This window comes from Vicia villosa, unplaced genomic scaffold, assembly GCF_029867415.1.
Source record: "Vicia villosa cultivar HV-30 ecotype Madison, WI unplaced genomic scaffold, Vvil1.0 ctg.000004F_1_1_1, whole genome shotgun sequence".
In the NCBI taxonomy this organism is placed as follows: Eukaryota; Viridiplantae; Streptophyta; class Magnoliopsida; order Fabales; family Fabaceae; genus Vicia; species Vicia villosa.
The window spans coordinates 823,502-894,991 of record NW_026704934.1 but is presented as its reverse complement, the minus strand read 5'-3'; the positions used below and the strand labels follow the sequence as shown (position 1 = coordinate 894,991).

At 32.8% G+C, this 71,490-nt stretch overlaps 8 protein-coding genes and 1 pseudogene across 10 annotated transcripts; 4 read left to right on the top strand and 5 right to left on the bottom strand.

Moving 5' to 3' along the window:
• Positions 1-1,483: 1,483 nt before the first annotated feature.
• LOC131621417 (ABC transporter E family member 2) lies at positions 1,484-6,677 on the bottom strand. 2 transcript variants are annotated; one of them, XM_058892460.1, is made up of 12 exons: positions 6,432-6,677; positions 6,260-6,345; positions 6,068-6,165; positions 5,872-5,989; positions 5,693-5,782; positions 4,477-4,781; positions 4,163-4,358; positions 3,264-3,449; positions 2,909-3,181; positions 2,411-2,656; positions 2,163-2,299; positions 1,484-2,070 (listed from the first exon to the last, which is right to left on the bottom strand). In XM_058892460.1, the coding sequence occupies exons 1-11, from the start codon at positions 6,532-6,534 to the stop codon at positions 2,180-2,182; spliced, it is 1,821 nt and encodes a 606-aa protein (XP_058748443.1). In that variant the 5' UTR covers positions 6,535-6,677; the 3' UTR covers positions 1,484-2,070; positions 2,163-2,179. The 2 variants fall into 2 exon arrangements, with proteins under 2 accessions (XP_058748443.1, XP_058748444.1); XM_058892461.1 differs by having other exon boundaries at positions 1,485-2,070; positions 2,167-2,299.
• Positions 6,678-26,157: 19,480 nt separating this feature from the next.
• On the bottom strand, positions 26,158-28,746 carry LOC131621335 (protein ALP1-like). Its single transcript, XM_058892380.1, has 3 exons — positions 28,704-28,746; positions 28,300-28,443; positions 26,158-27,348 (listed from the first exon to the last, which is right to left on the bottom strand). Exons 2-3 carry the CDS (start codon positions 28,430-28,432, stop codon positions 26,318-26,320), a joined length of 1,164 nt encoding a protein of 387 aa, XP_058748363.1. The 5' UTR covers positions 28,433-28,443; positions 28,704-28,746; the 3' UTR covers positions 26,158-26,317.
• A 1,679-nt stretch (positions 28,747-30,425) lies between these two features.
• LOC131621379 (protein FAR1-RELATED SEQUENCE 5-like) lies at positions 30,426-31,169 on the top strand. The gene has a single exon (XM_058892418.1). It carries the CDS (start codon positions 30,426-30,428, stop codon positions 31,167-31,169), a length of 744 nt encoding a protein of 247 aa, XP_058748401.1.
• Positions 31,170-38,703: 7,534 nt separating this feature from the next.
• Positions 38,704-41,563, top strand: LOC131621334 (protein ALP1-like). Of its 2 annotated transcripts, none has more exons than XM_058892379.1 (3): positions 38,704-38,766; positions 39,052-39,219; positions 40,389-41,563. In XM_058892379.1, the coding sequence occupies exons 2-3, from the start codon at positions 39,084-39,086 to the stop codon at positions 41,417-41,419; spliced, it is 1,167 nt and encodes a 388-aa protein (XP_058748362.1). In that variant the 5' UTR covers positions 38,704-38,766; positions 39,052-39,083; the 3' UTR covers positions 41,420-41,563. The 2 variants fall into 2 exon arrangements, with proteins under 2 accessions (XP_058748362.1, XP_058748361.1); XM_058892378.1 differs by lacking the exon at positions 38,704-38,766 and adding an exon at positions 38,829-38,978.
• Positions 41,564-42,565: 1,002 nt separating this feature from the next.
• LOC131621378 (protein MAIN-LIKE 1-like) lies at positions 42,566-43,756 on the top strand. The gene is made up of 3 exons (XM_058892417.1): positions 42,566-42,742; positions 42,821-43,498; positions 43,622-43,756. Exons 1-3 carry the CDS (start codon positions 42,566-42,568, stop codon positions 43,754-43,756), a joined length of 990 nt encoding a protein of 329 aa, XP_058748400.1.
• Positions 43,757-44,064: 308 nt separating this feature from the next.
• Positions 44,065-47,146, bottom strand: LOC131621377 (PKS-NRPS hybrid synthetase cheA-like). The gene is made up of 3 exons (XM_058892416.1): positions 47,089-47,146; positions 45,205-46,447; positions 44,065-45,124 (listed from the first exon to the last, which is right to left on the bottom strand). The coding sequence occupies exons 1-3, from the start codon at positions 47,144-47,146 to the stop codon at positions 44,065-44,067; spliced, it is 2,361 nt and encodes a 786-aa protein (XP_058748399.1).
• A 5,208-nt stretch (positions 47,147-52,354) lies between these two features.
• LOC131621376 (protein ALP1-like) lies at positions 52,355-53,578 on the top strand (annotated as a pseudogene).
• Positions 53,579-53,708: 130 nt separating this feature from the next.
• Positions 53,709-57,194, bottom strand: LOC131621416 (methyl-CpG-binding domain-containing protein 7-like). Its single transcript, XM_058892459.1, has 7 exons — positions 56,966-57,194; positions 56,042-56,164; positions 55,738-55,833; positions 55,280-55,402; positions 54,527-54,754; positions 54,037-54,266; positions 53,709-53,942 (listed from the first exon to the last, which is right to left on the bottom strand). The coding sequence occupies exons 1-6, from the start codon at positions 57,143-57,145 to the stop codon at positions 54,051-54,053; spliced, it is 966 nt and encodes a 321-aa protein (XP_058748442.1). The 5' UTR covers positions 57,146-57,194; the 3' UTR covers positions 53,709-53,942; positions 54,037-54,050.
• A 3,697-nt stretch (positions 57,195-60,891) lies between these two features.
• On the bottom strand, positions 60,892-63,178 carry LOC131621333 (methyl-CpG-binding domain-containing protein 7-like). The gene is made up of 6 exons (XM_058892377.1): positions 62,817-63,178; positions 62,525-62,647; positions 61,881-62,003; positions 61,596-61,655; positions 61,278-61,519; positions 60,892-61,181 (listed from the first exon to the last, which is right to left on the bottom strand). Exons 1-5 carry the CDS (start codon positions 62,958-62,960, stop codon positions 61,298-61,300), a joined length of 672 nt encoding a protein of 223 aa, XP_058748360.1. The 5' UTR covers positions 62,961-63,178; the 3' UTR covers positions 60,892-61,181; positions 61,278-61,297.
• Between the last annotated feature and the right edge of the window lie 8,312 nt (positions 63,179-71,490).

Below are 71,490 nucleotides of genomic sequence, written 5' to 3'. Positions count from 1 at the left end.
TCTCCACCTTGGGGGGTATCAAACTCTTACAAAGACTTCTTGCACAACAGTTCGTCCTGGAAACTGGGGAGGTACACCTCCTACTTAACACTGAGAAACATGTAATAAGTCCAACCAGTGTGTGACCTTGTCACTAGTGACTGTCTTGGTCAACATATTAGTTGCATTCTCTGAAGTGTGAACCTTGTGAAATAATATTTGTCCGGATGCTAACAACTCCCTGATCTTGTGGAACCTCTCATCAATATGCTTGGTCCTAGCATGATACACCTGATTGTTCGCCAAATAGATAGCACTATGACTATTCCAATGTAATTGAACTCCACCTTGCTCAACACCCAACTCTTTCACTAACTCTATAAACCATAATGCTTCCTTGGTAGTTTCGGCTACTGTCATGTATTCTACATCAGTTGCAGACATAGCTACTATGGATTGAACTGATGATTTCCATCATATAGGCTCCCTGAAAAAGTAAAGTCATATCATGTTGTAGACCTCATATCATCCTGATCAACTACATAGTCAAAATCCACATATCCCATAACTAATGGAACACCCCGCTCTATGTTGAACATGATATCATGATCTGTTGTACCCTTCAAGTACCTTAGGATCCACTTGACTGCTTCCCTTGACTGCTTCCCAATGCTGCTTCTCTAACTTGGAGATGAACTTGCACACTTGACTAACTGCTTGTGCCAAATCCGGTCTAGTGCAAACCATAACATACATCAAACAACCAAATGCACTAGCATAAAGAATCTTAGACATGTCTTCAATCTCTGAGTTTGTCTTAAGACATTGTTCCAAAGAAAATTTAAAATGATTTTCCAATGAAGTACTCACAGACTTTGCTACGCTCATGTCAAATCTGCTCAAAACACTTTCATCATAGCTTTTCTGAGACAACCATAATTTATTAACTCCTCTATCCTGTGAATTTCCATCCCAAAAATCTTTTATCAAACTCATTACCCAACTTGGTCTTCAACTCATTTTCATCATGCAAATGGTTGGTAGCAATCAACATAACAAAAAAATAAAAGAGCCATCATCAAAACTCCTCGCATAAACACAACTTTTTGTTTTATTGAAATAAAGTTTTTGTTTCATTTAAATAAATTTTTTATTTTATTTAAATAAATTTAGTTTTCACATAAGTCTCATTTTTGTCAATTACTTATCATTAAGGAGTGATGTGACTAAAAGAAGTACATATCATTATTAGTTTCTTCAATTAAAAAAATAAATATTGATAGAAGAACTTAAAATGTTAATTATTTGTAACTTAAAAATATATTAAATTTTAAAGGTCAAATGAAACAAAAATTATGATAAAAAATATTAATTTGTCTTTGAAATTTTCAAATTTAAAATATAAATAAATAAAATATGGCAAATTCAAATTACAACAATGCAATCTATAACCAAATGTATCTATTTAAACCACTAACTACGAGTCAAAGTGAAACCGTTTGACATGTGCTCTCATCAATTTCAATTCCAAATATGGCATCAAACACCGCAGCATCAAACTCAATTTCAAATTTGGCATCAAACACAGCCATAAAAATGAATTAAGTGATAATCTAAAAAGTATGTGATAACCATTAAAATAACAATCCATTCAGTAGCAATATATATTTCAAAAAGAAAACATCTATCAAAATCAAGTACTAAGCAATAAACATCAGTACCAGGGAAGTAAAAGTATACTTCGTTACATATTCGTCCGATAAATTTTGAGAGCCGAGATAGCAATAAACTTAATATGGGGCGTCGTTATTCTCTCATATCTGAAACCATGACCGATATAAACTCGAGTAACAAGCAGATTCACCAACCAAAATCATACCAAAACTGCTCATGAGCAACATCACTAAATGTTAAGGAAACATATACAAATGCATCAACCAACATATGCTCTGCCGGCAACAGACTCTTCTATCCCCATTGAGAAAGAGATGCTTTCAACAGGAAAAAGGACTATCTTATATGTCAACGCATCAAATAAATTAAAACTTGAAAGCTCGAATTGTTGCGCTGTTGCATTGACAAAAGAGCAGACTGCAACAATAGAAAACAGAGTTAGTTTTCAGTAAGCAGCTGCAAAAGGTGGTGTTCCGGGAGCAAAATAGCAAATGCAAAAATAAACAAACCTGCCTTTGAGTAAAACTCAGTCATCAAGATAATAATAAGAACCCGCATGCTTTTGCTCTCTGTCCTTGGTTGAATCAAGTTTGTTGATCCTCGGGCGAAAATTAGTTGGGTCTCTTCTAAATGTGATATCAAGATGCTGCAACAGTGATTACATTAGGCAATCATATAAACAAATACCATAACATATATTTTAATTTTCTGCATGCATTATTAAGTAACGGAACTCTTGAAAAATAATGACACTTACGGATAAGAAAAGATTCATCCCAGTGAGAAGTGATTGTGGACAATTTGCCTGACAATCAATTGAAGGTTGACCCTCATAAACAATAACTCTGTCAGCAAGATAAGTTGCCATGATGAAATCATGCTCAACCACAAAAGCTGTCTTCTTTGCATGAAGAATAAACCTTTTGATGACTTTTGCAGCAACAATACGTTGTTCAGAATCAAGATATGCACTTGGCTCATCTATCAGATAAATGTCTGCAGGCTGTTGTGGCATGAAGATGGCAAATTATTAAACAGTTGATGCGCACATTTATAACAATTCATAGATTTCATAAGGATATAATCCTTTAATTTTGTCATCATTCAAAAGTAAATTGCTCGGTCTGAAAGGAAATTATAAAGGAAACACTGAAGCTATTCAAGAAATTAAAAAGGAAATAAAAAACAGAACAGACACTAGAGTAAAGGTGCACAAGCAATCTCGTGCAGTTCTGATGGATGAAACTTAAAATACCTTTCCAAGACAAAGGCATAAGGCAACTCTTTGCAACTCTCCACCAGAAAGATTCACAACTTCTTGGTCCATCAACTGTTCGATAAGTAGGGGTTTCATCACATCTGACATAAATTGGGGATGAGTATATGCATCACGAATTTTTTGATGTAGCAGGTGTCTAACAGTTGATTGGAACTTGGGGCTAATTTTTTGAGGTTTGTATGAAACATTGAACTCGGGCATCTCCACCTCAGATCCACCTTCTATAACATCAGGTTTCAATAAACCAGCCTGAACAAAGGAGAAGGTAAATAGACATGATAAAAATTATGTGGTATTGCAGTTTGATAAAGAAAAAAGGCTAAAAGAATACCAGCATTCGAATGAATGTTGTCTTTCCCGTCCCATTCTCACCAAGCATCACAACAATCTGAGAATCTGTAAATTCTCCTTCAACTACACGAAGCCTGAAATTGCCTTGAGTTTTGGTCATACTTGGGTATTTGTATCGAGCATACGATTGAGCCTCTTCAGCCGTTTCCTGGGGAGTCTCTGCAACCTAGACACAACATAAAGAAAGGTTAATTAGATAAATTTGGTGTTTTGTTTAAAAAAGAAAAAATATAGAACAGAAATTCAGATTAACAAAAATTAAACCCCGTATCTAATTTATTAGAATATTTTCATTTTGAGATGCTGAAAGTCTTATCATAAAATAATATAAAAGGTCAAATAAAAACTACACTGTAGGTTCTTTTATTAAAGTCTAAATAAGTGACTTATATGTTCTTACTCTGTAAGTTCCTATTATTAATGATTCATTAACTTATTGAAAGATAATATAATATCGCCCAATAAGTTCTTATACATGGTTAAAGTTTTTAAAAAAAATATAATGGCACGTGATTAGGGACTTATTTAGAAGAAAAACTAGGAAAGCTTTAAACTATAAAGACCTAAATAAAAATTCCAACAAAATATAGCGACATACAAATATAACTCGATTTAATATAAATGATGCAACGCAGGAAACAATTGCCATACGTTTATATGAATAAAGACCTAAATGAAAACTGTAACAAAATATAAGGACTTGCAAATACAAATTAATCTAATATATATGATGCAACACAAAAGGAAATATTTGCTGTGTTTATTTGAGTAACAAAATTTAACGAATAAATCTCAGTGCTGAAATATTCATTTTTACCACCCCCCCAAATTGGCTTTATATTCTGTAAATGAGAGGTGGGAGATAGATTATATAAATACCTTGAAGGTAAGAGAGTCCTCCCGAAACCTAAGATTTTCTGTTGGAACAAAACCAGACAAGAAGATATTAATTCCTTCTCTGACTGAGAAGGGAAGTGTTACCACTCCATAAGCACCAGGCTTGCCATACAAACAGCAAATAAAGTCTGATAAGTAGTCCAAGACACTAAGATCGTGCTCAACAACAATTACATAGCTGCAAAAAAGACAAATTGCAAATAAAATAAAGATTTATCTTAACCAGAAATCAAGGAGTACAAATAGTGTTGTTGACAATACTTGTAGTCGAAATTACTGAGAGAAAATAAACAAACCTATTAGGCCTTAGCAAAGACCGGACAACTTGTGCAGCTTTCAGTCTCTGTTTCACATCAAGATAACTGGAAGGTTCGTCAAACATGTATATCTCAGCATTTTGGATGGCAACAACTGCAATCGCAAACCTTTGGAGCTCACCCCCTGATAGATCACCAACATTACGATCTATAACTTGATTAAGTTCAAGATCAGCACAGAGTTCTTCTTTCATATCTCTTTCATTCTTTTGGTCTAGAACCTGCCCTACATTCCCTTGCACTGCTTTTGGAATGTGATCAACATACTGAGGCTTGATGATAGCCTGTATAATAATATATATTGAATATTGAAGTAAGCGCATTTAGAAGCCGGAAGGAAAATCTTTTTACAAGTGACGGGCTATCTTATCAAAACAAATTACAAAAACAGCTCAATTTAAATAAATGAACATTCAGAAAACTGTAAGCACAGCAAATGCTAGGCTATCAAGTACGTGGTTGTTATAATGCTTTACATTTACTTCTAGCACAGAATCAGTACTGAAACATGAAATCATATATAAGACCCTCTAGTAAAATTTTATTGTCCCTCTTCAAATTTCACAAGATGAATTAATTATTTTTTATCGCAAAAATGACCCCTAGTTAAATAAAAAGAATTAAAAGACCAACCATTTTGGCAAGAGAATGGCCAGTATTGACAAATTCAATTAATGTAAAAACTAGTTTTCTTAATTCTTGAGTTTTGACCAATATGGTCTAACATACAGGGACAGAGGTAGTAACAAACTACAGGTTTCAAAGATTCCAAACAATGGTTGTATTCACTTTAATATGGTCTTCCGATATGTATAAGTGAAGTACTTTGACGATATCGTTAATAATAAACTTACAGTATCAAAGGTGAACTAGGATTTTTCCCAGGTCTGTAAACATTATCTAAGTTGTAGTTTCTTACCAGTCCCCTATTAGCAGTTACACTTGTACATAGTAATGCAACACTCACAAATCACAGTCAATGCCAACGTGATAAACTGAATTTGTGCACCCCTTCTTAATTACAGAAATTCTCCAGGAAGTTCATAATAATTAAAAAATAGGTTAAAGAATAAAAAGAATACAGAAAAACTAATTTGTAGCAAAAAAATTACAGGTTAGAGAAACATGTAATAACTGTTTCATAAAGTCACCAAGTATAAATCATTATGATATAGAATAAGAACATAGACATCACCTTTAAATCATCCTCTAGAATGCGAGTAAAGTAATTCTGTAATTCAGATCCTCGAAAATAGGTCAAAATTTCCTGCCAATCAGGGGGATTCTACAAACAAAAAGCTAAGTTAAAATGAATGCAATAAAACCACACACATGTCTGTCTGTCCACACTCAAAAAACAAATTTGATTCTTACAGTGAAACGACCCAAGTTTGGCTTCAATTTTCCAGCCAAAACTTTAAGTGCAGTGGACTTCCCAATTCCATTTGTCCCAACCAAACCAAGCACTTGCCCCGGCCTCGGAACCGGCAACCTACAATTACAACCCTTTAAATACAAAACCCAAAGAAAAACATTCCAACACAAACTTGTCAAAAAACAAAAAACACACCTGTGAAGCTTAAAAGTGTTAGGACCATATCTGTGAGTGGTGTCTTTGTCCAAATCCTTAGGCAAATTGATAATTTGAATAGCTTCAAAAGGACATTTCTACACCCATGCATAACAACAAAACAAAACAAACCCATCAATATAAACCCAACACCCTTTATCTATCAAAAAGTAAACAAAGAATCTTCAATACCTTAACACAAATACCGCATCCAATGCACAATTCCTCAGAAATGTAAGCAATCTTCGACTGAGAAGAAACCTCGATACACAATCTACCTGTAATTACACTCAGATCATCGAAATTCAGACACATAACAACAAAAAAGCTGAATCTAAGGTTGAAGTGAAAAAATGGATCTTACCGGTTCTGACGACGGGGCAACTCTTCTTACACTCCTGGCGGCACTTTTTGGGCTTGCATCTGTCGTTGCTAACGATGGCAATACGCGTCAATCGATCTGACATGTTGCCCTACACCACCTTAATCGAGAATTTACGAAGGTGGCGTGAGATTGCGTCGAAGCAGAAGGAGTCGAAGCTGAAGAGAAAGCAAAGTTAGGTTTTTGTTTCAATTTCTTTGAATCGGGTTTGTGGGTCTGATTCTATCTTATTGTATTCTATTGGGCTTGTTAACATTTTTGGTTGTTTTATGAAGGATAGTGTAATAAAAATAAAATACATGTTTTTGACTTTTTTTTTATAATAATACATAAATATCTAACATGTACAAATTAATAAAATATAAGTCATAAATATCTAACCTAATACAAATTAGTAAAATAACAAAAAAATTTGATTATTATATATTAATTTAATATTTAATATAAAAAGATTTAATTAATATAAAATTTAGTAAAGTGTGTATTATTTTTTAGTTAATCAACATAAATATTAATATAAATTTTAAATTTTAAATTATGTGAGCCAAAAAAGATATTTAGGACCATACAAACAAGTCCTAGTGAAAGTGGAAATAATCAGAAATGCATTTTCGATTTATATTGGATGTGCATTTTCGGAATCAATTTAAGCGTAAAATGGGACGAATCTCAAAAACGAATTTTGAATGAATTACATGTGTGGAGGTGTGCACCGCAAATATATTTTTTATTTTCAGAAGCAATTTTATAATTTCGCATAGTGCGTTGGAAAGGCATGAGGTGGAATAAGAAATTCTCTTTTATCATCCTATAGGTTTTTTTAAAGGATAGTGTAGCGGCAGGAAAATCTGAGACCGAAGCCATTGGATTTGACTCGACTCGTTATTTCAGTGAAAGTCGTCACCGCGCTTTATTATTTCCAAAGAAAATGGCAAAAGAGCAAAATAAACCCAAAGAGAAGTTTTTGAAACAAAAACAACAAAAAGAGATCTTAGGTACGGGTGTTGATTATAAGAGGGGAAGGTTTTAAGCACCCCTCATATTTGTGGTACTCCACAGGAACCTTTTTGAAAAAATTTGTGTTTATTGTGTGCAAAAGAAAGGTTTGTTTGATTTTTTAAAATAAGCTCGGCAAGACATTACATCTCGTGCCTACATACCTCATCGGTGTAATGGAGAAGTCAGAGCTAATGTAGTTCCACTTAAAAGGAAATACTTTTAAAAGGAATAAACACTTTATCATCATAGGAGAGAATACTCATCCATTGATCTTGAACATGAGAACAGATGGATCATTTGCGTCACAAATGAAAGAAAGGCTCCAACTTGGATAAAATCGACAAGTATGTCACTAGCTCTCTCGAGTGGAAACGATTTCATCATATCAATCATTATCAAGATCATGGGGTATCGCATCTCACTACAACAATTAATTGTGTCTAACCTTTGAAAGAAATGCCAATAAAGGCAAAAGATATTTTGAAGAAAGATTTTTTAAAAGAGTTTGCAAACATAAGAAGATGTTGGAAAAAGGGAGAAGATTTTGAAAATCTAAGAAGGGTGAAGGAGATGAAGGGACTATCCTAGAGCGTAAAATAAAAGCTAAGGAAAGAACGATCTAACCAAAATAAGAAGCCAACACTTGACATTAAGAGTCAAGGTAGATTTCACATCCTTTGGAATACCAACACTAACACAATACCACTTGGGGATCAAGATGAACTTGATTATCTTTAGCATGACTTGCACCAAGCCTTTGGAATACATCATAAAATTTTGACGAAAATCGGGCAGAGTAACGGCTGTGTGTACAGATGAATTCCTTATCACAATGCCTTGGAATTAACCATCAAGGACTTTCAAGGAAATACCTGCATACACAAACAGAAAACAACCCAATGCCTTGGAGTAAACTCCAAGGACTTTCAGACAGAATAACAGTATAACAAGGTCCAGAGGTGCTAAGGCCAAAAGGTCAAGATCTCCACAATGCTCGGGATAGTAACCAATAGTCCATATATCCTTAAGTGTTTTTTATGATTTTTTAGCTGTTTATTAGTGTTTTGACACAAAAATAGAGTATGGTCCAAATGGACAAAAGGAAAATGGCGGAAACATAAACAATACGTCCAAATGGATAAAGGGAAAATAGCGGAAATATAAACAATACGTCCAAATGGACAAAGGGAAAATAGCGGAAACATAAACAATACGTCCAAATGGACAAAGGGAAAATAGCGGAAACATAAACAATACGTCCAAATGGACAAAGGGAAAATAGCAGAAACATAAACATGATGAATGATAAAATAAAGCATAAAGCGAGAAATATAAAGAGCAATATAATAAAATGCGGAAATTAAAGTTAATTGTTAGCAAGATGAAGATCGATGGTGAGTGAATGATGATTTCGGATTTAAATTCGATGAAAGTTTATCAGAAGCTTGATAAAATCATAGCGACTACACAATAAACTTCCATAAGTCTTAAATCAACCGCATACAATATCTGCCATAATTGATCTTTTTCGATTCGGGACTATGAATGTTGCGCTATGTTAAGCAGATCACCAAGTAACTTATGTAGAAGTTACCCAACAACGAGGCCAGTCAACAATTTTTGTGCTAATGCATGCAAGAAAAACGATATGTAGATCGTTCTCCGAAAGCAATACCGCACGAAAAGAAAATAGGTAGCGGTCTCATCTTCATCAAGAATCCAAAAGAATTTAAATGATATTGAAGACTTTCATCGACCAGCAAAATAAATAAAAAATAAAATATGGAATCACATTCAAAATTTCCTTCCATTTTCAAGTTCAATCACTTAATATTGCGGATTCGGATTTTGATCTTATTCACGCTCTAAGTCCATTGACTTTGAAGAGGAATTAGACCTCTAAACTTGTGATTCAAAGAAAATATCAAAAGAATGGAGTGGGAGAAGAGTTAGAACCAAAAACAAATTTAAAAGGAAAAAAAACCACATTCTATCAGCATGAAATCGATTTCATCAGGAGGTAAATTGATTTCATGAGTGCATTTTTCAACAAAAACAACATTCAAAGGAGAAAAGCTTGCTCACACATAAAACCAAACACCTTATAATCTTGGATCCATTTGTGCACGAAAATCCATCAAATAACAAGCAATTGGCACAAATATAACACCAAAGGTGTAGCAAACAAAATCAATAATAGATCACATCTTGAAGAATGGAATGGATCTAGAGATTTACCACTTTCTTGCTCAAAAATTCAAACCTACTTCAAGAATAACCAACAAATGCTTTGATCTTCCACAATTGATGATGAACAATGAAAGAAAAGAGTGAATGAATGAAGGTTTAGTTCAAGAATTAGTAAGATTCAATATGAATCTTACTAATCTTATGAAAATGAACTTTGGGTGAGAGGGTTTTTGGAGAGAATTTGGAGAGAAGACGAATTTAAGAGAAATTCTAGCAAGGTAAGTTTGGCTATAAAAGCTTGTGAAATGAAGAGGTAGAGGCCTCTATTTATAGAATTATGAGTGAGGGTGGTGGAAAATTGGTCATTGTCTCTTGGAGATTAATTAGAATTTAATTAGTAAGAGGGTGGGATTATAGTAATGAGGTGGAAATTAGTGGGAAATAAAAATGATCAAGTAAATGAAATTGGTGCTAACCATCAAATGGTGCACATGTCATCAAATGAGGGTGTATGATAGGGTTTAATCATGAGGAGGCATGGAATTATGAGATCAAGAATATTCTCCCAAAAATGGTACCAAAGATCACTAAACTAGATAATTCTTCATTTTTGCCAAACTTGCTGCATGAAATCGATTTACCCAGGAGGGAAATCGATTTCCTTAGTGTAAAAATGAGAATCTGGCATAAATTGCAGGAGGGAAATCGATTTACCCAGGAGGGAAATTGATTTCATCAGCTGCATGAAATCTATTTCATCCAGAGGGAAATTTATTTCATCAGCTGTATGAAATTTATTTCATCCAAAGGGAAATCTATTTCATCTGTCAGAAATGTTGAAAATGCCTTGTTTAATGGATGCCTTGGCTTGGTACCTACAAAATACAAACATACAAAAAGAACAAGCAATATTTTAGGTATTTTGGTTAGTATAACACATATACAAGCTAAACAAACACTGGTGCTTGATGGTCCCCCTCAGAGATGAAGTGAGCATAACACCAAAAATGAAACCTCAAGAGTGTGATCTTGATTGATGATTGCAATGCAAATAATGTATAATCTTAGGGTCAAAAATTGGGATATGACAGATAGTGTAATAAAGATAAATCAATCTTACCTAAATGAATTTGGAAAGAAATAGAAGTATAAAATCACTTGAATATCTCCATTGGTTTGGTTTGGCTAAGTTTTTAACCTTTTTCAAAAATGAAACTGAATCAACCTAATCGGTTTGGTTCGGTTGATCGGTTTACAAAGTTGTTTTTCCAAACATTTTCCTCATCAGTGTATTTTCCATAATCATATTTTTAGTGTATTTTATGCTATTGGTTTTTAAAATAATATATTTCATGTAATTTATTTCATGCTCTTTTTTTTTCAAATAAATTACGAGTTCCTCTTAATCCATGTGAAACAATGGCATGATTTTTCACTGCATCATGAAATAAGTCCACAATCATATATAAAAGTTGACACTTGGCATTAGAAGATTAGAAAGGGATTTAAAATCTTAACAAATATAACACACCAAATCATACATCAATTAACATGTTTCACACCTCAAACATACATCAAAACTATTTTGTAACAAGACTATAAAGAATTTTGTTGAAGAAGAAGACACAAAAAAGTTAAAAAAAATGAAAATTAAGGAAAAGAATTTGAACACAAAGAATACGACCATAATAATAACGGTAGAGAGCAATAATTGTGGCAGACAGTGAGAGTAGAAGTTTTTGTGATTTATAGTTTCTATTTTCTAAGTTTTTGAGTTTGGTTCTAGATGATTGTTTTCTTGATAGGGAGGAAGTGTAAACAAAGATGGAGAGCGGTTGGACCGATACAAAATTTGAGCTTAATAAATGAGTGAAATAAAATATTTATAGCATAATTATTTATATTGGTTCGATTCATAGGTTTGATGGTTCCTAAAAACTAAAACCGAGAATCGAACCGAACCACATTGGTTTTCATTGGTTCGGTTCGATTTTAGAACCGAACCAAAAAACATTCGATTTCATTTTGATTTGGTTTGGTTTGTCGGTTTAATTGATTTTTCTGATCCGCTTACACCCCTAGTTATAACTTATAATTCATGTGTTTGAAATATCAAACCTAATATAACTTATTTTGTAGTTCATAAATATTCACATTCAATTTTATACTAATAATATGCACAAACTTTTAAGCATTCTATTTATAATAAATCGCACAACCATTTTCATAACTTCCATTATATAAAACAACAACAAAAAATAGTTTCTTCCCGTGAATCCAGATGAGTTAACAAACCTCGAATGATTTCAAATGAGTTAATTCTAAAAAATTACCAAACCTATTTTAGATATTAGCCTATTTTTTTAAACTTAAAATGTATAACAGCTCCCCGTCAAATTACAAATTTACAAATTTTAAAAATCTAAAATATATGATAGTGCCCGTCAAAATATTATAAACTATCTAAATATCCCCCTGCAACCTAAATCTTAAGATTAAAATCAAACTTATAACCTAATTTGCAATAACAATTTTCATAATAAAAAGAATAATCATATATAAATTTATTGTAAAATTTTATAAATAAAAATATAAATTAAAAAAACTAAAAAATATCATCAATTTTTTATTAAAAACGTGAGAGCGGGTCAAAACTTTTTAAATTTAAAATAGCGAGACTATTTTTGTGAATTAAATAAAATTGAAAATTAAAATTGAAAAAACTTAAATGAAATAATTAAGTAGTCATCAACTCGTGCGGTCGCGCAATGTCAGATTAAATAAGAATAATAAAATGATTGTTTTATTGCCATAATTGAAATATGAAATTACAATGTTTAAGACTCTATAATGGAAATTTAAACCACACTCTTGTCCATTATTGTTCACCTATCAAATAGATAAAATTATTATAATTATAGTTAATGTATGTTATTTTCTACATTTCTATAAAGAGACAAAACTTACTTTTATGCAATGATAAAATTTTATGTTATATGTACTAATTAAATAAAATGATAATACGTAATTGTAGAAATGTAATAAGAATGATCTTTTTTATAATAAATTTATGTATTTTTCTATTATAATTGTATCATGTTCTTTATCAAAAATAAATATTTATAAATTTTTGTAGTATAAATGATAATGTTTTATCATAAAAACACCAACATTTTTTTATAAATTGAAATTTTAATATAATTTATTATATTTTAATAATAGTTTAATTATAGTAATATATTACCAAAATTTTTAAAAGAAAAACTTAAATAAATTTAATAAGAACAACCACATAAATTTTAAATACTTAAAGTAAAATCATATTTAAAAAATTAAATTTTTGAACATTAAAGGTAAGTCAGGTTTAATATTAAATAATATTTTCTTTTATTTATTATATTTGAAATAAAAATAAGTTATATTAAATTAGAAGGAGCTAAGTTTTTTTTCTTATATTATGTCATATAGAAAATATTATATAGGCTAAATTACAGTTTTGGTTCCCTTTTTTAGGTTTTTCACGATTTTGGTCCCCCTATTTTCTTTTTAAACAGTTTTGGTCCCCCATCCCAATTTTGTCCATGAACAGTGCATGAACAGTACATGTCCGTACATGAACAGTACATGTCCATACATGAACAGTACATGTCCGTACATGAACAGTTGCATCAAAATTGGGATGGGGACCAAAATTGTTTAAAAAGAAAATAGGGGGACCAAAATCGTGGAAAACCCAAAATAGAGGGACCAAAACTGTAATTTAGCCTATTATATATGAAACATATAGAAAATATTTTCTTTTATATATATATGACACAAAATATTCAATTCGAGTATAAAAAACATATAAATTTATTATGTATAATGCATTTATAAATATAGAAATAAATGATGAATAAAAAGTGATAAATATTGATTAAAAAGGTATGTATAGGTTTTAAAAAATTATAAAAAAACATTTTATGGCATAAATTTATTCTATAATTATATTATGTAATTATAAAAGAGACAAATTATAATTACTAAAGGAGATTTTGTTAATTTTGTTTATAAAATATTTTCTATATGTTTCATATTTTTATTGGACATCAACACTAATTTTGATTTATCTTTGACTTATACTATATCAATAAATTGTTTTTGAAACCATATCTTTATTATATATTATTTGATAAAAATCAAATAAATAAAAATTATATATCTTAGTTTTAATCGTTAGTTGGTCCATTGGTGATTGGCGCAGGACTTGTTAGGGAGAACCACAGTTCGATCTCCGCAACTGCGATCGGGAGGGAGCTGGAACCACTTGATGTCAAAACTGACTCTCGAACCGGACTAAACCGATGGTAATCGAGGATTTACGAAGGTGGCGTGTGATTGGATCAAAGCAGAAGGGTTCTTTCATAATGGAGTCGAAGCGCAAGGGTTCGAAAGCATAAAGATAAAAGCAAAGCTAGGTTTTTTGTTTCAATTTGCTTGAATCGAGTCTGTGGATCTAATGCTATCAGATTGTATCGTATTGGGCTTGTTAACATTTTTGGTTGCTTTATTATCGTATAGTTTTTTTAAAGGATAGTATAATAATAATAATGTAGAAAAATTAAGTTTTATATAAATCAATTTTTAAATAAAATAGAATTATAAAATCATCCTTATGAAATAATCAACTATCTAACTAAGATTAAAATATGCCTAAGCACTCCCTATTTTACTCTTCATTCAAAAATAAAAATACATTGAAATAGTCATTTACAGTAATTGACGAATTGTTTACCTTGGAAATTGGTAAACAACGCTATTCTCTTTTTAAAGGTTACTTTGCGAGACCGACTAGGAAATCTCATAACAATGCTTCAGTTTCTAAAGTGTATTAACAAGAGTTATAAGTAAATTATGTTGTAAAAGCGTTTGACACGACGTCAAAGTTGTTCGTTTGCATAAAGGAACGTTCAAAGAACTTTGAAAAGGAAAAGACAAAACTTGTAAAGAGTAATAAAACTTGGTAAAAGGGTAAATTGAAGGTAGATAAAAACATAAGAAAAGGGGGTTTGAATTGTGTTTTCAAAACTTTGCCCTTCTTAGAAAAATATTCGTTTAGATAAACATTAGCGCATGCAATAAATAGAAAGATGACACATTCGTTTATCCAGGTTCCCATTAGAAAAGGTTAGTCATGTCCTCCCGCCAAGGTGATTTCGCCTTAGATAAGGACTTAATCCACTAATCATAGAAATGATTACAATTGCACGGGCCAACTGTTGGTGACTAATAATAAAACATTGATCAATCATGTTAGTGATCTCTTAAGAATTCTGACCCAACTGGTCCCATAAGAGATATAAAGATCAATGCCTTCTTTAAGAATTCGGACCTAACTGGCCCCATAAAGAAGATTTTCCCAAAGCACTTTGACCAGATTGTTAGTGATTCCTTAAGAATTATGACCCAACTAGTCCCTTAAGAGATATAACGATCAACGAATCCTTTAAGAATTCAGACTCAACTGGTCCCTTAAAGAAGATTTCCCACGATGACATCCAGTCACCGTCTTCTTGAGTATACAAACTAAGACTAGTCACTAAAGGAGTAATCAATAAAAATTGATTAACAGTTGTGTTTACAAGAGTGCTTCTTAAAAGCATATTACACAAAAGTTTAAGTACATGCAACACAAAGTGTTAAGCAAGATATGAGCGACAACTTCTTGCTTTTACATATTCTACAAAGATGTTTTTGATATTTGCTAATGTGTATCTCGTAGTAATCTTCTCTTCTTTTTATTGTCCTTCGGCTTCAGCTTCTTTCTCATAAACTTTTGGAGTTTGCACTAACAACATCTTTGGCTTGAATAGTTGCAATCCTTAGCTTTGGCTTGTTCAACTTCTAGCATACTTTTGGTTATTCACTTTCCAACAGCGTTTCTCCCGAAGTCTTGATCTTCATTTGTACTCTTCAAGGAAAGAGACGTTGAGAGGATAGAAAAGTCTTTTCTTCAAAGCCAACGGTTACTTTCCAACAAATATAAGTGTAGATGTTGGATGTAGGAACACATTACTTCCTTAGCCTTGTAGCCTGCAACTTTGATGTGATGGCACGAAAGACAACTTTTGAATAGTACGAATGTTTTGATATTTACGATTTGTTGAGCAAACCGTTGTATTGAATCTTCATGAGAAAGTTTCTTGATCTTATTTTCATTTTGATGTACTTTTGATTCTGAAATAGAGGCTTGGAATAGATCACTTTCTTTTCTTTGTTCTTTTGATGATGTATCTGATGAGTAGTTCAGAAACTACTTTGTTGGGATATCATAAGAACATTAGAACTCAATATGAGCAAAACTTTGTCTTTCAGAAATAATGACAACGGTCTTTCTGAAGTACGACACAGATTTTCCTAGATCAAATATGTATATGAAGAGATAACTAATTTGATAGTGGGACAGTACGAGCAATACAAGCTATAGTGTTTGAGTCCTTTCAAAATAGAACAATGTCTTCAGTTAATAGTGTAACATCATATATGAGGAACACGTATAAATGTATGAACAAGAGTCATCGACTACACTGTATTTTAGATTGAATCATTATCCGCTGATCTTTGACTATGTCTTCTGAATAATGAGCAACAACTCTTTTGATGAATATATCTTTGACATCTGATATCGACGTGATAACTTGTATCTTATGTAGACTTGATTCTGATCTGGAGTAGCAATATCTTGTAGACTTTGTTTCTTGTGGAGACGCTTGGGACTTCTGAAGCAGCAGCTTGTTGAGAAGTATTGTGGAGATCTTATTTCTGATTCATTCAACATCCCATGTACCTACAGAAATGAAAGAGAGTAGTCTTTCTGACAACAGTATTTCTGATGATTCTTTAGACAACAATCCTAAATCATACAGAGCTTTCTGATCTGCACACTCAAGAAAATATTAGAAACAAAATTGTTTACATATAAAATATATGTGTTGTTATCATAAAAACTTAGAGATGAGTGTAGAAACAAATCTTGTTCTAACATAAATGACATAACATTTGAAATTAAAAGAAAGTTGGTGATTCAAACATACAATGCCCTTGCTTGACTCATTTCTTTTGTAGCTTGGTTACTTTGAGTGCTAGCATACAGGTTTGCATAAGTTTGAACACCCGTACAACTATGTACAAAGTTTTATTTATACTACAAAAGTGTATCTGCTTTTTGGCGGTCTTTGTCTATTTGCACGCCACGTATACTCTCGGGTTTTCTAAATTTTCCTTCTCGTGTACCCACGTTCTCCACATTGGTTGCCCATGTCTGATTTTTTATTACTTTGTACGAACATGCCTTTGAATGGGCCTTATTCTCGCATCGAATTTCTCAAATCTTAAGGCCTATTCGACTTCATATATGCTTATGGTCGGTTATGCTTGTCGACTCTACTTTCAAACTCCCTTGGATGGATTTCTCTTTCTGTCGAAATCTCAGTCAACACTAACACATCAATTTTTCTAGGAGGTGGTGATAACTCGTGCCTCTAGCGCCATTTTTCTGAACAGGAACTTTAAATCCTTCTTTTTATTTATCAGGCAGTGGCGGAGCCACGTTATGACTTGGGAAGGCCATGGTCACCCCATCATATTTTTTTAACATAGAATTTATATGTTGTCATACTAATAGTTGGTACTTTAATTCAAGAATTTAAATATAGATGATATCATAATAATACAAACAGGGCGTGTATGGGCTAGTTTGTCAATCAAAACGTAGTGTGTAGAAAAAGCGAAGTAAGTATATAGCAGGATATTGGGTCAATTGTTTTATGAATAATAAATATACAATTACAAAATTATTTTCTAATAAACTTTACTACAAAAATAAGAAGGCATAATTAAAATATAGTTAACCTCAAATTGAAATTCGACTTTTTAAAATTTCAATTTAAAAATTAGAATACACAAACCTCAAATTATAATACAATTCTTTTAAAACTCAATTCCATAAGCTAAATATACAAAAATATATTAATAAAATAATATTAATATTATTTATATTGTAGTGACAAAATCTTAAAATGTGTGAATATCTTATTATACCCCTTGAATTTCTTAGGCACCTGACAAAATTTCAATAATGTCCTCTGTAGATGTATATCTGAAAGCATATTTTTTTTTTTTTAAAAAAAATTAATTTTTTTCGTTAGTACATCTACGGAAGCGTAAAAAACATAGTAAACATTGAGAAAATTCAAATTATTTCAGTCCAACAATTTATAATTTAGTTTTTTTTTTATTTGATGTTCTCCAACATCAACAATAAATAATTTATTAAATATGTAAGAGTTATGCAATTGTAATAAAGATTTTAAAACCTCAACGGATCATCAGTTCGATCAAATTATTGGATCGCTTGATTATTATTCGGACCAATAAATCACTTGTTGGACCACATAACTACTAACTTATTTATACAAATTAAAATTAAAAAATTCATGAAATAATTTTTTTAAAACTATCTATAGAATTATCAATGCAAGTATGTTGATAAAAAGTCTTACATAAAATTTCAACTTTCCAACATAATAAGTTTTAAATATTTTAAAAAATTCTGTCAAAAAAAAATTAAAATAAAATGTAACACAATTATAAAATAAAATAATTTTTAAATAAAGTCAATAAAAACATAGCTCAAACTAAACAAATTTTTATTAAATTGGTTTATCTCCCAATTCACGGTTTAATCAATCCAACCGTTCAATTTAAATTGAGTTTTATAATACTGATTATAATAGAACATATAAAAATTTAATTATTTATTGATAAATACTCCACATTATAATAACTGTTTTTATTTCTATGACCACAAACAAAAACAATTTAACAATAAAAAATATTGAAAATAAATTGAAAAATAATATAAAATGTCTATTTTTTGAAATTATCAATTTAATTTGAAAGGAAATAAATTTAATTATATATATATATATATATATATATATATATATATATATATATATATATATATATATATATATATATATATATATATATATATATATATATATATATATATATATATATATATATATATATATATATATAAAAAAAAGAAATTAATTTAGACTGACGGCCATCCCAATCTTTTTGGCCTGGCTCCGCCACTGTTATCAGGGTCCTCACTTTCTCCTAGCTTAGAGACACGGTTCCCTTGGCCATAGAGAGCTTAGATATCATCTCACAAACGACTTCTTTATATTTTTCTCGTTGAACTAACTTCATTAAAAAGCCCATTAAAAGGTGGCTTTTTTCCAGACTCGACAACTCTAAACACGAGAAGTTATGAAGGGCCTTATAGTCAACAGGGAAGTCATTGAGAAAAGGGAGGCGAGATCAAATGAACTTAATGGCATTAAACGCATGATCGCTCCATCGAAAAGGATGAGGGAGAATCACCCTTTGTTGGCAATGGGTTCCCCCTCCGTCTTACCTTCTTCAAGGATCGTAATTTGACCATCCTTCGGAACTTGAGAATGAACCTCAACTTGTTTTTTGATCTTATGTGGGTGGGCATTGTTAGGTGTATGGTCCCTAACATGCATTTTAACCTCACTTGTCATTAGACCGCCTAAGAAGCTTTCAGGGTTGTCTGTCTATTAGTGTTTTGCTTTCTTCTTAGCCATAAGTTCCTTCCTATCGGTCAGAGGAAGTTAAGACATCTTCTCTGCAGGAAATACATAAGAAAAACATAAGCATTTTAATAGATTGACAATCTCAAAATAAGGGTCTCAAGACTATAACCTCATTCAAGTACTCGTTTATTCCGCTATCTTCTCTCTGATCTAGAGTGACCATGGCGCGAGAACTCGTGACTTCAGAATCATTCAATACTTGAACCATCTCTTGCTCAAATAAGGTGAGAAATTCAAAGTCGAAGCCAATGATAATTTTTGGATCTCTTGTCCATGACAATGGGAAACGTGGGGCGATATTCGTCCCAGCCAACCATAGAGGCACAACCTCTCTCTAACCCTCACGAACTTGTCAGTCCATTTTTTGTAGGGTTTTTAGTGGGGGCTTGAACAGTTTTCTTCCTAATAAGGTTCATAGGATCACCCAGTCACTTTTTACGCTGATTTTGGTGCCATAGAAAGAAAAGAATATCTCAACGGTATGGAAAACTTCCAATCGTCAACATATAATTTTGAACACCCTAATCATGCTTTAGATGCTGGGCGTAACCTGAGAATGAGCAACCTTTGCAGTCTCTAGAAACTCAACTTCAAACAACGTGAATGATATAAAAAATCCTAACTCATAAATGACAAGGACATGCAGATACAAGTAAGGGGTGAGCGAGCCACCTAGTGTGGCCATATTGGCCCTCTCCTTCTTAGAACATGGCTCCAAAATCATATCATCCTCATGTCCATTATTGGAAAGTCTGATCTCCACTGAAAAATTAGCGATCATGTCCTCACTAAAGTACAGAAACACGAAATCTTTGACGTTGAAACATTTAGCATATGTTTCTGCTATTGGTTTCTGATAAAAATAAGAGGAGCTATATAATAACTATCAGAATTTTCAAGGTTCTCACAACTCCTGGAGGTCTAAATTCATGACGGCATTGCACAACCACTCTTTAACATTTTAATCTTTAACGATCACCATTGAGAAAAAAGAAATGAAAGGATTGTAGAATCATTCCTGGTAATGAAGTTAAGATTATGTGTCGGGAAGAACTAAGAGCGGGTGCACTTTGCACTAGTAGAGCTCCTAAGAAAATGGATGGAAACTTGAGAGACGAACATATGAGGAAAAAAAGGTTAATGAGGCAAAGCTATGATCCTTTTACAGGAATTAGAAGTTTAATCGTATGGGTAATCAACAACCTCCTGTAACACCCCATTTCTACCCGGCAAATATATATAAATCAGAGTTTTCAAAATTTCTCAATAAACAAATGAGGCGTCACATAATCAAAACAAATCAACTCGTCGCATAAAGCGGATACATAGCACCTTTGAAACAGAATAACTTATTTTATTAAAAAACAAAGGAATCACTTAAACAAGTATTCAATACAATATCTTCAGTTAACTTATCATTTTGTTCAACCAAGATAACACAATTAAACAGCAAAATCATGAATGACATAAATCGTTCCCCCCAGAGTGCTACGTATCAGAGCGACAACCGACTCGAGTAACGGCAACTAAATCTTCATACTTGAATACCTGCACGTTGCCAATATAAAGGCAACGACAAAATAAGAGAAAAGGGTGAGATATCAAATCATATAAGTGGGTGTATGATAAATTACATGCTAGGATTCAGACATATAAAATCATCACATCGCAAGTATCAATAGCTACTATACACATCATACTTCTACAGTTCATTAGTCTCACATACTTTTCATCACACAACAAGTCATAATCATGTACATGATATCATCCAATAAATTTCACATATTCAAGTATACACAAGGTTTAGTAGTATAATACTCACAGGATTCAATACTATTATTTCAAATATATACACAATCCATCATTATCACATATTCACGCATTTAACGAATTATGTATGAAAACATCACCAATTTCAAATATTCACATCTCATGTACACATAACAATCACATAAATGCATATATTAAAACATCACATAACCTCAATGTGACTCAATGCAAGACATGTGACTCTATGCATGTGGTACCCAATGTGGACCCAAAGTTCCACCGCTTCCGATTCATATAGAATCTAGCCACGCTTCAGACCCGGACAAGATCGAAGCCACAAAATGTAAACATATAGTTTACCGCTTTCCGAATTCACTCTAGAATCCAAGCCGCTTCCGATCCGGACAAGATCAAAGCTACTACGCATGTTTCCAATTAAGGATCAACGTAATCTACGTCTATTTCCATTCAAGGATCACCGTCTGATACCATGTGAACCCACAGTTTCACCGCTTCCACAATAAAGCCGACTATGCTATGAATGAATGTACAATTAACAACAATATATGCAATTAAGATTATCTCTTCAATCTTAACTTACCGCATACCACAATAATCAAACTCTATGAATTATCCACCAATTTGTACACAACATTCACAACACATAGATATTATTCACATATAAAAGGCCAATTAATCCATTACGATTCACAAAATCTAATTAACACTAGTAACCATACTATCTCATGTTAATTCTCATTTTGCCAATTATATATGAACATACACTATTACATAATGATTAAGTCATCAAGTAATCATTCTCCACAATTGTATTTAAATAGCATACACTCACTCGCACACCTCATGAATATCATACCACATAACATATCAACAAATGTTATTCATAATTCATCGATTCATAACACACATATACATAATTACATGTTATTCACACAACAACATCAATTAATTCAATAAGTGCCAACCAATTCTATCCTATCACATAGATAATAACATTGACTTCCTAATGCTTCAAACGACGCATAAAAGAAGTTACGGATCAAAAGATATGACATGACACGGTTAATTCAACTTCTTAATAAAAGCATATTATTGTTAATTCATCACAAGGCATCATCATTGGCTCATACAGTTCGAATACATACAACTAATTGCATGTAGCATACAACATCATTATCAATTCATACCGCTCAAACACATACAAAAAAATATAAGTTATATTAAATTATTATCTAATGGTTTTCAATCCAATTTAATAAGATAAGAATTTTTTTTAGCTTTTCAACGGTCCAAACGGCGCATCAAACGGACACCTGAGTCAAAAGTTATTGAATTTATAAGTTTTTCAAAATGCTGTCAAAACCATAAAATTTGCTGTTACGAAAATACTGTCAAAAACCAGAAAATTGCTGTTGCGAAAATACTGTCAGCTGTTGCAAAAATACTGTTTGCTATTGCAAAAATACTACTGTCCAGCCCAAATTTTTCACCATAAAACCATGTTAATCCATCATTTTTCATGAAATAAATAGTTATACAACATATATACATTATATAGCAACTATTAGGATCATAAAAACAAGATTCTAGGCTCCATTAATTTTCACCAAAATTCCAAATCAACCATTTTCCAGTGAAACTTAAACATATATATATATATATATATATATATATATATATATATATATATATATATATATATATATATATATATATGTTAGAACAAGATTTGTTCTGATCAATTATCTTAGTTTTGATGATAACAATAATATGAATTTTGCTTAAGATAATATGGTACTCTAATCCAATGCAATTTCCTTTTCAGGAAATATATAAAGAGTATGCATAATTCAGCGCTCAGAAGCTTTGTCTCAAAGGGTTCAGCATGCAACATCAGAACATGGTCTGGCAAGACATCAGAAGATGGTCGAAGCAGAATCAGAACATGGGTCTATGGAAGCATCAGAAGAACATGAGATCAGAAGCACTGAAGTTCTGATGGTATCACGCTCAGAAGCACTTCAAGGTCAGAAGATCAGAAGATGCTTTGCACCAAGCTGTTTGACTCTGATGATATTCAAACGTTGTATTCACAAACATCAGATCAGAAGGAAGTACAAGTGGCAAGCTACGCTGACTGACAAAAGGAACGTTAAAAGCTATTAAAGGCAACGTCAGTAGACACAGCGTGAACAAGGCTCGAGGTAGTTGACAAAAGCGTATAACATTAAATGCGATGCTGTACGGAACACGCAAAGCATTAAATGCACTCAACGGTCATCTTCTCCAACGCCTATAAATATGAAGTTCTGATGAGAAGCAAGGTTAACGATTCTGAACAAAACAACTCATATTAACTTGCTGAAACTCTGTTCTATTCAAAGCTCAGAATCTTCATCTTCATCAAAGCTCACTACATTGCTGTTGTAATATATTAGTGAGATTAAGCTTAAACGTTAAGAGAAATATCACAGTTTGTGATTATAGCTTTTAAGAAGCAATTGTAAAACTCTTAGAATTGATTACATTAAGTTGTAAGGAACTAGAGTGATCGTGTGGATCAGAATACTCTAGGAAGTCTTAGAGGTTATCTAAGCAGGTTGTAACTAGAGTGATCGTGTGGATCAGAATACTCTAGAAAGTCTTAGAGGGTATCTAAGCAGTTGTTCCTGGAGTGATCAGTGTGTGATCAGAAGACTCTGGAAGACTTAGTTGCTGACTAAGTGGAGAACCATTGTAATCCGTGCGATTAGTGGATTAAATCCTCAGTTGAGGTAAATCATCTCTGCGGGGGTGGACTGGAGTAGTTTAGTTAACAACGAACCAGGATAAAAATAACTGTGCAATTTATTTTTTATCTGTCAAGTTTTTAAAGCTACACTTATTCAAACCCCCCCTTTCTAAGTGTTTTTCTATCCTTCAATATATATATATATATATATATATATATATATATATATATATATATATGCGCACTAAATCATGTTCTATACACATACCCATTCATGGAATTCAATATAGAAACATCATAGCATATATAAATCATCAATTTCATGGATTGAAACATAGATTCATGTTAGGGTTTTCAAGAATATAACAAATCCCCAAATCCTAACTTCATGATATCTAACCCATTCCAAATCATGCATTTTCTAACTCAATCATCATTACCCACTTATAATCACTTGGATTCACACCCTTACCTTTTGATTTTAATCCACCCTCTTCAAGAATCTACAATCCTCTCTTCTTTCTCTGCTATGCTCTCTTCTTCTCTATTCTTGTTCTCTTCATTATGACAACACCACTCTTAAAACCTCTAAAACCCTAATATAAAATTCAGTTGGGCTTAGTGTTTAAATCCTCTCTTTATTTAATATCCTCCAAAATCAATTTAGGCTCAATAAGAGATATAGCTCAAATAATCAATTATATCACTTATAATAATAATTCCTTCTATATAATAATTCCGACTTATAAATAATATTATTCTTAATATTATTTTCCGACTATCCGACTTCAATTTATATCATTCCAAATACGCCCTTAAATAACACCGACAATCCAAATTAGACTAAATCAAATATTTAAATCCTCCAATAATTTAATTAACCAATTTAATTAAATTCGGGGTGTTACACCTCCCACTAGGCATCCTAAAGATTAAAAAAGATTCCCCACGTCAGTGACACACATGAGGAATCAAGGCCAAATTGGTTTCCTATGGCTAAATCTTCATCGATCTCTTTTAATATTGTGCATGCTTTTCATCTCAATTGACGTATAGGGATTTACCTCAGTTGACGTCTAAGGATTCACCCCATTGATACTTGGAGATTTATCCCACGCTTGAGGGACTCGTCTCATGCTTGAGGGACTCGCATCGTGGCTAAGGGACTTGTCAAGATAAGGACGGGAAAGAAAACTAAATCACTTGCTCTTTCCAAGCCCTTGTGCTTGAGAGACTTTGTATTGATATATTTGTAAATGGCCCACAAGAGACTGTGCATAAGGTCCACTAATGAGAGGCGATATAACATATTGTCCACACCAGCCTCATAGCCATCCATTTCTTGGTTGTGTCGTTCGTTTCCTGGATTACACACTCGTACGGGGAAATCTGAAAGTGACATGTCCTGGTCCACAACTGTACAGGAGAGAAAGTTAAAAGGGAAGATCATGTTTTTATGAATAATAAGGAATTGACTACCCACTCCCCACGTTACTAGAAGCGGTTGCTATTTTCTAAGAGGCTGAGACCCAAACCCAAGGGTTTCTATAAATACCTCAACCCTAAGGTTAAGGGGGACATTCAATTTATTATGCAAAACACCGCATACAAAGCTTCTCACCATCCATGCATGAGCAAACTCTAACACCACAACCATCATAAAAATCTCTGACAACCCCTAACTACTAAGGGTTGTCACATATTGTACTTTTAGCAGATACACACTTATTGACAAGGGATCTAGAAGCACTTATTTGTTTCCACTATTCTAGACATTGACATTAAGGAACATATTCAAACCAAATAGATTGCACTGTCTATCTCAAATTCAGTTACAATAACGAAGTTATGTTTATCCATTAAGATCCCAATGATCTCTACAACATAATATAACCTACTAAAGAGTACTCAAATCAAGCTTCACTGCAAATATAAGGTTAATCTTCTAAGTATGATCACACATTAGCCCACTCACACACCATCTTTGTGCATATATTGTGCCTTATTTTAGCATTAGTGTGTCTTTGCATATACACCCATTTACATGGAGAATGAGCATACAAGAAGAATGTGCATAGATTAAAGCATCACACTTGAAGATCACATCTAGTGACACATTGGCTCAGGTGATCCACCTTGTAAATTAACACGAGCAGACTTTGATATTGTCACATTATTTGCAAATCTTATACAGTTTATACTACTAATTTGAGTGTTGTGAATTTGTTTGCCGGTTCAATTTTGTGATTCTGAATTTGTCTTGCTTTTGATATATTCTATGAATTTAAGAACCTTTATTGCAACAACAATAGATCTATATTCCATCTTAATGTGAATTTACCACTTTCCCTATCTGCAACTATTATAATTTGGTAAAAATGACACATGCATCATCCAAATTATTTACAGTATATCAATCAAAGAGGAACAACTATATCAAATATTTTGCTATCTTTAAAAAAAGTTGAGCTAGACCAAAAATAAAATCATGGATGCAACCTTCCATTCAAGTAATGAGACAAACTTTCTCTCATTGCCACACCCTTCTCTTCCACACCTTCACAAATAAGTTGATTGTACCCTGAGTCATGATTATGACGATACAAACATAGCAACTCATCCTTCACTTCATCTTGCATGTCAATAACAATGTTGTGAAGTAAGCAACAGACGAGAATGATCCTCGGCAACCGATGCTTGTCTGGCCGCCACATATTTCCATGAATGATTCTCCACATTTCCTTCAGCCTTGCCAATGCTCTCTGTGCCACCATTCTTGTTTCCAAATGCAGCCTATTAAACTTTGCTTTCTGTTCTGATTCCAAGAGTTCTTTTTCTTGATAAGGAACAATCAGGTAAGGTAGTAGTGGATAACCTGAATCACCAATAATGTATTCCCTTATTTCTGATTCTTCAGAAAGTTTTAATTTCTTTCCATTAAGTCTTTCTCCTTTGTTGCAAAGTTTGTTGAAATTTGAGCTCTCGAATATCGACCAGTCCTTCATTTTACCAGGCCAACCGGTGACTATGTCGCGGAACTTCATGTCAGGATCGACTATTGCTTGCAAAACCATGCTGTGATTTTTCTTATGATCCAGCCACACATTACTTGAATGTTCGGATGCAGGTAAACAAATTGTGATGTGAGTAACATCAACGGCGCCGCAGCAATTCGGGAAGCCTTGTATTTTCTCAAACTTTGACTTGATTGTATTCATCTCCTCTTGTGTTGAAGGCCATTGTAAATGATGAAGTGCTCTTTCTTCCATGGAAACCACAAATCGCCATGTGACTTGTGAAACAGTTGAGTGGCTTAGCCCAAATGAATCGCCAATTGTAACAAGCGAGTCTCCGGTTCCTAATCTTCTTAATGACACGGCCACTTGATCAAACAAAGACATTGGCTTTCCGTTCGTAAACGTAAAATGCGCAGATTTTGTCGCTATATCATCCTTGACAAGTGAACATATGTACTCAAATGTCTTTCTGGAGATCTTTGGTGGTGACTTCTGATGACCTGCAAATCAACACAATTTCTTGATGCTAATAATACAAACTCAATAACTAAATTATAAGCACAGTTTAAGACAGTAACATGCTTGAGTTGCAGAAACATATGGAAAATATACTATAATCATTTATATAATAAGATTAGAGAATGTTCCTAGCAAAAACATGATCCTAGAAAACTGTACTAAATTGACATCACTAATGATCACACAACCGAAAAAACACTGAAGTTTGCGAGATATGTAAGTTTGAGTTGAAGAACAGCATAATATGATGAACCTGCATAAAATGGTATTAGCTTTTCGATAAGCAATACAATAGTACAGTTTGTTTTCTATAACCTACTATACCTGATGCTATTTTGGAACAAGCCAAAGATAAAACAAATGCAAAGAATGAAGCTAAAATCTGTTCTGTTATGGTTCCTGCTATGTGCATGCTATCAACCATCTGATATACTTGAGCAGAGCATAATTTGTAGGATAAAATGCTTTGATCAAACTGCTAAAGTAAAAACGCGCTCAAATAACAAAATTTAGCAGAAATCCCAAACAGATCACCAAGAACAAATCATCAATCTTCAATGAAATATAGGGCACACTATCAGCAATGTACTATATCGTCCCGAAATCGCAATTCGAGACACTGAAAGGAGTTTCAGAAGGAGGTTTAGGGTTCAAATTCTGGCTACTAACACTTTTGCCTATAAAAAAATAATGTACTGTGTTTGATTAAATATTTCATGATTGATAAGATAACACCATCAGAACGAAAATCAACTCAGAAATACAAATTAGGGATCTTTACCTTATATATCAAAATACATATGTATATAGAATTCCAAATTTCCAATGACACAGGGCAGTAAAACATAGAGTTTGAAATTAAAGATGAAAATCGAAAAGCAACCAACACAGTCATGATAGAAAAGTGAAGCAGTTATATAAATTGAACATACCATTGATCTTCCTTGACAAATCATCCCACCAATCTACAACAACACCCTCTTTGTCAGATGAGCCAGAAGAAGCAGAAACATTATTATTATTTTCTGTCTTTCTTCTCTTTTTCATTCCTCTTATAGGACCCATCGCAACAAAGTCTACAAGAAAGAATTCAAAGGGTCAGAGAGAGTAATAAATAACACAACACTTACATGTATGTTTGATGTTATTTGTTAAAAACATGCAAGAAAAACAACATTAAGATATGTTGGGTTGGTTAAAGACAATGTGTAAACAAGTGAAGTGGTGAGGGACATAGATATTAGATATGATATGGGTTTGTGTGCCATGTGAAGAAGAAGAAAAGAAAAAGAATATCAAACCAACCATGTCAAAATAGACAGAGACAGAATCGTACCTTAGAGTCTTCGACCTCTCCCACAAAATTTTGTTTATTCATGGTTTCGTTATCATGAGTAAATTTATATATATCCACCTCATTCAATTTAATTAGGTAAAGAAAGAGAAAAAATATTCGACTGTTTTATACAAGAAAAGTTTTTTTATTTTAAATTTGTTGATTTATAAATTTTAATAAATTGTTTATATTATTATATCTATACAACATATAATCTATGAGAATAATATTCATACAATGTCAGTCAGTGTAAAGTTATTTTATACATTCAACCAATAAAAAATCAACAAAATACTATGTCATTAAAAATTTTTTAAAATAAAATGGGGTGTAATTAGATGTATGGTTGTGATTGGTCGACAGTGTAAAACCATTTTATACTGTCAGTGCATGACTTCTTTTCTCATAATCTATACTATATATACATTTATAAATTTTAATAAATTGTTCATATTATTTAATTTCAATTATGTCATTTTTTAGTTTTTGTTTTTAATCTCAACTTTTCTTTTTCTTACAATTATATATAGCGATTTGCATATTTCTTTCATTCCATTTTTTATTTTTTTATAAATAATTAAAATTAAATAAAAAATAAACACACAAATAATACCATTTATATTTTTACCCGCATATCCAATAAAGAAAGCGGACAGAAAGAAACACGAGTGCCCATCTGAACGCTAATAAATATAAAATAAATAATTTATTAATTTAACTAACACATATCACTTGACTTACATCATCCATAATTTTCATACAAGGGAAGTTTGAATTATATTATGCTTTTTATAAAGTTAAATATGTATTAAATTTTAATCATTTTAGCATAAATTAATATTTTTGTAATAAAAATTAATTTTAAGTCATCATTGTAAGAAAAAACTTTAAGCCGAAATCAAATTTTTTATAACCTCAAATATTAATAATGTAATAATAATAATAATTAATTTTAAATATTTATGATTAATTTAAGATATTTTAATATAAAATTAATTTTAATTAGTTTATTTTGAACATGTTTAATCTTATAACCTTTTAGTTTAGAAAATGATAGTAATGATATTATGAATAAAAATCTATACTATATATAAAGGCTTCAAAAATGATATTAATGATATTGTGAATAAAAATCTATACTATATGTATAGGCAAAACATGAGTTTAAACATTCAGTGGTATATTCGGATATGCATATCACCCGAAAATATTGTTGTTATACCAGCTTGCTCCAAGATCACTTCTACCACTATTTCATTCTCTTCATTTCCCTCAATAATCAAAACCTACCACAAAACTTCAACTACTCTCATTTTCATATCAAATAGAGCATAGAAAGCTGCAATTTAAGGTAAACTTTCCTTATTTCATCTCTCATTTTCTTGCATTGATGTTGAGTTTCAGATAAAAAAACAACGTCACTTTGGATATGCATATTCGAAATCCACCTACTATATTTCATATTTGCATATCTGAAACATGCCCTGTTACAGAAACATAATTTTTTTAAATAGATTTTCTGTTTTGGTCCGTTTTAGATATGGTGCACCCCGACATGTTTTTCAAAGTTGTTGTAAATGTTTCGGACAAGGTGAATGATGATGCTAAGTCAGATGAGGTGAAAATGACGTTAAAACGATTGATATCGAGATAGATGTTCGTTAACAATTTATAAATGATCAAATTTTCAGTGCTCAACAACATATGCTTGAATGAGTCCGAATGGAAACTAGCAAACTCAGGTTTGGCGTTGTGATTAGAAGGTTCGACAATGACACTATTAGAAGGCAAACATTTGTAATTATGAGACGCGAGAGAAGTAGAAAATATGTTCCAAAAATTCGGAAGTTAAAACATGATGAAATTGAATCGAGAAAATATGAGTGTCCATTTAAATTGCGCGAATACTGTAGGGTGGGTGATATCTGGAGGTTTAATGTCATTTCTGGTATACATAATCATGCGTTAGACACCAAGCTACAAGGTCATCCAATTGTATATCGGCTTAAGTCGGAGGAGAAGGAAATTATTTCAGAAATATCGATAATTAAATTTGTACCGAGAAACATACTTGCCGATTTGAAACGGAAAAGACCACAAAGTATTTCAAATATCAGACAGATATACAATGAACAGTATCAACGGAACATGGCGAATAAAAGTTTGAGATTTAAAATGCAACAATTTTTGAAATTTTTGGACGATAACCATTATGTTTTAAGGTACAAAGTGTGTGAGAATAAAGTCAGTGTCCATGACATTTTTTGGGCTCATTCAGAAAGTATCAAGTTGTTCAATACATTTCCATCCGTCCATATAATTGATTCAACATACAAGACCAACAAGTATAGGCTTCCGCTTCTAGAAGTTATTGGTGTCACTTCTATGGAGAATGCATTTTCGGTTGGATTTGCTTTTTTGGAATCTGAGAAAGAAAATAAAGTTACATGGGCATTGGATATCTAGGAGCTTGTGTGTCAAATATCCATATTTGCATTTATGCATTTTTGGTACATTTCAGGAGCTAATGTGTCAAATACCCAGATTTTCTGAAATACGTTGAATCTACTATTCTTGATCAGGTGAAAAAGAAAGTTGTGTGTGAATGGACCGGGTTAGACATTTGGGAAACATAACAGCTAACAGAGTTGACTCTGCACATTTGGCGTTGAAGAAATGGTTGGGTGATAGCAAGGGAGATCTTTATAGAGAATGGGACACGGTGAACCAAATGCTCCAAAACCAACATAATGAAATTCAGACAACTTTTGGTCAGAGCATAACGGTGGTAGAACACCGACTCAAAGACAACACTCTCTACTCGCAGTTGGTTCTCAACATATCCCGATTGGAATGAATTTCATTTTTCATGAAGCGAAGTGAGCAAAAATGATGAGGCCAGATAGTTTGAAGTGTGGATGTACAATTAAGAAAGCTTACGAGCTTCCATGTGCTTGTCTCATTTCTAAAATGATGGATCTAACTTCCCTCATACGTATGGAAGAGGTCTACACTCATTAGAAAAGAACATGATTTAATGACTACGGTACGTAAAAGGCTATTTGGGGAAGAATTTAGACTTCTGCTCTTTTTCTTTTTTTTTTTGGAAATCTTGGTATCCGGCCTTGCGACCGACTTCTGCTCTTTTTCTATGTTTTACTTTAGCTCTATCCTTTTTGACTTCTCGAGGTTTGTTATATTTGTTGTTTCTAGATGATGTAAACATGTTATTACTACACCTACCATATTTACTTTCCTTCCATGGTTCAGTTGAAGTTTTACGCAGTGGAGATGCATGTATCCATACACCATACGACTAAAAACTTTCCCCTTAACTGTCTCCTATTTCTTCATAGTCTCGTATTTGGTGTTCAATTGTTTCATCAGGCCCGACCCTGTGCCTGTGGAAACAGTGCCACAACACAGGGCCTCAAACACTTATGGGCCTCAATTTTTTTTAATATAAAATAAACGAAATGTTTGTATATGTTATTTTAGTTCCAAATAATGATAACTTTCCATTTGTATTTAGCGCAGTGGTGGAGTAGTAGGTTTGTGAAAAAGGTTCGTGGATTCTACCCCTTAAATAAGCTTATTTTGTTATTTTGTTTAATTTACAAAGTTGAAAACAATTGATATTTATATGTTATGTAATGAACTTGATTGATTCAATTTCTCTTATAATTATGAGAAGAAATGTTTGGCTATCCACCATCCTACCTCTTTGAGAGTTATTTTTTTCTGTTTTTTTTTTAAAAATTGTAAATAATACTTTTTGAATCATCTTTAAATATTTAAAGATCTATCTTAAAATTAACTCATTTATTATATTTTTATATAAAAATATGTATTATCTTTCTAAAAATGTATTATTGATTTTTTAAATAATAATATGTTTAGAAAGTTAAGAAATATTATTATTTTTAACTAAATCATTATAATTAAATTATTCAATTTCAATGAGTTTTTGACAACCTAATTTAATCTTGTCTATAATACTACAAATTATTTGTACAGTTTTATATAACATTTTTCACTAACTTATCTTTCTTTCATATTATCATATAACTCTTAATGAAATTTAGAAGTATTTTCTAATGAGAAATACTAATAATAAAAATATATATTAGTAGGAGTGGTTATTAAAGTCCGTATATACATGTTAAATCAAATTTTTAACATAGTGTTTTAAAATTTTGAAGGTCTCATAATTGTAAATCTATTTTTAAAATGTAAAATTGTAAATATAAGTATTTATCTATTAGTGTGAGCTGATACACATTACAGTAATTTGGGGCAAAAACTTTATAAATAAGACAAATCCAATAAAAATAAATAAATAAATACAATAATATTATTTATACATGTTAAAGTGCAATTGAAATATTTTTAAAATTTTTTTTAATCCTTTTAAGATTTGAATAAGGCATCTGAATTGTTTGGATCGACCCTGTCTTTCACAAACATAGCAGAAATTGAGGAGCCTTTCAAAATTGAAGAAAAATTTAAGTGCCCTATTTTTGAATCGAACCAAAGTACCTCTCCTGTTATTTCCTCAAATCAATTGAAAATTAGATTCTTATAAACTTTCCCATTTTGCACCCATCCCTCTAATTCCATTTCTTCAATCACCCCCATAAAGTTACCTAGCTTTTTTACCATTTCTCCAGTCCTCATTTTGAATGGAAGTTCATAAATTTGGGCTATGAATCAACCATGGTCCATGTCTAGTTTTGCCAGTTTCTCTTCACTAGAAACACGTTTAAGGATGAGGAAGTTTTGCTCGAAACTCCAATGGACGTTTTTAAGGGAACATTTAGTATCACGAGTTGAAGGAAACCTGGAAAGGAAGATGTTCTTTTAAGGTTTTGGACATCAACATAATTTTTTAGCCACCACACTTGTTTCATTGTGATCTTGAATGCTCAAATATTGTAAGGATTATTTGTACAGTTGACTAGTATGCGCTTGAACACTTCGTCACTTCATATATTTTCTTCCTCGACTGTAATACCTTCTTTGTCTTTCGATAGGTTAATTTATTTCCACCATTTCATGGGTAACAACTACTTAAGAAAAGGTTTAGATAAGTAGAGGTTTCAAGGAGGAAAAGGGTTTTCAATTCGTCTGAAGTTGAAGGATGGGGTTGACAGGGGTATGGTGAAAACAAAATCGAAGGGTTGAGATAGAAAGAAATTTTGTTGAATAAGAAAGATATAGGTAAGAATAGGTTAGGGTTAAAAGCACGTTTGGAGTTTTTAGGGTAGCAACGAGAGCGATTTAGATGAAGACGATGGAGGGATTCATAAGGGGTTGAGGTTAGGGCGGATAAAGTAGGGTGCAGGAAGGTTAGATGAATTTGAGGAATAACAAAGCATAAAACCACCACAGTGATAGGGGATACCAAAACTAGATGGGAAAAAATCATCACACAATTGGAGAAAGCAACCCTCACTATCTAGGAAAGGAGATGCCATCACAAACTTGTGTCGAGAGTGGGAAGAAGAGAAAATCTCAAGGTTGTATATGTTGGAAAAGTGACTCCATCCACAGGGGTGAGTTGTGGTATTTAAAATTCGCGATTGAATTTAGGTTTTTGTTACTAAAAATGTGAATTGCGTTAGTATCAAGATCATAATTAAAAAAATAGAAAATAAAGGCGATAAAAATAAATGACTTAAAAGTAAAAGATAAGTGTTAGAGATATGACATTAGTGATCTATCCAAGTTCGGCTGAACTTTAGTCTATTCCTATCCCCAAGAGATATTTTTGAGATTTGACTATACAATTGAGCTTTTACAGGTTATGCTCATGAACCTTCGATACAAATGAATCACAAGATTTTACAATAGATTATCCCTAACCAAAAGAAAGCTTTTCCACTGGCTAAGCTAGCAAATCGATTAGAGATTTAACCGGCTGATCTCAATAACAAAATAAAACTTTTCTAGACTAAGTTATAGAACCAAACTGAAATTTTAAGTCTGGTTAATCTCAAGAACCAAAACAATTTCCCAAGAATATCACATTCTTGAGAGTAACAACATGACACGATACTAATAAAACTTCTTCCTCACAACCAGTTTTCACTTGCAAGGCATTAAGGCAACATTGGTGAAAAAAATATTTAGAGAGAAATAAGATAGATAAAATGATAAGAATTAGAGAAAATTTGAAATTTTGTGTGTAATGAAGGGGAGATGCACCTCCTTTATACAGGAGGGGAATTGGCTCAAAAAGGAAATGACTTGTGAGGTAATTAACTCACCTAATCGATCAGGTCATAAGTCTAATAAATTAGGTACCACAAATAATTGATTATTTGTGTCCAAAAAGAAAGGTTTTGATAGAGAGCCATTACCAATGTTTAAGACATTGTCATAATCGATTATACAATTGATTTTGCTTCATCTAATTGATTAGGCTTAGGATCTAATCGATTAAGTAGTGTAAAATTTTCTTCTAAAGAAGCTGACAGTCTTTTGATAAATTGGTTAGGCATTGAAAACATTTTTAGCTGTTTTGTTGGGTAAAAAGAGGTTTCAAAAATCTTTTATGTGTGTGTGAGTTGCCTTAGTATCATAGGAGTTACTCTCCTACTTTCGCAAAACTCTGGTCACTCTGACAGACACAACCATACGAGCTTTCACACTTCCTCTCTTTCACCACTACGAGACTCTTAAGTTCCTTTGCTAGATGCACCAATCAAATAAGCAGTTCAATGGAACCTTGAGTCTCCTTACTTGATGTGGCTTTAGATGTCTTCAAGTTGATCACCATTATCAAAGAGCTGGAAGGTTATTACCATCGGCTTCAACGATAATTGTTGTCGTCATCACCAAAACACTTAGGAGGATTGTCAGTAGGATTATTAGCTTCATGCCTGCAAGCACATAGGTCCATAACATTGTTGTATATTTTCAATATTGTGTTCTTACAAACATGTGATCTTTATAATTTGATCTAGAGTACCAAAATTTCAAATATGAGTTGAGATGTTTGTTCTAAGGGATAAAAGTCAAGCTTTTGTTATGCTATTCTAACTTGACTCTCTTGCTTCTCCACCTCTTCTATGTCTATAAGGAGTTATCTCTTCATTTTTCCCTTTCTCCATTTTCTTCATTATTATAATTTTATGTGTAAATACACATATGTAAAATATCTGATATATATTTAATAATTATTTAATTTTATAAAAAAAAACTATAATAATGAAATTTTCTATTTCTTTAAAAAAAATAGAGAGAATTCATACGTTAACGTGACTATAAGTCATACTCAATATTTATAACCATCACAAAATAATTAATGTCCACTAGATTTATGTGCACCAACTAGAAATTTGTTGTAATTAAGGGCCAGTTTGTTTCAGCTTTAAAAAAATGGATTTTTTCTTTGTATTTTTGAAAATACATTTTCTAAAACCGTTTTTCAAAATATTACAAGTTTTTTTATATTCGTTTTTTCTAAAATGAAACGCTTAATTTGACATCCTATAACATAAACATACATAATTGAAGACCAAAACTTAGTCAAAATCATAATTTTTTCAAAAAGTTGTATTTCAAAAATGATTTTTATGAAAATCTATTTGAAATAGCTTCAAAATTAAGTGATTTTTTAAAATTTTGATATCCAAATTTTTTTGTCATAAATAGATGAAATACCTAAAATCACATTTTAAGAATAACTATTCAAACAAAATTTTCATTTGAAGCTTTTATAAAAAATTTCATTGTAAAAAATTTTTTCACAAAATTTAGTAACACTATAAAAATCATTTTTAAAAAAAGCCTAAACAAACGGGCCCTAAAAATTGTGTACCTATTGCAATCAACAATGCTGAATGATCTTACTGTTTGTTTGATATTTGTCAATAAGGAATTATATTGAAATGTGTTAGTGATTTTTTTTTAATAAGTGTGATTTAATATGTTCATTGTAGATTCATATTACCTTCTTTTGTTTTAATATAATTTTACTTGTTTCTCTTCTCATAAAAAAATCGCTCTTTTTTATATTAATGAAAAAGAGAATAACATATAATTTAGTATTTATCTTCTTCTTTATTTATTTTATCTTTTTTCCAAAAACTTGATGTTTATTACCTAATCAATTATATAATGATTTAATTGTCAAAAAAATATAATGATTTAAATTCATGTTATTCTAATTATAAAAAATATTTTTATAATGGTTTTTTTATTGACATGATGGTGTGTTTGCAATTAGGGGTGGAAATAGGCCAGGCCGATAACAGGGGCCTACAGGCTAGCCTATATAGGCTCAGGCCAGGCCACACATTATTTTTAAATAGAAAAGGCCTAGGCTTTTTTATAAGCCTATTTAGTTAAAAAGGCGAGGCCTCAGGCCCTAAAAGAAGCCTTTTAAGCCTACCAGGCCGGCCTATTTAAATAAATATGAATACTTTTTTTATTATCATTATGTTATGTTTTATACTTTGAATTAAAATACATAAATAAAATTTAGTTATATTGAAGAACTTGTAAAAATAAGATGAAAGCATCTGATGAACATTGTTTTCATAAGTTCTCTTAAACAAATAGTCTTGTAAAAATTATGGTAAGAGGTAAGTTAAAATAAGTCAATGCAAACAAATTTTTAGTCTCTTGATCTTTTAGTTAGTTAGTATATTTAAACATTATTTTAATTGCTTATATACACATGTCTAAAACAAATAGGCCTTTATATAGGCTAACAGGCTAACTAGGCCTTCGAAAAGGTCAGATTCAAGCCTAAAAAATAAGCCTACGACAGGCCATAGGCCAGACTTAGGCTTCAGTTTTTTTGACAGGTCAGGCTTAGGCTTAGCAAAGCCTAGCTCGGTCCAGCCTATTTCCACCCCTATTTGCAATTTATTATATATATTTAAACAGATAACTAAAATATTTGCCACATATTAATAAATTCTATGCGCAGATTTAAGTATGCTCGGCACTACTAATCAAAAGGTAAACAAACTGACCAGTTCGTCTTAACAAAATAAGTAATTATATTAACTTTTTATAATTAAAAAAAAGTTAAAATATAATTCAAAATTTATTTTTAAAAAACAATTTGTTTTTTAATGTTGATAATTTTAAATTCTAGATTATAAATTATAACTATTAAGTACAAAACAACTCTAAATGATTTTATATATATATATATATATATATATATATATATATATATATAGCATATCAAGTGAGAGTATTTTTAAATGAGAGATGAGAGGAAGAAATATCAACCGTTGGATTCATCAAGAGAGAGAATGTTAATAGCCTCATTAATGAATATAAAAATGAGGATTATTTTTTTTAGCTGAATGAGAATCTAATAATTATAGCGAGAAATACTTGCATGAAAATACATCTAAATCATTATTTTTAGAAATAACCAATAAAAATATATATGTATTTTAAATTTAATTTTTATTTTAATTGAAATCATGGGGTGATTGTAATTACAAAAGAGAGAGAAAATTTTAATTTTATTTTAATTTTTTAATTAATAAAAAAATTTACGGTTGATTATTTGTAAAATCATGTATATGTTGTTGTCTAGGTAAGTATTTTCCCCTTATAGGTATATCTCTAATTATATACTCCGTTTATCCCACAATTTTTAATATTTTCATTTTAATTTCAATTTTTCAATTAATAAAATTTTCACTATTTTAACTACATGATAAAAATACTATAATAAAAATAAGAATTTAATGGGAATACACCGATGCTGTAAAGTAGTTTTACTAAATTATGACCGTCAGATTTTAAGTTATGTTTGATTTTTATTTTCATTATATATAAAAGAATAATTATGAATGGTTTTGATGAGCTGACACTGTAAAACTTTTTATACTGTGCATAACTATTAACCCCTAAAAATAATATTTTTTTTCTTATTTTTATATATTTTTAATCTGTATAAAATGGTGATAAATATATAATATATAAATTAAATTGAATGAGGTCTATATATATAAATTTATGATAACATGAATAAATAAAATGATGTGAGAAAGTTGGAAGTGAATGAAGCAGAAGAGAAATTTTTAAGGTACGAATCTGTCTCTTTCTATTGACATGGTTTGATGAAACTCTTTCTCTTTTCTTCTTCACAAAGCGCACACACACACCCAAATATTATCTACGTCCCTCCCTCACTATTTCACATTGTCTTTAACTTTAACCAACCCAACACATCTTAAACGTTCTTGCTTCTGTTTTTCACTAAACTTGTCTCTCTTCTTGCATGTTTCAAACATACATGTAAGTGTTGTGTTATTTATTACTCTCTCTATATATACATATTATCTTTGACCCTTTGTATTCTTTCTTGTAGACTTTGTTTCCCCTTTGAATTAACTTGTTGTGATGGGTCCTGTGAGAGGAAACAAAAAGAGAAGAAAGACAGAAAACAATAACAATAACGTTTCTGCTTCTGCTGATTCATCTGACAAAGAGGTTATTGTTGTAGATTGGTGGGGTGATTTGTCAATCAAGATCAATGGTATATTTTCATCTCTCATATTTGATTTTTCTATCATGAAGAATGTGTTGGTTGCTTTTCAATTTTTCATCTCTAATTTCAAACTGTGTTTTTGTTCCTTTTGTCATTGGAATTCTATATAAACTGTGTAACAAAGATGTATTTTGATATATATAAGAGAAAGAACCCTAATTTGAATTTCTGAGTTGATTGTTCTTCTGATCGTATTATCTTATCAATCCAATCATGGAATACTAGTCAAACACAGTACATTGTTTTTTTTATAGGAAAATGTTAGTAGCCAGAATTTGAACCCTAAACCTCATTTTGAAACTCCATTCGGTGTCTCGAATTAACCATTTGAGTTACGATTTGTGGACCATATAATACATTATTGATAGTGTGTCCTAAATTTCAATAAAAATTAATGCTTTGTTCTTGCTTGTGATATGTTTGTGCTCTCTGCTTTATATGACAAGCAATATCGCATTTATATTTCTGTAGTATCCAAAAATGTGTTCATACTAAATAACTTTTATATGTATCCATCATTCCCTTTACCTTGTTCCAAATTGGTAGAAAAATGATCCCTAGATTAGGGGTTTTATTGATGTTAAGTAGTTCTGCTTTTCAATCATTACAGCTCTTACTTCAATGTTTTTGCTCAAAGCATTTTTTCCTACAAATTATGTGCTACTCAAGTATATCAGATGGTTGAAATTTTCAAGCATATAGCAGGAGGAAGCATCACAGTATAGGTTTTAGCTTCATTGTTTTTGATGTTAGATTGTTTGCATTTGTTTTATCTTTGGCTTGTTCCAAAATAGCATCAGGCTCTATACATTATAGAAAACAAATTGTACTCACTGTATAGGTTATCGAAAAGCCAATACCCAATACCATTTTATGCAGGTTCATCATATTATGCTATTCTTCAACTCAAACTTATGTATCTCGTAAACATCAGTGTTTTTTCCGCTTGTGTGATCAATACTGATGTCAGTTTGGCACATTGTTCTAGGATCATGTTATATCTTGGAACATTTTCTAATCTTATAATATACTCCAAATGATTATACCATCATTTTTTTATGTTTCTGCAACTCAAGCATGTTACTGTCTTAAACTACGCTAATAATTCAGTTCTTGAGTTTGTATTATTAGCATTAAGAACTTGTGTTGATTTGCAGGTCATCGGAAGTCACCACCAAAGATCTCCAGAAAGACATTTGAGTACATATGTTCACTTGTCAAGGATGATATATCGACAAAATCCGCGCATTTCACGTTTACGAACGGAAAGCCAATGTCTTTGTTTGATCAAGTGGCCGTGTCATTAAGAAGATTAGGAACTGGTGACTCGCTAGTCACAATTGGCGATTCGTTTGGGCTAAGCCATTCAACTGTTTCGCAAGTCACATGGCGATTTGTGATTTCCATGGAAGAAAGAGCACTTCATCATCTACAATGGCCTTCAACACAAGAGGAGATGAATACAATCAAGTCAAAATTTGAGAAAATACAAGGCTTCCCGAATTGCTGCGGCGCCATTGATGTTACTCACATCACATTGTGTTTACCTGCATCCGAACATTCGAGTAATGTGTGGCTGGATCATAAGAAAAATCACAGCATGGTTTTGCAAGCAATAGTCGATCCTGACATGAAATTCCGCGACATAGTCACTGGTTGGCCTGGTAAAATGAAGGACTGGTCGATATTCGAGAGCTCAAATTTCAACAAACTTTGCAACAAAGGAGAAAGACTCAATGGAAAGAAATTAAAAATTTCTGAAGTATCAGAAATAAGGGAATATATTATTGGTGATTCAGGTTATCCTCTACTACCTTACCTTGTTGTGCCTTATCAAGAAAAAGAACTCTTGGAATCAGAACAGAAAGCAAAGTTTAATAAGCTGCATTTGGAAACAAGAATGGTGGCACAGAGAGCATTGGCAAGGCTGAAGGAAATGTGGAGAATCATTCATGGAAATATGTGGCGGCCGGACAAGCATCGGTTGCCGAGGATCATTCTGGTCTGTTGCTTACTTCACAACATTGTTATTGACATGCAAGATGAAGTGAAGGATGAGTTGCTATGTTTGTATCGTCATAATCATGACTCAGGGTATAGTCAACTTATTTGTGAAGGTGTGGAAGAGAAGGGTGTGGCAATGAGGGAAAGTTTGTCTCATTACTTGAATGGAAGGTTGCATCCATGATTTTTTTTGTTGTTAGTATATTGTTACTTAGCATTTGGTATAGCTCAAAATGTTATAAACATAGCAAATTACATGATTAGTTGCTCTTCTTATTTTTCTAGACTGTAAATCATTTGGATGATGCATGTGTACATTTTCCCCAAATTATAGTGATCATTAATATCCAATTCATATTCTGTAATATAGGGTGAGTGTGAAAATAACCCTTTTTAAAACATATTTTGACATTGAAATGTGACAATTGGTATTTTTATTACGTGAGGGTGGCACATTGAATATTTTTATCATTTTTATTTTTCTCAAGTCAAACTAGCATCCATGTGTTTTTGGGGTTGTGAAGTTTGTTTAATTTTTAAAAAAAATGAAAAATGAATAAGAATATTTAATGTGTTATAGTTTTAATGAATGGACAAAATCATAGAATCTTCACATTACAAATGTATGTTTTTGATATTAACTCTTATAATTACAGTCGTTGAGAAAAAGATGAATAGTAAACTCACGTTAACATGGAATAAAAGAGGATATTTTTTTAGAATAAAAAGTGATATTTGTTTATTGAAAAATTGGTAAGACCCTCTAAGTCATTCTAGGACATAGATCTCTTTGGTAGGTTTTCTAACGCACATAGTAATGTGATGGAGCAGAGAAAATTTTACTTCCTACCCCTACATTTGCCCTTCTACCCCAACAATCATATTTTTTGGACGAAATTACCCTTCCATAAATAGGAAATTTTTTTCTCATTTTTCACTTTTTACTGATCTTGAACAAACACTCTCCTTTTATCTGTACGAAACACAAACCGAAACCCTTCTGAAGACTCTTCCGGTTCATTAACTTTCCAAACCGGAACACATTTGGTAAGTGGTCCGGTTCGCAAAAATATTTCACGGAACGCTTTTGGATTCTGTTCCGGTGCGTTCGCTTCCAAACCGGAACACAATTTGGAACTCTTCCGGTTTGTTGCATTGGATACCGGAAGCCTTTTGAAAACTGTTCCGGTTTGTTTTCATCTCCACCGGAAGCCTTTTGAAAACTGTTCCGGTTTAGCTCAGTTGCAAACCGGAACCCTTTTTGGAACTGTTCCGGTTTGGTTTTTTGTGATTTTTTTTTTTAATTTTTTTTAATTTTTTTTCCAGGAAAATGCGTACACTAGGACCAGACGGGAGACCACATACCCGCCGCCTCCGCGACGAAGCTGGTTCCTCTAGCCCACCACCGCAGCCACCACAGCCAGTTGGATATCCTGGTGGACCATCAGATTTATCTTTACTTGTTCGATATCAAGACCATGTTGCTCGCCGGTTATGGTACGGAGAGGTAAGTAAAATTATTTGATTTATTTTAAATAGAATTTATTATTATATCTTCTAATGTGGTTTTTTAATTTATTTTCAGGAAAGAGGCCCTAAAAAGGAGCTTAAAGTCGCTGGGCACGGGACGAAGCTCCAGGAGAGAGTGCCTCAGCAGCTCCCACCTGAGATTGAGGCTATCGTGACTGGGTTAGGTCTGGCTTCTCTTCAGAGAACTAGCCTGACCAAGATAGACGTTAATCTCGTCTCAGCATTTGTGGAGAGGTGGCATGTTGAGACTTCGTCATTTCACATGCCATTTGGTGAAATGACGATTACTTTAGATGATGTTGCGTGCCTGCTCCATTTGCCTATCAATGGTATGTTCTGGTATCCTGATGAGCATGTCACAGAGCAGGTGGCTGTTGATCTTGGCTGCGAGTTATTGGGAGTGGATAGACATGCCATGGATGTACATGTGTGTTCTTGCAGGGGAGCTTATTACTCACTGCAGTGGCTGTATGACAGATTCGTGCAGTACCGTGCTGCTGGTAGTTGGACTTACGCGACCAGGGCATATCTCATGATGTTGGTAGGTTCTACCATTTTTGCGGATAAGACATTTACCCTGGTTGAGGCCCGATATTTGCTATTGTTTAGAGATCTACGTGGGCTTGGTTCATACAGTTGGGCATCAGCGGCACTGGCCACTCTTTATCGCCACCTTGGGGATGCATCTATGTTTAGTTGCAAGCAGCTCGGTGGATATCCTACTCTGCTACAGGTATTTATGTTATTTTTAATTAATTATATGTTTATTCATATATTATAATTTATATTATTTAATATATATATATATATATAAACATTGGTATTAATGAATATCATTTAATTTATTTGTTAACAGTGTTGGATACATGAGTACTTTCCTACTCTGGGAAGGAAAGGAGAAAACTGGCGGTCAGACAACCTAGGGCTTCCGAGGGCGATGAGATGGTTCTACAGACAGGGGGCCATCAAGGTGGATGACATGGAAGGATAAGTTATAATATTGTGGAGTTGAAGTGTGATGGTGATATGAAAGACATGTGGAAATCACACCGCCGTAAGATAACAAAGGGACCGATTGAGTTTGAGGTGGACCTAACAAGGTCTGCTGAGGATGTTCTGAAGATGCTGGTGCGTCCAGAATCGTCTGCAAGAGTCTAATGCTTTAATGTTTTATGTTATTGTTATCATGTTTTATGTTATCGTTATCATGTTCTATGTTTTAATGTTCTATGTTATCGTTATCATGTTTTAATGTTCTATGTTATCGTTATCATGTTCTATATTCAATGTTATAATAATTTAGTGTTTTTTTGTAAATAAAATAAAAACTTCTAAGATGTAAATAAAATAACTCTCCGGTGGTTGAAAACCAACATGATCTATCAACAATCCATTTCTCACTTCGGATAAACTTAGACCGAACAATCTCTCATATAAGTCCTTCTTTTCTCTTAATTCCATGTCCAAGTCACGACGAACCATTGGCCAACCATCCTCACTATACCCATGCCACGATGCAATGGCTCTAAATCCACAATTACCATCTGCTACAACATTAACAATCTCGGTAATATATGGCCTAATATGACAAGGAAACTGAAGAGTGAAATCCTCGTCCTTTGCTTGTGATTGCTTCTTTGATTGTGATTGCTTCCTGGAAGTTTGTGATGCTTGCGATTGTTTTTGTGAAGATTGAGACGCCTGATCAGCATACTCAAAACCTGAAGGATCCCTATAAACATCATACCCAACTGGTTTCTTCCCTTTCCTCTTCACTCCGCCTTTAGTTTTTATTTTCTCAGGTGGTGGACACAATGAAGTTGTTGTGGGATATGCAATTTCACAAACCCTACTTTTCAATGCTCTTTTTCCAACAACATCTAGTGATTTAAACCTTCTCCACAATTCATCAATTGCATTACTCATATCAACCTCCGAACTGGCTTCCTCGTCTAAAGGCAAGTCACCTTCCATAGATAGTATCCTCCATTGAAGATGAACACTTTCTATTTGTAATGGGATTCCAACAACAATCAATCTTCCCATCTCACAATCACAAGGTAGCCCATAACTTGTTCTCATAGTACAACCACATTTTCCCCTACTATTTAACACATAATCAAGCCTCGATAACTCTTCTGCAATGCGTCTCAAAGCAGCTCTCGATACTGAACCACGCAAATTATCATAAAATGGACTAATGTGTGCGTGCTCAACCTCATAAAAACTTTTTTGAAACGAAGCTCGAATGTTACCTATTTGGATTTTTAGGTTAGAATTCATAGCTTCCCAAACTTTGACCATGTCACCAAGGATGTCTCCTATCATCTGCTTTAGCTTCCAATGTGCAGATTCAACCCTAAAATAAACAAAGAAAGTATAAAAAATTAATAATTTAAAAATTAATACACAATAAAAATTTTAAGAATTATGACATACCGATTTGTCGTGGTGTTACCAAAATGAAGCACTCGATTAATCCATGCGCCTACAAATCTTTGCCTATGTGGGATCAACCAAGTGTTCTTCACGTAATCGAGGAAGTCATTACAAGCAAAGCATGCTTGTTCAAGATATTGCAACCGTACACCATACTCAACCTCATTACTAGCCCATACAACATCTTTCCACAATGTGCTTATTGTCTCTTGCATGTCTTTCATCACATATTCCTTGCATTTCATCCCAACATTTTTGTTAATATGAAAACGACATAGCAAGTTATGCGTCGTAGGAAAAACAACTTCAACTGCTTTCATCAAAGCAAGATCTCTATCCGTCAAAATCACTTGTGGAACCACATCTTTCTTCACAAACAATTGCTTCAGCTTATCCAAGACCCAAATAAAACTCTCTGTCTGCTCACACTCCATATAAGCAAATGCAACCGCAAATGTCAACTCGGTCGAAGTCATACCAACTATTTCAAACAGAGGTTGTCTATATTTGTTGGTCTTATAAGTGGCGTCCATAATCAAGACAGTAGGAAATAGATTCAGCAACTTTACCGAATCTGGATGAGCCCAAAAAATATCTCTCACAACTTCACAATCATCCCGTTTCCTACTCCAATAAACATAGTTCGCCTCCTCTATAAGCTTAAACAAATGTTGTATCTCACTTCTTGGACCTCTTATCTCCGCTTCAATCACACTTTTATGCTTGTATATTTGCGTGATCCGAGTGACGTTCTCAAGATCTCGCTCTTGCAAGGAAATCAATATGTGTCTAGGCGGAACATGTCTCTTTGTCAAATCAGCAACATGCTGCTTCTCATCTGTTGTCAACCTACCAACAAATGAATGACCTTCTAATCTATCTGGTAAACCATGATTATGAACTCCACATTTTACATCAACCTTCCATCCAGAACCATCTTTTGCCGGAGTCGATCTGATTTTGAATGGACATCCACATCTCTTAGTAGCACTTTGAGTCTCACTTTTATCCTTATATTTTCCACCTTTATCGCACCCAAATATCACTTTGTTACTTCTTCCTCTTTTGCCTGTTTCGGTGTCTGAACGCGTGATAATAACGGTCACTTTATTGTTAATTCCAGTCTCTTTAACCCAACGGATAACTTCTTCCCGTGTGACAAATCTCTCTGAAGTTGTGAAAGCATCAGTGGTATCTATAGCTGTATCGTTTTTTCGACAAATTTGGAGCGGAACTTCCATACCTGAAAAAAATTACAAAAAATCAAAAAAAAAAAAAACATTCCGGAACACATTTCCAAACTGTTCCGGTTTGTAACCATATGCACCGGAACACTTTCCCCAACTGTTCCGGTTTGTCATTAGAAGTACCGGAACAGTTTTGAAATGTCTTCCGGGAGGAAAAAAAATGAACCGGAACAAATTTCAAAAGTCTTCCGGTTTGTAACTTTGTGAACCGGAACTCTTACCTTAAGTGTTCCGTTTTTGATGCGCGTAGGGGTGCAGATTTCAAAATTTTTTGACTTTTTGAAAAAATGGTAAAAAGTAAAATGGTAAAATGGTTATTAGTGTTTGAGGGTAAAATTGCCATTTTTAAAAAATTGTAGGGGTAGGAAGGCAAGTGTAGGGGTAGGCAGTAAAATTTTCTAGAGCAGTATAAATTGGGCCTTGGCCCAGATTGGATAAGGTTGTTTCAACGGCACCACCGGTCTTTTTTTTGGCTTAACCTAATCGATGAGGTTGATGTTTTAATTAATTAGAAAGCTATCAGACTTATGGATTGTTGTCTTTTTTAGTCATATTTTCCTTATATAAAGGAATGTTTTTCTTACTTATAAATATACCAATTTTTGAATTATCAACCCTTTTATCTCACTTATTATACCTTTTTTTTTTAAGTTTTGTTTACTGGAAAAATCCTTAGTATCGAGAGTATAAGCCATCATATGTGAGTTATGTGATTTAAATATTACAAGCTAAAACTATAAAAAAAAAGGTTTGATGTATGGTTGTTAGGTTGAAGCCGTGTAAAAGTTTAAGTTATTTTTTAATAGAAATTTTAAGAAAAAACTCTTAAAATTGGAGTAGGTCGTGTGGTTTAAGGTCAAACTAGAAAAATATTAAGTGTGATATCTCTTACCCAATCTCTTTATTTATCTTTTATGTAACTTTCCACTTCTTAATATTTACTTTTATCATCTTCTCAAAATACATCTTTTTAAAATCAATCATTTCTATAAAAGGTTTTTTGAAACTAAATATCATATTTAAGCCTTTCCACCCTCTCGTGTTTGGTGTCGTTTGTTCAACAAGTGACATCAGAGCCTAACTCTGGTTATAAGACTAATCATCCTCTTAGGAGATAATGCGGTGATTTCAATCCATTTTTTTAATAAAAGTATTTCTTTGAACAAGCCCCTGTCATTTAATGGTGAAGGATATACCATATGGAGAACTATAATAAAAATATTTTTGGAAGATATTGATATTGGTTTGTAGAATTATGTTTTATATGGTCTTTTTGTGCATACTCATTTCATAAACAATGAAGTAGTGAACAAAGAGCAAGAATAATGGACCACGAGAAAAAGTAAAAAAAAGGTTTTATATTTAAGTACTTGATGACAAGTGCTTAGAGAGCACAATCATAATTCTAATTGTAGCACGATTAAAGAAGTGTGAGACACCTTTGAAATGATTTATGAAGAATCTTGTGAGATCAAAAAGGAAAGGTTGTTTTGGAGGCAATTCGGGGATCAACACGATAGAGCATTTTACACTTGGAATACACCTTTTGTGAGAGACACACCACATATTCACCCAAAATTTTAAGGTGATATATGAGAGTGAGTTCTCCCACTTATAAATGCTCAAGTCACCACATTCCTATCCACACTTGCTACATTCTCAACACTCCCCCCTCAAGTGCGAGTCCACAATGCTCCCCCTCAAATGGAAACTCCTTTTGTCCAGATACACTTGTACCGCCGTTGACACTTTTCACCTCTTCCTGAGCATTTTGATACACCTCTTTCTGGGCATTTCGATTTCAACTGGACACCTCTTTTTGGGCAGTTCTTTTTTTACGGGACCCCTCCTATCCACTACCTGTGGGGAGTACTTTCAATATCAGTAAGTCAATCCCTTCACTTAAAACCAAAGGCTCTTATACCACTGTTGGAGGCAATTCAGGGGTCAACATGAGATAGCATTTTATACTTGGGACACCCCACATATTCACTAAAAATCTTAAGGTGATTGGTGTGTGGGTCCTCTCACTTATAAAGTATCGAATCTTCCATTTTCTAATCAACGTGGGACTTTTTCCTCACTCAATACTTCCTCTCACAGTGTGAGTCCACAATGCTTCCCTTAAGTGGAAGCTCTTCTTACTTTCACAAACTCTTGTACCACACAAAAAGTTCCTTACTCACCACCCTTGTAGCACCGTTGACATGAAACGTTTGTTACTCACCATCCTTATGGCGTCGTTGACTTTTCGTTACAGGTAAGTCAGTCCTTTTTCAAAACTAAAGGCTCGTGATACCAAGTGTTAGGGGAGTTTTTCACTATGTAGAATTGATACAATGTGAGACATCCTTTTGAGCAACACACCTTTGTGAGAGACAAACCACTTATTCACCCAAAACCTTAAGGTGATAGGTGAGTGGGTTCTCCCACTTATAAATGCTCAAGTCACCACATTTCTATCCAATGTGGGACTATTATCCACACTACTCACACTTGCTACATTAACAACAAGTTAAACACACTAGACCAAGAGTTAGAGATACTAGGTAAAAATGAAAAAAATCTTCAAAGATAGTTCTCAATTTGTAAAATTCTTGGCAATATTTTAAAAAGTTATACATCTAACAAGTATCTAAAATTTAAGGACTAATGTTGTAAACCTAACTTGATATTAAAATCCAAGAGATACAAATTATGTTGATAATTTACAGTAAAAATTAAATGAGTTAAAAATTACCGAAAAACTAAAAGAAGAAGACACATTGAAAATACTCCAAAATAAGAAGGAGATCACAAAGGAAGATCTAGACTCATTTGATGAATCAGGGAAAGAGGTGTGTTGTTAATAAATTGATTATTATTTACAACTAGACAAATTAATTTGTATTGTTAGTAAAGTGACTATCATTTACAATTAGACAAATCAATTTCTATTGTCAATAAAGTTATTATCATTTACAACTAGACAAATCAATTTCTACCGTTAGTAAAGTGACTATCAATAACAACTAGACAAATTAATTTCTATTGTTAGTAAAGTGACTATCATTTACAAATAGACAAATCAATTTCTATTGTAGTAAATTAAGTGTCATTTAATTTAAATTTTTTGTTTTAAATTTAGAATTGTCTAGGATTACTAAAAATTACTTGTGATGAATGTACATTGGTCTAGTGGTAAAGAAGTAAGATGTGGTTTAAAGGGCCCGAATTCAACTTCTTATAAGAAATAATTTAAATTTTGTAAGAAATTAAATCAGGTCCATTTTATTGTGAAAGACTAATTTGGGTTGCGTAATTTTTGTGAGAGACTAAAATGGATCTTCACTCTTAATAATATCTGCAATATGAATACATCCTCCAAATGTAATATTCTTAAATGTAACTACTAAAATAAAAATGGCCATATTTTTCTATTCAATTTTGTCAGAAAAAATCATGGAAGTAAAAATGCATATTCTCCATCTCATTTTTATAAATAATATCATGAAATCAAAAGGCTTAAATGCACGTTTCGTCCCTGTAAGTTAGCGAGTTTTTGATTTTCGTCTCTGTAAGTTTTTTTTTGGTTTTAGTCCTTATATTTCACTTTCGCATTCGTTTTATTCCCTAAAATTAAAATCCGCAGGAAATTTCACAGGAAAATCCGCAGGTAACCTGCAGATTTTCCTGCGGATTTTGACTTTAGGTACTAAACCTCAAGCAAAAAGTAAGATATAGGGACTCAAACCAAAAAAAAAACTTACAGAGACGAAAATCAAAAACTCGCTAACTTACAGAGACCAAAAGTGCATTTAAACCAAATCAAAATGACAAAAGTGTGGAGCCAAAAATTTTATACTATGGAGCAACATTTATAAATTTGTTATACTAAAATATAATTTATTATTTATACTATGGAGGCAACATTTATATATTATTTATTAAGGCCAAAACTCGAAATTTGTACTGAAATCTAACAAACATTAATATACATTATAAATAATAAAATAAAAAAATCATTCCATTGATCGTACATCAAAACTAAATAATAAAACTAAATAATGATATTCATACATTTGCATAGGTTAAAATAATTTTGTATGGTGGTTTTATACTCAAATACATATTGAAAATAATATTTATTAATAAAAAAAATTGTGTGAATTTAACTGATCGTGTCTCGTTACAATTTTATTTAATACGGTATAGATTTTATTTAAATAAACATGTAGATATTTTATTGATAGTACTCCGTGAAAATAATAAAAAATTTGATATTTGAAAATAAAAATTTTGTGTCTCAAATAAAAATAATTGTTAATTAAAATAAAATATGTATTTTGCTAATAGTTTCCAGTGAGAAAATAAAAATATTGACATTTGAAAATAAGAATTTTGTGTTTCAAATAAATATAATTGATCTTACCGAGCATATCAGATGACCAGCAACGGTGAAGGTTTGAAATCCTGAGCGGTTGAAAGGGGAAAAAATGGTTGTACCTGCAAGGCACTCCAATGTCAAAGTAGGTGTTTGAACAACAAGGTACAACAAAGTGAGAGGTTTTGGGTAAGAAAAAGATTACCTTGCCCTCTAGGGCTATTTATAGGGTCATCCTATGCGGAGAAAGCTCCTACTTCCCAGGATTCGTGCAAAGTGTTAGGCTGGAAATATGCGAGCTAACGGTTACCGAGCACGAGGCTTCGGTGTGCTCGGTTAGGTTTGATATTCGCCCGGAGCAGGCCGGGGAATGCGGTAGCGCGCGTGGGCCAACGTACCTAAGGCCAAAGAGTGGGTTGACCCAATTCGATAATTGAGCCGGTCCAGAACAATAATGTTAACTAAAATAAAATAGGTATTTTGTTGATAGTGATCAGTGAGAAAAATATAAATTTTGACATTTGAACTTTTTTAATAATTATGAATAATTTTGATATTTAAAAATAATATTTTTAATAATTATGTTAATTCAATTTATTAATTTATTTATGTTTAAAAAATAAAAAAGAAAAGAGAAAATTGAGAGAGAAAAAATTAAAATGAAAGTGAAATATTGGAGAGAGAAAAAGAAAATGATAATTTGAAATCTGAAATATTGACGGACATGTGTTGCATTTTAGTTTGTTTGAAAGTTGAATAAAATAGTTGGATTATGAAAAGACAATTTAGTCTTTTTTACTTTGTAAATTGTTGGAAAAAAAAAAAGATAATTTGGGTATAATATTAGACTTCTTTTTAATAGCTTGATAGTAGACAGTAGGTAGAAATAGATCTTCTGCTGCCCCGCCTCTTCAGCCATCTCTGCTGCCCTTCATTTAATGGCTAAAGAATTATTAAATGAAATTTGTTTTAAAAAAAGAGAAAAATATTAATGAGTGGCTATGATAACAGCTGAATAGAAGTAGATAGGTAAATTGAAGAAAATGGATCACCTCACCTGTTGCAATGTCTGTGTTGCAATGTCTGCGGTTATCTCTCTCATGCTTCATCCAATGGTTTAAAATTGATATAAATTAAATAAATAAAATAAAGTTGTTTTTAAGAAAAAGAAAAAATATAAATGGATGGTTGACATGATGACAGATGGACAACATAAAAGAGTAGGCAGGAGAGGATCCACATCCCTAAATTGAACGAGGTTGATATAACATTACTTATGACAACCAAATAACAATTTTACTCATGAGTAAACTACGAAGCTAGAAGTGAATGAGGCACAGGAGAAGTTTCTAAGCTACTAAATTGTCTTTCTCTTTTGACATGCTTTGATTCTCTTCCTCTTCTCCACAATCACATATATATCATATCACTTCACTTGCTTGCACGTTGTCTTAAACCAACATAACATGTCTTAATGCTCTTGTTCTTGCTTCTATTTTCCTTACCTTAATCCTTGTCTTCTTTCTTGTATGCTTCAAACATGTGTGTAAGTGTTCTGTTATTTATTATACTCTATATATTATGATAGCAATGAATCTTGTTTTTCTCTCTGACCCTTTGAATTCTTTCTTGCAGACTTTGTTTCCCCCTCAAAATACCTGATTCAAAACAAGAAAAGGGACAGAGATTAATAATGCTTCTGAAAGACATTTGAGTACATATGTTCACTTGTCAAGGATGATATGACAACAAAATCCGCGCATTTCAAGTTTACAAAAGGAAAGTCAGTGTCTCTATTTGATCAATTAGCTGTGGCACTAAGAAGATTAGGAACTGGTAACTGGCTTGTCGAAATTGGCGAATCATTTGGGCTAAGCCACTCAACTGTATCTACAATGGCATTCAACACAAGAGGAAATGACTACAATCAAGTCAAAAATATGACTACAATCAAGTCAAAAATTGAGAAAATACAACGTTTCCCAATTGTTGCGGCACCATTGATGTTACTCACATCACAATATGTTTTACCTTGCACCGTTGATGTTACTCACATCACAATGTGTTTTACCTGGATCCGAAGATTCCAGTGATGCGTGGCTTGATCATAAAAACAATCACAGCCTAATAAAATGAAGGACTGCTTAATATTCTGAGAGCTCAAATTTCAACAAACACTGCAATAAAGGAGAGACTAAATGGAAAAATTATGAAATTTTCTGAAGGATCATAAATAAGAGAATACATTATTGGTGATTCAGAAAGAACTCTTGGAATCAGAACAGAAAACAAAGTTTGATAGGCCGCATTTGGAAACAAGAATGGTTGCACAAAGAGCACTGGCAAGGCTGAATGAAATGTGGAAAATCATTCATGGAAAAATGTGGCGGCCAGACAAACATAGATTGCCTAGGATCATTCTTGTTTGTTGCTTACTTTACAACATTGTTATTGATATGCAACATGAAGTGAAGGAAGAATTACTTTGTTTGTATCATTATAATCATGACTCAGGAGTCAGGGTACAGTCAACTAGTTTGTGATGGTGTTGATGACAAGGGTGAGGCACTAACGGAAAGTTTATCTCAGTACTTGAATGGAAGGCTGCATCCATAATTTTCTTTTTCCTTCTGTTACTAGCATTTGGTATAGCTCAAAAAAATCCATTTAGTGGAATTGAATCATTGCACATGATGATATAGTTGCTCCTTTTTGTTTTGTAGATAGTAAACCATTTGGATGATGCATATGTACATTTTTACCAAATTACATGAGTGAACTATCAACTTTTCTATACATACTTATCAAACTGCATCCTGTGTTTTGGTCCTTTTGGATATTAAGCATGACACCATGAGAAATAGTCATATTGACACCAACCACAACAGAAGACATGGGATAGTTCATTAAATCTATGTACAAAAACGAAGCAAAATGAACACAGGTCTGAGTTTTACGACTGAAGTTTGATGATAATGTTGAAACTTCAATCCTTCACCTGTTACAAGGTTCTTGAAGGTGCAACAAAAATAAAATAGTATTCCTAGAACCAGTGTGACACAAACTATATGCTACAACCTAAGTTATGTGGTAACAACATATATGTCCTGTTATCTCCATTGTTAATCCTGCAAAGTTGGATGAAATCATGTAAAAAGTGATATCAGCGCTTTACAAGGCGTCAAATTACATGAAAACAGATATAACTTGGTTCAAGTTTACCTCAACTACTGAGTCTAGTATCCATTAGTAACCTCTTCATTGATAGATATTGAAAAAATTTCGGACCATTTCGTCTTTTCACTTTCAGATGCTGGTACAGTAGAACCATTAAGGAAAGGGTTCCAGAAGCCACCAGGACCAGACAAAACCCATCTTACTTTTGTTGGTGGTCTTGTTATGTCATCTTTCCCCGTTTTGATTTTCTTCCAATAATGAGTTCTTTCGAAATCCTTGTAAAGAAAATCAATTAGTCATACTGAATGTAAGGTCAGTTCTTGTAGAAAGATTATAGTTTTGAAACTTACTGTGGATTGATACTTGATACCACCACATTATTAAAAGTTTAAAGATAAGACTATACACTAACCGTGTAAAACGTTTCTACACAAACGTACAACTAGATCTTGTCATTTACATATTTATGAATCAATATAAAAAAGTGACATCATTATTAATTGTTGGATTTAGAGTAAGCTATTGGTTTAGGCACCTTGGGTGTAGCTCTACATGCATTTTCTCTGATTGAATGTCCCTCATAATCGGATGGCTTAGGCACCTTGGGTGTAGCTCTACATGCATTTTCTCTGAATGAATGTCCCTCATAATCTGTTGGTTTAGGCACCTTGGGTGTAGCTCTACATGCATTTTCTCTGATTGAATGTCTCTCATAATCTCTTGCAGAACGAAACTTTTGTTTAGGCCTAGACTTGATGCCAGTCTGCAGTATATATAGCACAGATCAAGTCGATGAAACCTACAGTAGATAACTCACTTCTAAAGTCTAGCTGATAAGAAATCTAGCTTATAGCATAAAATGGAATCCAATTTGTCATTTTTAGTTGAACAATGAATCAAATTAACAAAATCACAGACAGCAATTTTTATTGCCTTTTATTATTTACTTTTTCAGTGACTCTTTCATTATTTCATATCAAGAATGAATGTAATTTCCATCATATAGATTAAAGCAAAAACTGTACTAGAACTTCATCATGCAGTAAAACAATCTATATTTGGTTTGTTGTTGCGGGAAATAGCTGAAAGATTAAGAAAAACTTATATGCTTCCTAAAATCTTATAAACCATGTGTATCCAAAAAAAACATTTACAAAATGATATGTTTTAGTATCTAGAAGTATTTCATTTCATTATCATTTCAAACATCGGTATAGATGCCACTATGTTCCTCCTGTCACCAACTAAAGATGATAAAAACTAATGTAAACATGAAATTAGAACTTACACTGTTTTTGTTTTCTGATATCATTCTTTCAGTAGGAAGATAGTCTCTTGTTTCTTCGTTTAGATATCGCCGAACAGATATCAAAGAACGGAACTTCTGTCCAGTGTGTGGCTCTATGTAATACTGAAAACAATTCATAAAAATAAATAAATTAAATCAATGAAAGGAAGGGAAGAATTTCCAAATGGTTTTAGAAATTACTTGTGGAGTTTCAAAAATTGACTTCAACAATAATCAGTTTTTCTTTAATAGTTTGTATATTTACAAATGCTAAGTGTTGAACTTAAAATGAATCAATAAAAAGGGTCTGAAAACACAATCAAACCCTGTAATCCCTACACAGTTGCCACACTGTATGTGCCAAACAAACACGAACTATATATATGTGCATAAAATGCAGTGACAAGATGCTTGCATGCATGAAAAATGAAATTAAGTGAAAGAGAAAAGAAGGTTACCCTGTCAACGTGGTTGGGGTTAGAGGTACGGCGAACTTGGTTAACCACCCAATCATCGGGAAGCTTGCCACTATTCGGCTTATTGTCGAGAAACAGCTGAATGATTAAAAAAGACTTTTATGCTTCCTACAATCTTATAAACCAAGTGTATCCAAAAAAACATTTACAAAAAATGATTTGTTTGAGTATCTACACGTTTTTCATTATCTTTTCAAACATCAGGATCGATGCCACTATGTTTCTCCTGTCACCGACTAAAGAGACATACTAGAAAAAATGATGTAAACATGAAATTAGAACTCACAGTGTTTTTGTTTTCTGATATCATTCTTTCAGTAGGAAGATAGTCTCTTGTTTCTCCATTTAGATATCTCCGAACAGATATCAAAGAACGGAACTTTTGTCCAGAGCCTGGCTCTATGTAATACTGAAAGAAAAAAAATTAAATCAATGCAGGAAGGGAAGAATTTCCAAATGGTTTCAGAAATTACTTGTGGAATTTCAAAAGTTGAGACAACAACAACACAATGATGAGCCAACAACAATAATAGAGAATCCAAGCCTAAGACGTATATTAACAATAGATATAAAGCATAACAAGCTATTAAAACTTCCTTTCCTAACTTTTGTGTTTATTATAAGCAATGTTGTTTAGCTATATAGGCTCAATTTAAATTGATTCTAGTTCGCATTGATTTATCTTATTCATTTGGTTTTCTCAATTTTCCAAAAGAAGCACTAACCCTTTAATAGAAATACATAAATTCATCTCAGGACGGACATCGAAAACACAACACTGACACTGACATCGGATATAATTGGAAAAACAATGAATACATTAAACATAATCACAAGTGTCGGTGTCTGTTTCAAACATAGACACCGTCAGTGACACACTTTTTTTTCAAAAATGTCGGTGCCACATAGATAGATAGTAGTCACATTAATACCGTTGAGAACGAAAACACTTATTGGAAGCATTTTAAACTTCAACATGAATCAGTTTTTCTCTAATAATTTGCATATTTACAAACCCTAAGTGTTGAATTCAAAATGAATTGTTAGAAAGGGTCTGGAAAACGCAATCAAATCCTGCAATCCCTACACAATTGCAACACTATAGATATACCAAAGAAACGCAAACTATATATATATGAGCATAAAATGCGGTGAAAAGATGCATGCATGCATGAAAAATGAAATTAGGTGGAAGAGAAAAGAAGGTTACCTTGTCAATGTGGTCGGGGTTAGAGGTACGGGGTCTTTGCTGAACCAGCCAATCATCGGGAAGGTTGAACCGTGACGGCGTCGTCATCTTCAATTGTTTTCCTCTTGAAGTAGTTGGATTGTGATTGAGAAGTTGATTTTCATCATCAATGGCGGTTTTCGGTGCTATCGTCAATGACATGCTGTTACTTGGGACTCACTCACAGACTCACTCTCACAGTCAAAGTAAGTAAAAGTGTGTATTTATTGTACTAACATTTTTATTTCTCTCATTTAATACTCACATACCCACACTCACAGTTTGGATTAACATTTTAATTTTCATTATTGATTGGATATCTAATACTCCTCCGTCCTATATTATTTGTCACAATTGACTTATTTCACAAAAATTAATTATTAATGTATTCAAATTAATATTGATGTTAAGTGAGATAATAATAAATTAAAAATATTTATTATACAGTATAATTAGAAGATTAAATATAAATATGCATTAGTAATCTAAAATGATAAGTATTTTAAAACAATTTTTTTTCTTTTAAATGTGACACTTATTTTGGAACGGAGGAAATACTATTGAGTTTACACTTTTCCTACACGACTTTTAGCGAAAAACTTGCATAAATACAAACCAATTAATAAGAAGAGAAAAAAAATTTAATTTATTTTAAATTTAATTGGATTTACGGTTTTTAATTTGAGTTTACAATTTGATTGATTAAATAAGAGAGATAAAAATTATATTTATTTTTTAATTTATAAAAAAATTGTAATTTATAAAACTATATATTATGTTTGTTTTTATACAAGTATTTTTTTTTTATTTTTAAACTTTTTAATTTTCATTATCATATCTCAATATTTTTTAACGTAATTTTAAAAGAGAAAAGAGATGGTGCACTGATAGTGTAAATTATTTCTACACTGTCAATCAATGACGGCTATGTAAAACGCCAAGTGATACTTTAAATTTTAAAATATTTTTATGATTAGACACTTTAAAATATTATAATTGAATGTATGTGTAATTTTTTTATACTAACCATAGTGTACTACCATTAGACTCATGCTCTAGATCTTATTTTCTATGTTGATGTGGTTTTTAAAAATAATTTAGTTAAATTTAACTTAATATTGAACATTTAAATATTTTACTAGACGTGGTTTATTATATTTTAAAATAATTTTTTATTGATTTTTTTTAAATTACATAAATTGTGGTAAAATATTTTACAATCTAAAATTAGGGGAAGTAAAAATAGAAATAACTTGTCCCACATGTTTATTTTGTTACTGTATTTTTTTGGGGACCAAAGTTTTAGATCTTCACCTCTAATATGTCTGTCTCGCTCTGCTTTATTTTTTGTAGGTTTTTCTGGACGTTGACATTAACAAGAATTTTTACGAGTTTTGGTTTTTAGGGGTTTAAAGCTCTCACCCTTGGCCCGTCTCATCCTGATTTTTTGTAAGGCGAATCTGTATTTTAGACTCGCACTCTCAATTATGCTCGCTCTGCCCCCTTGCGGGTCTAAATGGGACGGGCTAATATAAGTAAGCAATGTGACGTGGAAATAACTCACTGACCCCCTTATTCATGGTCAATGTGGAACATTTGGACCCATATTCAGACACATTTATGCAAGAAAATGAGTAGGAAAAAAGAATATAAAATTAAATTTTCGTACTTAGAAGAATGCACAAAAACTACACTATATAATAGAAAAAAATTGTTCATGAAAGGAAATAATCCTTGGGTCGGGATCGTTCTTTAATAAATTATCATGTGGTACTTACCAATTAAACCTAACAAATATGGAAGCAAACTAGCCAGATACGAAGCTTAATCAATTACAAGAGTTCCTAATCAATTAAGTGGTTGACTCATTCTTTATTCGATTAGATACAAATTCTAATAGATTAAAGAGCGACATTTTTCTTTCCTGATTGGTTAGAATGCTTCGTAATCAATTGGTTAGTGGCTAGAACTGATTTTTAAAAAGTTCTGAAATAGATGAATTTTCGTAAAATCATTTTGATTGTGTGTGCATTGCTAAACACATAAAATTATAATTAGACACAAGTTCAGGAGAGCTTTTAAAAGACTCCGATTCCTTTTAATTTTGATATTTATCTTTGCTCTCAACATTGGATCCTTCTTAGCTTCAATTTTGTTTAACTCCAATCTTTTATACTTAGATGATGCTCATGATTATTTTAGCTTTATTATTTTTATGGATCCATAAGTTTGCAAGTATAATTAAGAAATGATTCAAGTTGATAAAGCTCATGGATATCAACACTTAAGAAGCAACTTTTTAGCTTTGATGATAACATAGTTTTGATGATGATAACACATGAAGTAGTAACAACACTTGAAGTGATTTTGATTATAACAATGCATGAAGTCAAACAATTAGTAAAGTTTACTCAAGCGGTCAAAGATGCATAGATGGTTAATCAAGATCAAGTTATCCTTCTGGATCAAACTAAAATTAACTCAAATGAAGAACTAGTGTTAGTGATCACTAGTGATATCTTTACATCTCTCGTATAATAGTGATTAACTTGAAGATATCTCAAGCCTCATCTAATAGAAGATTTAAGATTCTAGTGATGTGGTTTTGAGGAAGTGTGAAAGGTCGCTTTATAGTGTCTATATGAATGATTAGTGTTTGTAAAGACACAAGGGCATTTCTGAAAGTAGTATGGCTAAATCACACACAAACACACTAAAAAGTTTTTTTTAAAGCCTCTCTTCTTCAATTATAATCACCAAAAAATATTTTTAGAATCTAATTAGTTTATTAGGGGATTGGTTGCTTGATTAGGACAATTCTTTGAATTGTATCATCGATTAGATACTTTCCCTAATTGATTATATGATGCCTAATTAAAATGATCAATCATGAGAGTCTCTTAATGATTGGTAATAGCTCTCTATAAAAATCTTTCAGTTTAGGCCAAAATAATATATTATTTAAATTGCCTAATCGATTAGGTCATTTACTTGTCCCGTAGATTATTTCCAAAATTACATAATTTCTTGGCCTATAAAAAAAAGAGGTTCTCTATCATTTCAAATCATTAAAAAAAAAAGTTGAAAACCTCAATTTTCCTTTCTCTCATAATCTCTCTAAATCATCTCTACTTTTTCACATATTTTAGCTTTAATGCTTAGAGAGTGTTCTTGAACTCATTAATGATTTTGTTTTGGGTGAGGGATTTATTGTATTTTTCACATATTTTAGCTTTAGTGCTTAGAGAGTGTTCTTGAACTCATTAATGATTTTATTTTGGGTGAGGGATTTATTGTAAATTTATCAAGAGTAGTTTTTCTCTTGAGAAAATCATGTTTCCTTAGAAAATGATTATTTTGGTTTGGAGATAAACCAGTGTAAACACTCTTTTGAGGATTAGTATAAGTCTATGTTTGGTTTGTGAACTCCTCCATTGAAGAAAAGCTCTCTTATGGGTTCATGAAGAATAACTAGAGAAAAATCAATAACACATTATCATACACGATTTTCGTCATGAAACCACATACAATCACCAAAACGCTACAAACACACAATTTTACCTCTCTTTAAGTCACACTTTCATTTAATAAAATGCTAAATCCATAAACTGAGTCATCGACTCTTCCAAGTGCACATCTCTGCAAACTCTTTTGTGCAGACATGGAATTTTTTCTTGAGGTTGCACTGCTTTGGAATGATTTGCATATACCTAAGTTACTCATGACACATGCTTCATGAAATAGAGACTACACTTGGTAAAGATTATTGTGTCAAAACTTCTTTGTTCCAATTTGGTGTCTATTTATTACACTGCAACTTATATTATATTGGTATTAATGTGCTGTTTGTTTCTTGGCACACCTTTTACCAACTTAAGCCGATACTAGTGTCATCAACCACAATAATATTTGTTTATAAGCTAAAGCTATATTAAATTAAAAGGGGAGAAAACTAGTTTTTATTTCCCTGTACAAAAACGGAGCTAATCGAGGCACGGTGGTTTATCGATGATGTTGGAACTTCAATCCATCACCAGTTTTCCTATCAAAAATGAAATATTATTCCTAGAACCATTGTGACACAAAATACATTACTGTAACCAGTTAACTAGAACGATCTCTGCATATATGCTACAATCTAAACTACATCGTAACAGCACATAGTCGCCAACATGTCAAGCCGTCTCCATTATGAATTCTGCAAAGATGGATGAAATCAAGCAACAACTGATATACAAATGCTGCTGAAACCGTCAAATTACATGAAAACAGATATGACTTGGTTCAAGCTTACCTCAACTGTTAAATCTAGTGTCAATTAGTAACTCCTTCATTGATCGATATTGAAAATGCTTTGGACCATTTCGCCTTTTCAGATGCTGGTACCATAGAGTCATCTAGGAAAGGATTCCAGAAGCCACTTGGACCAGACAAAACCCATCTTACTTTTGTTGGTGGTCTTGTTGAGTTATGGATTGAACCTCTTCCGTCTTTCCCCAATTTGGCTTTCTTCCGAGAATGAGTTTCTTCGGAAACCTTGAAAAGAAATTCAATTAGCTATACTCAATCAAAGGTGAGATCTTGTAATAGAGAATATAGTTTTGAAACTCACTGATTGAATAGGTGTTTGAGTCGTAGGAGCACTTCGCTTTCCAGAGCATTTGAAAATTATCTGTAAATGAAGAACAAATTAGATAGTGGTAAACTGGCAATCCATGCAAAATAAGAGTTTAAAGACCGTGCTCTTAAATTGTAAAACTTTTGTATATCGAAGTCACATTATTATTAAATCTGATCGGATAGGATAGCCGTGTAAAAAAGTTACAATGCAAGTTCATATTCTTTAAACTTCCTTATTAATTGTTAAATGAGTAATTTGATCGTTTGGTTTAGATACCTTGGGTGTAGGTCTACATGCATTTTCTCCGGCTAAACGTGCTCCCTTGAAATCTCTCACGGTTAAATCTCCTCCCTCGAAATCTCTCGGAAACTTTTGTTTGCGCCTAGACTTGTTGCGTGTCTGAAGAAAATATAGAGCACATATCAAGTTATCAAAAGAACTTCAAGTCACAAGCAAACCGGAGTAAATGTTGCAGCTTTGATCAAGAGCAGTAAATGTTCACTTTAAATTGCCAAAGGAAATTGCACAGAATTAAAATGCAAACTGTCCAAAAGATAGCCATAAAAGGAAAATTCAGATGTAAAAAGAGTTAGAAAATCAGGCATTTTTTACTGACAAAATAACAGTCATATTTTATTTTTCTTCTTTTCACCACCGGTATAGTCCAGTTCCGGTTCAGAGGTCAATTTTGCCATCAAGTGTTTACAGCCCCTCCCATCGCAGTTACGGAATCAAATCGTAGTTCTGCTTACTAAGTCCAGTGTCAATCACCATTGCACCAACTAACTGGACCAACTAATGATTGGTATAACAGTCATTTTTCAAAACATGGAGAGATTCTACTGTGATTTTACTGCTGCTACTAACTAAAACACCAACATAAAGGCTAGAAAGTGATGTAAAAATGAAATAGAACTCACAGTGTTTTTGTTTCGTGATATCATTCTCTCAGCAGGAAGATAATCTTTTGGTTCTTCATTTAGATATCTCTGAACAGATACCAAAGAACGGAACTTCTGCCTTGTGTTTGGTTCTATGTAATACTGAAAAAATTGAAGATTTATAAATAATAATAATAATAAAACAGAGAGTGTAAATTTCTTCCAAAATTGGAATTTTCTGGTTGATATTTTCATTATAAACCGTAGGTTGAATTCAAAATGAATGAATAGAAAGGGTGAAATATGAAAGAGAAAAAGAAGGTTAGGTTACCTTATCAACCCTTTCAGCATGGCCGGGGTTAGGGCTAATGCGGCGGTGTCGTTCAACCAACCAACCGTCGGGAAGAGTGAACGGCGGTGATCGGACCACAATCTGTAAATCTTTTTCCCTTGAATTTGCCTTCGGCGATGACATGCTGATCGATGAGGTTTCTGTTGTTGTGGTGGTGACACTCGCATGTAAAGTCTTTAGTTTTGTGAAAATGGTGATGTGGGTAAAAAAAACTTATGTGGCGTTGTGTTAATGATGGTGAGGTGGCAAATAGAATTATGAGGCGTTTCTATCGGAAGTGATTTTGTGTGAGTCATGCAGCAGAGATCGCTAGTGTTGTTAACGATTGGAGTTCAGAGGAACTTCGATAAAGTCGGCATTATCGCATAAACGAAGTGGGAATAAATAATTTATTTTTTTTTAAATTGAGTTTCTAAAGTTTAAAAGATTTAGAGCTCTTATTTCAAGAAGAGGGAAAGATCACCGACCAAAATTAAGACCAACATGAGAAACCCCTCTGAATTAAAAAAAATTGAAAATATTTCAATTTAGTCTATAATACTCTTACGGTGTGTTTGGTTCGAGGTAGAGCGAAGGGAGGGGAGGGAATATTTAAAATGAAATGTGTTTGGTTCAATTTTTAGGAGGGGAGAGGAGGGGAGGGGAGGGGAGCAAAATTCCTCCAAATGACACTTTTTGCATTCTCCGGGGATTCGGAGGGGAGGGGAGGGGATCTGAGTTTTAATATTAATTAAATTAATATATTTACTAAAATATCCTCAATTTTATTTTATTATTTTAAAAATATTATTTTCTTTCATGTTCCTACTTTTTTTTTTGTGATTTTTTCTCTATTGCTTCCAAGCCTTCCATCAACTTATTATAATTATTCTTCACCTTCAAATTATTTTTTATTTTTTTTATTTAATAAAAATTATAACTACTATAGTTTTTTGTTTTTTATTATAATTTATTTTATGTATTCAAGAGTTGCTATGAACGCATAGTTTATTTTGTATCGAGAGTTATAATACGAATCAAGTGTACTCAATTTTTTTAATATTATGCTATAAGTTATGACTTTTTAATCACTCAGTTATACAAATATTATTTCCAAGAAAATATTTATGAAATTTTTACAATTGAATATCATATCAATTATATAAAATTACAAGGATAAAATTGTAAATTATTATTAAAATCCCTCCCCTCCCCTCGTGAACCAAACATATTTTTAAACAAAATCCCTCCCCTCCCCTCCCCTCCCCTCCCCTCGTTTGAACCAAACATATATATAATTACAAAAAATCCCTCTCCTCCCCTCCCCTTCCCTTCCCTCCATTAAAATCCCTCCCCTCCCCTCCCCCTCATTTGAACCAAACAGACCCTTATGTTTTTTCTAAGGTGCATTTTTTAAAACACGTTTTTATTTAATGCTCAATTGTTCGGTAGGTGTATTTATGAAATCGTTTAAACAACGTTAAATAAAGATTTCGTAGATTCACTTAAGGAACAAATTAACATTAAATAAAAAAGTATTTTCGGAGATACACATTCGAAAACAGAGGTATTATGAAAACGTATATAATACGCGAGAAGTTCTTAGGGGTGAGATGAGAGATTGTCTAAAAAAGAGTTTTGTTATATATTACGAAATAAATGTGCAAGAAGGGGAAGAATAGACACATGCCAGAATACTAAATAAATAGAAAATATTACAGTCAGTTAATTGCTTGAATACATGGGTGGTTGCATATTAAATCTGTAAGTATATTATATTGAGTGCGCCTAAGAGGGGGTGAATTAGGACTTTGAATATTTATCCGGTTTTTGAATACTTGTTGTTCTTAATTTTCTGGTTTGGTGCAAGAGTTTAGAAATGTGTTACTTGAAGGATAGAAAAACACTTAGAAAGGGGGGGTTTGAATAAGTGTAGCTTTAAAAACTTGACAGATAAAAATAAATTGCACAGTTATTTTTATCCTGGTTCGTTGTTAACTAAACTACTCCAGTCCACCCCCGCAGAGATGATTTACCTCAACTGAGGATTTAATCCACTAATCGCACGGATTACAATGGTTTTCCACTTAGTCAGCAACTAAGTCTTCCAGAGTCTACTGATCACACACTGATCACTCCAGGAACAACTGCTTAGATACCCTCTAAGACTTTTCTAGAGTATACTGATCCACACGATCACTCTAGTTACAATCTGCTTAGTTCACTCCTAAGACTTCCTAGAGTATTCTGATCCACACGATCACTCTAGTTCCTTACAACTTAATGTAATCAATTCTAAGAGTATTACAAATGCTTCTTGAAAGCGATAATCACAAACTGTGATATTTCTCTTAATCGTTTAAGCTTAATCTCACTAATATATTACAACAGCAATGTAGTGAGCTTTGATGAAGATGAAGATTCTGAGTTTAGATTTGAACAGCGTTTCAGCAAGTTAATTTGAGTTGTTTTGGTGCAGAATCGTTAACCTTGCTTCTCATCAGAACTTCATATTTATAGGCGTTGGAGAAGATGACCGTTGAATGCATTTAATGCTTTGCGTGTTCCGTACAGCATCGCATTTAATGTTATACGCTTTTGTCAACTACCTCGAGCCTTGTTCACGCTGTGTCTACTGACGTAGCCTTTAGTAGCTTTTAACGTTCCTTTTGTCAGTCAGCGTAGCCTGCCACTTGTACTTCCTTCTGATCTGATGTTTGTGAATACAACGTTTGAATATCATCAGAGTCAAACAGCTTGGTGCATAGCATCTTCTGATCTTCTGACCTTGAAGTGCTTCTGAGCGTGATACCATCAGAACTTCAGTGCTTCTGTTCTCTTGTTCTTCTGATGCTTCCATAGACCCATGTTCTGATTCTGCTTCGACCATCTTCTGATGTCTTGCCAGACCATGTTCTGATGTTGCATGCTGAACCTTTTGAGACAAAGCTTCTGAGCGCTGAATTATGCGTACTCTTTATATATTTCCTGAAAAAGGAAATTGCATTGGATTAGAGTACCATATAATCTTAAGCAAAATTCATATTATTGTTATCATCAAAACTAAGATAATTGATCAGAATAAATCTTGTTCTAACATTACTTTCTTTTCTGGTTATGATTTGTGAAAGCGGTAAATGCGGAAAAGTAAAGAACACAATGATGTGTATACTGGTTCCTCTCACAATCCTAGAATACTTCAGTCCCCTTTCAACATGAAAGAGATTTTACTATTGTTTGTGACTTACATAAGACACACCAAACACCAAGAACAATCCTCTTGGACCAAGAACAATCATCCTCTTGGATTTTTCACTAAGACCACTTATGAGAACAATTCTCTCAAAGTGCCTAACTTGTTTCCAACAATACTATACAACAAGATTTCAACCACCAAGAACATCCTCTTGGATTTACTAACTTGATTATGAGAACAATCCTCTCACTAATCAAAAACCCTTGCTTCCAACAATCCTGGATAGCAAGTCAATAATAACCAAATATATTTGAGTAGTAATGTTGATGAACATATATCAATCTATAAGATTGATCTCCCCTTCCAAACAAGAAATTATCATTGATAGTATAGTGCTCAATATTTATGACTTATGATATGAGTTTTTCTGGACTTATTATGAAACTCTAATGCAGAAAAACTCAATGTGAAATTTTGAATATCAATGAGTACTTTGTATGAAAAGTGAGAGAGTAAGTGTATATAATTGCAAAAGGAAGAGGTGAGATTCAAATATGAAAATATAGTGTTTATATAGTGCCTTAACACCCTTTTGAAAGTGTGTAAAACAATGAAACAGTGCAAGAATGAAGTGGTGCCATTTGAAATTCGTTCAGAATTTGAAACATAAAATATGGCTTCGTTACGTTCAGGAAATCGATTTCCCAATATGGGGTAATCGGTTTCCATGAAACGTTGCAACTTTTAATTTAGAAAAACATGATCAGGAAATCGATTTCCCAATATGGGGTAACCGATTTCCACATACAAACTTTGATATACAAGACTGATTTGCGAAGGGGAAATCAATTTCCCTATTATGGGTAACCGATTTCCTGAAGGTAATTTTGAACAAAACTTTTATTTTTCAGCCATAAGACTTTGTTCTTTTGAAATATATAACAAGAAATAATGCATATGATTTATAAACATTGTTGAGCACTTTTTTATCAAAGGAAATGCATGTTGGTACCTTTAAGATCAAAACTTCATGCTAGTCTTCAAGTAGACATCTTGTGAATTTTGTTGCTAGCTTTTATATTTTACATTTGAAGCTTTTCCATTCTTTTTGACAAGATCATTTGACTTGTACTTTGTCTTCATCAAAACACATTGGATGGAGAGTCTTGACTTCACAAAATCATTTATCTTTCACTTTTGCAGTCAGGAAAATAATGTCAAACTCACCTTGACTCATGGAATGAAGCCAATTAGGAATATCATTTGATGAAAGAAATCCAAAACAAAAAAGCACGCAGAACACAATCATAGCTCTTTAAATTGGGGAATCCTACAAACAACGATGACAATAGGTGTTGAAGGCCATCACACGTTGATGGCACAACAAATTGGTGGAAAGAGCATTATGAGAATATAGTCAAACCAAATGTTGAACCTCAGGTAGTGTTGGTAGCCGCCAAATCCACTCTTAATTATCATTAATATTCCAATTACGATCTTGCTCGAGCAACCAATGATACGCTGAAAAGAAAGACTACATATCATTAACTACATCACACCAAGTCCAAGAGTCAAAGGAGTCATCATTAACGCCAAAGGACTAGGTTAACTGAAATTTGTACTCCGAATATTGTGAGGCAAGGGAGGAGTAAGCTCATCGAGGTTCCAACTATCAGGTTTCTAAATGTCCTTAATGAGTAAAGTTGAATCATATATGTGAATGAAGGGAAGAGTGAAGCACAACATACTAATTTTAAGCCAATATGTTTCGCCAAAAAATGGAGTTATCATTACCAAATTGAAAAAGGAACCCTTTTGTTTACCGTGAAATTTGGTAAACAAGCGCTAGTCTTCCAAAAATTACTTGCAGGATCGGCTAGATTGATCCTTGGACACATGTGCAAAAAGTTTGTTGAATAGTTATATTATTTTGTGTGTAAAATACAATAATTTCTATTTGGTTGAAATCTTTAAAGTAAATGTTTGTTTGAATGTAAAGGTTTTCGACAAGAAATAAATGCTAGACATAAGCTTCATAAAAAAGACTTTGAACAAATAAAAATGGGTGTTTGAATATGTACATAGAACTTGATTACTCGTTTCTCACTTTGCTCAAATACTTTGAGTATTTTGAGTATCTTTGTAGTAATGTTAATAAACGGAATCCTAATCTAAGAACTCCTATTTATACTATAATTAAAATAATTGTAACAAACGGTTTTTTCTCGAAGAATTGACATGTTCTCGCTTGCATGTGCTTCACCCTTCTTAAGCTTCCACAAGTCCTCCAAGAATGGATCAGGCCAAAAAATAGTTAATTAGCCTCGTTTCGATTTATTCCGTCGAAGTATTCAGCAAACTTAACTCAGCTCTTTTAAATATCTTATCAACCTTCCTTGATATGTGAAGCTCCTATTAGCGTCAAATTTCCAGCTAACAAATTACCCTCCAAAAATGTACTTTTCGATCAAACAAAGAAAAGAGACATTTTTTGAATGTTACAACGCTACAGTTTTTCACTTCTCTGACGTTATGGTCATCATGACCAATTTTTCTCAAACGTCTCATCAAGACGTGCAATGTTTAGAGAACAATCACGACCCCTACATTCTAGGAAAACTGTGGCAAGTGAAAAGGCTAAACGCTCACACAACCTCTTTCTTGCAAACATGTGTCCCACGATTCCCTCCATCTGTCACTCTGTTTCAACAGAACAGTTTCTTTTCCATTTCAATATATACACTTCATCTCCCTCGTTTGCCTCTTTTTACTTCTTTCAGCTCCTTTCAGCTCTAAAACTTTAAAGCTTTTTCTACAACTTTCCTCAGTGGACAATAAAAAATAGTTCCACTCTTCAAATCTTTCAGTCATTTCCATATGGAACCTTCAAAATCAAATAACAACAAGGACAAAAAGAGTTCTAAAGAAGCTCTACCACTAGCCAGGTAAATTTCAAAGCCATTATTGGTGGAGAATCAAGAATACGTTCTTGAACCTCCCTTTTAAGAAGAAAAACTCAGGATCTATTAGTCTCATGTACTTATCCCTTTCTCTATCTCTGGTGAGACCCATGGGTCATTTTCTTGATCCTAATGAAAATGCTGAAAAGCCAAAAGAGTTTTTCCCTGCTTATCACCGTGCTAAGCCTATAATTAGTTTAAGGAAAACATGAGATGCTACTGATGACCTTAGTGTTAAAACCAAAGTCCTAAAAACTTTCGAGGCTTCCATAGTAGATGAATCCAAAAAATCCTTGACTTATGCCATAGGTCTTGAAGACAAAACTATTGTCGAACCAAAAAAACCGATTAACTTAGATTACATAAGCAACACTCTTAGGGTGTTTCGCTCTTCTCCTCTATTCAAGACCCTTAAGCTTATCTTTCTTGGCTTGCAAAAGTAAAAAATAAAAAATATCAAACTTGGAAGGACATAGGAATTTTCAACATGATCTAACTATCGAAAGTAGGGCCATCATATTGCCAAAATATATAGGTTTCTTCCTTGTACTTATGGGACAACACCACCAACACCTTCCACCTTCCCTGTGGGATGATGAATCCAACCTTGTTTGACATTGCTGCTATCACCGGTCTTCGGCCAATTGGAGAAGCTTTTGACCCTCATGAGTTGAATGAGGACACCATCAACTTCATTAAGAACCGAGCCAGTTTTACCCACTACATAGTTGATCATCACAACACAAAGAGTGAAAAAGTGTATGACAAGGAGCATTGGTGTACCTTGCTAATTATACACGTCATGATATATCATTTGCGGTCAATCTATTCGCAAGATATATCTTTTCACTTACACGAAGACATTGGAACGGAGTCAAACATATACTTCGTTATCTTAGAGGTACAATAGACATGGGTTTGTCTTATACCAAAGTATCCAAATTCAAATTAACAAGTTATGCAGATGCATGTTACTTGTCAGATCATCAAAATTGTAGATCATAAACAGGTTATTTGTTTGCATGTGGTGCTACACCTATTTCATGGAGATCGGTGAAACAAACAATAGCAGCAACTTCATATAATCATGCAAAACTTTTAGCACTATATGAGGCAAGTCAAAAATGTGTTTGGTTGAGATCCTTAATCCAACAAAAAAAATTATCTTCTCACTATCTTCAACCCAACCTCCATTATCATCCTTTATCATAAGAATTATGTTATTTCTCCTCCTATTGACCGTCTTCAAATGATAATATTTGGTGTTTTTATCGCCATCTACCAACCACTTAGCTCTCGACCTCTAGAATTACATGAGTTCCTCTTGTCTCAAAATAGTTTTCAGCTCCCCCTGCAGCCTCTTCTCTAAACTTATCAATCCTCTATTAAAATTTTTGTTTTGTATGCTACGTTGAATACCATCGAACCGTGCCATTAAGCCTTTCTTAACCCTTTGAACAAGTTGAATAGAGCATTCTTTCCAGTCTTTTATATCACACTGAATTCTCTTGAGATTTTACACCAGCTCCTCCTTCTCACTCCAAAACCCTCGCATCATATCCATATAGTTATTCTCTAACATCCAGACACTCTCAACCTGAAAAGGTTTTGGTACCCTCACATAATTGCTATCGATTAAAAAAATCATGATTGGGTGATGGTCTGACAAGTCCACTCTAGTTAACACTTTAACTTGTGCCTCAGAGAACATCAATCTCCAATCCTCATTACTAATAGCTATATCCAATCTCTCATGAATCTGTTGTACTCCACGATATATAGATCATCTCCAAGTGTAACGAGAACCTTTTGCTCCTAGATCCGACAGATTGCATGCCTCTATATCCTCTCTAAATATGCGGCACTTACGAGCCGATACTTGCCCACCTCCTTTTTTTCGTTGGGAAAATCTATCATTAAAATCACCTGCTACAAGCCATGGCATACCCATTGTTGCAGCTATCATTTTCATATTCTCCCACATCTATTTTCTAATGTGTTCATTAGGGCTTGCATAAACCACTGTAAACATCCATTCTTGGCCTCTCTCATTATGGACTTGTATATGAATAACCTGATCACCTTTGCTAATTAAAGTTATTTTCAAATTATCCTCCTTATAAGCCACTATGATACCTCCCGCATAACCTTTATTCTCCACCGCTATAATAAATCTTGCAACTACTCCTATTGATGGAAAACATTGCAAGTAACGACTTTGATATGTTGACTTCAACACAAGTTCTAGCATATTTTCCACGTTCCCTTTGTAGCGTATTCTTATCCACCTTAATCATTCTCCCAGCCAGATCACCAATCACATGAAGCACTTTTGGATCATAGTATTCGATTGGAAGACCGAATATTTTGACCCAAACAGCCACATTAACAATGTTTTCATTTTTCAGGTGGAAATCAGGCGTCCACTCTTTCACAGTAAGGTAGTTGTCATAGATAAACCATGGTTCATCTGACAGTGCCGAATTCTTGTCTTGTTCATGAGTAAAGACTGCCAAAT

Excerpts from the sequence above, each read along its gene's own strand:
- LOC131621417 (XM_058892460.1), bottom strand. The coding sequence starts at position 6,534 with ATGTCAGATCGATTGACGCGTATTGCCATCGTTAGCAACGACAGATGC. Across the intron at positions 5,783-5,871 it reads CAAACTTGGGTCGTTTCACT|AATCCCCCTGATTGGCAGGA; the intron begins GTAAGAATCAAA and ends TTTTGTTTGTAG. Across the intron at positions 2,657-2,908 it reads TATGCCTTTGTCTTGGAAAG|CCTGCAGACATTTATCTGAT; the intron begins GTATTTTAAGTT and ends ATGCCACAACAG.
- LOC131621335 (XM_058892380.1), bottom strand. The coding sequence starts at position 28,432 with ATGGGTCCTATAAGAGGAATGAAAAAGAGAAGAAAGACAGAAAATAAT. Across the intron at positions 27,349-28,299 it reads TTTGTCAAGGAAGATCAATG|GTCATCAGAAGTCACCACCA; the intron begins GTATGTTCAATT and ends GTTGATTTGCAG.
- LOC131621379 (XM_058892418.1), top strand. The coding sequence starts at position 30,426 with ATGGAAACTAGCAAACTCAGGTTTGGCGTTGTGATTAGAAGGTTCGAC.
- LOC131621334 (XM_058892379.1), top strand. The coding sequence starts at position 39,084 with ATGGGTCCTGTGAGAGGAAACAAAAAGAGAAGAAAGACAGAAAACAAT. Across the intron at positions 39,220-40,388 it reads TTTGTCAATCAAGATCAATG|GTCATCGGAAGTCACCACCA; the intron begins GTATATTTTCAT and ends GTTGATTTGCAG.
- LOC131621378 (XM_058892417.1), top strand. The coding sequence starts at position 42,566 with ATGCGTACACTAGGACCAGACGGGAGACCACATACCCGCCGCCTCCGC. Across the intron at positions 42,743-42,820 it reads GCCGGTTATGGTACGGAGAG|GAAAGAGGCCCTAAAAAGGA; the intron begins GTAAGTAAAATT and ends ATTTATTTTCAG. Across the intron at positions 43,499-43,621 it reads GATATCCTACTCTGCTACAG|TGTTGGATACATGAGTACTT; the intron begins GTATTTATGTTA and ends ATTTGTTAACAG.
- LOC131621377 (XM_058892416.1), bottom strand. The coding sequence starts at position 47,146 with ATGGCTTATACTCTCGATACTAAGGATTTTTCCAGTAAACAAAACTTA. Across the intron at positions 46,448-47,088 it reads ACAAAACTTAAAAAAAAAAG|GTATGGAAGTTCCGCTCCAA; the intron begins GTATAATAAGTG and ends AATTTTTTTCAG. Across the intron at positions 45,125-45,204 it reads GGTAACACCACGACAAATCG|GGTTGAATCTGCACATTGGA; the intron begins GTATGTCATAAT and ends TGTTTATTTTAG.
- LOC131621416 (XM_058892459.1), bottom strand. The coding sequence starts at position 57,145 with ATGTCATTGACGATAGCACCGAAAACCGCCATTGATGATGAAAATCAA. Across the intron at positions 55,403-55,737 it reads ACCCCAACCACGTTGACAGG|TATTACATAGAGCCACACAC; the intron begins GTAACCTTCTTT and ends AATTGTTTTCAG. Across the intron at positions 54,755-55,279 it reads TATCAGAAAACAAAAACAGT|ACTGGCATCAAGTCTAGGCC; the intron begins GTAAGTTCTAAT and ends TATATACTGCAG.
- LOC131621333 (XM_058892377.1), bottom strand. The coding sequence starts at position 62,960 with ATGTCATCGCCGAAGGCAAATTCAAGGGAAAAAGATTTACAGATTGTG. Across the intron at positions 62,648-62,816 it reads ATGCTGAAAGGGTTGATAAG|TATTACATAGAACCAAACAC; the intron begins GTAACCTAACCT and ends CAATTTTTTCAG. Across the intron at positions 61,656-61,880 it reads CATGTAGACCTACACCCAAG|ATAATTTTCAAATGCTCTGG; the intron begins GTATCTAAACCA and ends CTTCATTTACAG.